Source organism: Cynocephalus volans, chromosome 8 (genome assembly GCF_027409185.1).
Source record: "Cynocephalus volans isolate mCynVol1 chromosome 8, mCynVol1.pri, whole genome shotgun sequence".
NCBI lineage: Eukaryota > Metazoa > Chordata > Mammalia > Dermoptera > Cynocephalidae > Cynocephalus > Cynocephalus volans.
Genome location: NC_084467.1, coordinates 148,584,543 through 148,656,631, shown reverse-complemented (window position 1 = coordinate 148,656,631; position 72,089 = coordinate 148,584,543). Strand labels below are relative to the sequence as shown.

Here is a 72,089-nt window from a genome sequence, read left to right as displayed (position 1 = left end):
TAGTCTGCTATAAAAAAGAATGAAATACTACCATTCACAACAACATGGATGGATTTAGAGAAAATTATATTAAGTGAAACAAGCCAGGCACAGAAAGAGAAATACCACATGTTCCCACTTATTTGTGGGAGCTAAAAGTAAATCAATAAATAAATACAGAAACAAATAAAAGGTGGGGGGAGAAGTAGACACAACAATCACAACAATTCTTTGAACTTGTTAAGACAAGTGAACAGATATGATATAGTGGGGGGAGGGGAGAAAAGGAGGGGGGAAAGAGGAATGGGTAAAGGGACATGAAAATCAACTACAATGTATATCAAGAAATTAAAATAAAAAAAGAAAAAAGAAATAAAGAATCCCTCCAGTGGATTGAATTATGTCCCCCCAAAACTCCCTGAAGTTTGAGTTATGTCCCCCAAGTTTTATGTATTAGGAACTTAGCCCCCACTGTGACTGTAAAGAGGGTAGGAAATCCTATTACGGTAATTGAAAAGTGGGTCCTTGAAGAGGTGATTGGGTTGTAGGACTGTGCAGTAGTAAATGGATTAAAAATGGTGGTCAGGGGTGTGATTCTGAGGGCTTTAAAAGAAGAGGAAAGTCTATCTCTCTCTCTCTCCTCTCTCTGCTTCCACCATCTTGCATTGTGAGATCCCTGGGTCACTGTCTCCACCATCAAATGGACTTTGGACTTCCCAGCCTCAGAAATTGTAAGCAATAAATTTCATTTTCTTTATAAATTACCCAGTTCCAAGTATTTTGTTTAAGCAACATAAGTTGACTAATACAATCCATAAACACTTTATTTTAGTCTTATTTTTGTATGTATTCTCTGTTTTTTGACTAGAGTTTACTTTGAATTTCATTTTATTTGAATGGATTCATAATTTAAAAATATAAAAATTAAGTATAGATAATACTAACTCCCAGCCTTGTCGCCATGTACTGAACTTCCAGTATCTACGTACACTGTGAGACAATTTGTTTTTCACTTAATGCATTCAGAATATATCTTCATGTCAGTACATATCTGCACAGAACCTCATCATGTGGGTATAAAATACATATACAATATCACAATGATTATACACATTATCCTTACTATTTCTAGGCTGGCAATCATTTTACCAAACACATTTTAAATCTTTTAAGAGTTCTAGTGGTCTTATGAAAAGATAGATGTCATCCCACAGCAAATTTATTTTCAGGATCTGGTAGTCAATCAATTAATTTATGTCAGGTCAAAGAACAAATTTTTTATTCTAGATATTTCCAATCCTGAGCAAATTTTATATTTTATTACTTTTACACAGATTTAATGTTTTAAACTTAAAGTGTTTGGGGGAAATTATATACACATATTAACTATCACATGACCGGCATTATCAAACTCATTATTCTGTCATTATGATATATAGATCTTGCCTCTTAGCCTTCTTGGATATTTCTTTTCACCTAATCAGAATCTCATAATAATTAATGTGGTGTCTAGATGTCTCATCAGCATGGAGATGAGGGATTGAACACATGTGGCTGATTTTATTTTTTGTAATGGGGTTAATTTATCATCTTGGCATATGCAAACTTTTAAAAATTAGTTATTGTGATGATTGCTGCTATTGATTAGATTTTTATATTTTTGTTAAATTTCTTATTATTTGACTAATTAATTTGATGCACACACACACACACACATCCACACACACTCATACATATGTATTATAAACCAACTCTACCAAAAATACATAATCATCTATATATTACTCTAATTGAAAATTACAAACATTAAACATAAGCTATGATGTTCATTTTTATGTGTTATCTATTCATATTACCATTCAAAACTCTTATATTACATTTGAACTTTTTGCATATTGTTTTGATATAAGGGACTTATAAAACATTTTCCAAAATAAATGAATATTACCACTAGTTCTACAAATAACAAATTTTAACTTCTTTTCTCTCTGTCTTTTCAAGTGACACACCTGCAATTCTCATAAGCATTCTGGAATTTTGGATACAAGTGGATGTTTTGGACATTTTCTGTGTTTCACTAACTAAAAATAATAAAAGGCACTCAACTCAATCTTATGGAGACTTGTCTTTCTTTAAAGTGAGCTTTCTAAGAGAAAAGATTTGAGTTGTGTTTATGAAAGATACTTGTAAACTCAGTGGTTTTGGTGCTGCTGTTGAACTACTTTTAGTAGAATATTCAGAAAAGTGTTTTCCAAGACCTGATTTATATTATTTACTTAATCACTTGATTGATTACCATATTAGACAATATTTAACATTTGGGGCTTCCAGTTTTCAAAGATGGATGAGTTTTTGGTAGAACATTGCTCCAGCAATGAACAGTGAAGAAACTTGGAATACACACCAGCATTTGTGTGTGTCCAAAAAGAACTTGTAGGACAAAGATCCTAGTGAGGGATGAATTTCAGCGAAGTTAGTTGGCATTTTGTAGCTGCTAGTTTCTCTTAGGATTTTTGCCAATTACCAGCTTAAGGTGAGAAGCTAAGAATCAGGGCAGAGGGCCATTGTAAAATTTCTACTGCTAAGAGGCAGGGTGGTCAGCAGCAGACACTACTAAATTTCTTGTTCCCAATCTCCTGTCCTGAAGCAACTAATTCATTACATATAGCCTGCCTTCCTAGTACTCACACATGAGAGCCCGTGCATAGCATCCACTTCTGTCTTTTCAGCCTCTGTTACCAGTTCTCTTCGCAGCCTACCATTTACCATTAAGCCAATGTTGCTTATTTTGTTTTTATTTATTTTGTAATATCACAGTATCCCATTTCCTGTACCAAGCAACTCATGTATTAGGATATGGAAGAATACGTAGTCATACAAATAAACCCTAAAATGTCAATAAAATTTTATACATGCAAAGACTCTGGGAAACATGCAAAAGCCCATGGATATTCAGTTACCAGTAAATCTCTCCCAACAATGTTTTAATAACTGAAAATAAACCTCTTAATTATCTAAGTGTTTGACAACATTTATAAAAAAAATGAGTTGGAACCAGTACTTATATAATGAAGACAAAGGACAGGATTTAGATTAAACTAGGAATCTATATCAAATGGTTCTACATAGGAATATATACTTGGTGTGGAGTTATTGTTACTGAGCCTCCATTCACTTATTTTAATTCCTTTGTTTTTTATGAGTTTGTTTATTGTGTGTATTACCTAGTGCATGCCTTTCCATCTCTGCTGCATTTTCGTCATCATAATGGTAGCAATTTTAGTGAAACTGAAGATAGAAGTGACATCTTTTGCATGGTGGCATGCCGTCACTGGGATTATTATAGAGTCATTACCCTTCCCTAGACCCAACCCTTATACCCACACCACCACCACCAGCCTATCATGGGACTATTGTGTTAAAACATAATGAAATTCCTATTATTTAAATAGCTTTATATTGGAATATCTTTGTTACAGCAGCTTAGCCTTTCACCTAGGTAATAACAATTTTGTGAGTACTAAATATGAGGATTTGGTATCAGAATAAAAGCAAACAATTGTGTCTACCACTGAAAGCAGGAGGTTTATCTACAACTAAAAGCAGTTTTATTGCTCAGAAACTTCTTGGCATGTATTACATTATTTTTGTGTTCCTAGGTAATGTTCCCAGCTAAGATGCAGAAATAAAAATAAGAGTTTTCAAATGGCATCAAATTAATTAGCATTGAATAAATTATAGAGAAAAATGAGTAGAAACTAGGCAACATTAAATATAGGAGGAAATTCCATAAGTTTAAGAACTGGGACAAGAAAAGTCTTTTGGGCATGGTAACTTTTGCATAGAACTGATTGAAAGTAAACAACTTTCCATTAATAATAAAGCTAACAATAAACTTATTTTAAGTAGACCCCTTGAAAACTCATTAGTCAGTGTTACTTTCAGATAGCGATGGCTATGTGACTAGGTTTATAAGAACGGAATATGAGTGGAAATGATAATTGCCTTTGGATGGCCTGAAAATATCAGGCATGCAATTCTCTCTTTTCTCTTCCTGTCGCACAAATGTGGTTGTGACCCAGGTTTGTTCATGCAAATGACAATACTCCTGGAAAGAGTGGCAAATAAAAAAATGGAAGAAATATGGTTCACTTAATGATCTCATGAATTAGAACTGATTATCTACCCTGAACATTGCATATCTCCAGACTATTATGTGAGAGATACATATTTCTATTTTGTCTGTTCCACAGTCATGTGCATTTCTTTATACAGCATCTTCAACAAATATAGTTATTAGTTGCATTTTAAAAAATGGTTTTCTAGAAAGATTTTAGCTGTTTTCACATTCACTAGAAGTGTGTGATAGTTGTAATACTCCACTTATTTTTCAATATCTGGGTCTTTGAAAAAAATCTATCGATTGTACAGGCAAAAGGAACACACATCATTTTTTGTGATGCTGAGGTTAAATATGTTTTTCTGTAAGTTTTGTGACAGTTTCTAATTTTCTTATTTTTTTTAATGCCATTGGTTCAATTTCTATTTCTAACCCTCCTGTCATTAATTTGTACTCGATGGATAAGCGTTCTCTCAGCTTATGATGTATGTTTTCATTAAAAGCCTATTTTTGTTACCTTTTATTATCCTTTTTTATTCTCTGTTAATTAGTTTATACGCTTTTTTGTTACAGAGTGGTTTTGTTCATTTCCAATCATATTAATACTTTCTTTCTTTCTATATATGTTTAGTACAACATCTCATGTGATATCAGATTGAAGTTGATATTAAAGGTTTCTTACTAAGCCCTTGTATTGTTACAGCAGAATAATTATGTCAGACTCATCAATGACAGTATAGTAAATACATTTATTAACTTATATAGTTAATAAATGTATTTAATTATTTTAACTGAACTGATTGATTGGCTCCATTTTAATAAATTTGTGGTAAGGAATCAACACCAAAAACTACATAATTCCTACAAAGATCAAAAGCAAATAACAGGTATCAATTTAGATAAACTAGATTAATTTTTAACACTTTTGAGTTATAAAATATATAAAATAAAATATTTGGATAATGTATATTTTGATAAGACAGCATGCAAACTTTCAATAGATTTAAATAAGGGATATATAATCCAAAACGTAAGGAGTATCATTCTGATTTATTTTCCCAGAAAGCATAACGTTGGTCTAAGTTTATCATCTGTGTGATTTATCATACAGAAAATATACTTATATTAAAGCTGAATTTTAAGTTATTTATGTCCATTAAATATTTTTCTAATAACATTTGGACAAATGTGAGGATAATATCGCTATGATTATTTTTTTTTAATTTTTTTTATTTATATATTTTTTTAAGTTTTATTTTGTCGATATAGTTTTTTTTAAGTTTTATTTTGTCCATATTGTGGCTGATTATTGCTCCCCATCACCAAAACCTCCCTCCCTTCTCCCTCCTCCCTCCCCCCCAACAATGTCCTTTCTGTTTGCTTGTCGTATCAACTTCAAGTAATTGTGGTTGTTATATCTTCTCCCCCCGCCCCCCGGTTTGTGTGTGTGTGTGTGTGTGTGTGTGTGTGTGTGTGTGTGTGTGTGTGTGTGTGTGTGTGAGTGTGTGAATTTATATATTAATTTTTAGCTCCCACCAATCAGTGAGAACATGTGGTATTTCTCTTTCTGTGCCTGACTTGTTTCACTTAATATAATCGCTATGATTATTTTGCATGTCAATTTCATTTTTCTTATTATATATAATAATTTCCTTTTATTTTCGAGACAAAATAGTTAGCTTGTGCTACTAATATTTTATGTGATGCTAATGTTATTTATTTGTTGATTCCTTGAATAAACTACTTAAAACATTTTAATGGGATTATAAATCTTACACAGAAGCATAATTATTAAATTAATTAAATAAGTATACAACTTTTATTTACAGCTCTAAAACATTTTAATGAGATTACTTTTAAATTATAACACATTGATAGGTGTAGTCTATTTTTAATTCAGTTTAGTTTGGCTGTTGCTATTTGTTAAACATTACTTAAGAAAAAGAAAAGAGAAAACAAAAGAAGAAAAGGGTGAAACGCAAGAATAAAAATAAGAAATTGGAGAAGCAGGATGGGGAGGGAGATCAGGGGATAATTGAGAGGATAATTGGGTGGGGGACACGGGGTATAAACACAATTTGTGGTACTGGACATGCTCCCAGGATGGATCTGGCCATCACATCTTAGGCACGAGTGGTGACAATTTGCTTTTTACCCCATCCATATTCATAACCAATAAAACAACAACAACAACAACAACAACAAAAGAAATTGAAGAAGCATAAGAAGATGAGGAAAAAGATGAAAAAGATGAAAAGTAAAGAAGGAGAAAAAGAAAAGAAAGAAGAAACAACAGCTAATGGAAATTAAAAGCCTTTCTTAGTGGTTCATTAAATTTTAAAAAGTCCAGGAATATTTCAACCAAAAACCAAAGATGAAGAGAGAGAGAAAAGCACACAAGGAATATTTGAAAAAATAATGACTAAAGATTCTTATATTTGATGAAAAGCACTAATCCGTATATTCAAGAAAGTTATGAACCTAAGTTAGGATGAACTCAGAAAAATCTAAACTTTGCCATATTATATCCAAACGAATGAAAGTCAAAGTTTCTCTTTATGAAAGTCAAAGATAAAGAGAAACTCTTGAAAGTTGCACAAGAGGTGCCACTCATCATGTACAAGTTTAAATCACATTAGTAGCTGATTTTCCACGGGTGTGGAGCCAGAAAACAGTTGAACGGCATATTCAAAATGTTGAAAGGAAAGTACTTTTAACCGATAATTCTACTTTCAGCAAACATATTTTTCAAATAAAACGTAATCGGTAAACAAATCTTGAAAAAAATAATTTCCAGCAGAACTGAGGATCATAAGTCTAAAATGAGAGGATCCTAGGGGGTAATTCAAAACTGCACACACAGAGAATAAAGTGCACCAGTACGGACAGCTGCATATGGAAACGCAGCATAAATATATTTTCATTGTAACACAGTTCTTCAGTTTTCCGCTTTAAAATAAAATATAGTAGAGCAATAAATAAAAAATTATGTTGCTATCTGTAGAATTTAGATAATGGAATTTGTGTGTTGATAAGAGCACCCAGAAAGAGGAAAAGTGGAATACTAAGAGTACAAAGATTTTCATATATTAATAAAATTAAATTTTATTAATCCGAACTAGATTGTTTTAGATTAAGATGTTTATTATAATCCCTAGGGAAACCTCTAATATAACAACTCAAAATGATTGTACAAGAAGCAATGAGGTAATTAAAATAGTACACTAGAAAATATTTATTTAGCACAAAAGATGTCTGTAGTGGAGGAGTTGAAGAACAAAAAAGACAGAATTAAAATGAAAAAAAAATAGCAAAATGGCAAGCATAAATTCAACCTTATCAGTGTTAAAATTAAAAGTATATGGACGAAATGCTCCAATTAAATGGCAGACATTAGCTGAATGGATCAAAAACACAAGACAACTATATGCTGTATAGAGAAGACACACTTTATATTTAAAGATATAACTAGGATGAAAGGAATAGGATAAAAAAAATTTATATTATGCAAGCAAAACCATTAAAAATCTGGACTGGCTATACTAACATCAGATAAAGAAGAGAAATTAGACATTAAAACAGATAAAAATGTTACTAAAAGTGTAACTAAAAATAAACAGAAACTTGTCAAACTGCCAAAATAATTAAGACAACAGGAAGGTAGAAAACAAAAGAGAAAATTAACAAAAAGAGTTCATTTTTGAAAAGATAAACAAAATTGAAACACGTTTAGCTGGACTAAACAAGAAAAAGAAAGAATCAGATTATTAAAATCAGCAATGAAAGAGAGTGCATCACTACTGATGTTACAGAAATAAATAATGATTAAAAGAGGATACAATAAAAAACTGTGCCAAAAAATTAGATAGCTTAGGCAAAATGGACAAATTCCTGGGAAGTCACAAACTGCTGAAACTGAGACCACTGAAAAAGTAGGCAAACTGAATAGATGAAGAGATAGAATTTGTAAATTTAGAATCTTACCACAAACAAAACCCTATCTCAGGCAGCTTCTCTGGTGAATTTTATCAAATATTCAGAGAAATTAAACATCAATTGTTCACCAACTCTTACAAAAAATAAAAAAGAAGGAAAGACTTTCCAACTCATTTTATAAGACCAATATTACTGTGATACTAAAACTATATCAAAGAAACAAAAATACAGACCAATATCCTTTACCTAAAAATACAAAGATAAAACTCTTCCACAAAATACTACCAAATTGAATCCAGCAACATGTAAAATGGATTGTACACTAGCACCAATGTAATTTATACCATAAATGAAAGATTAGTTTAATATTTGAAAATCAGTCACTTAAAACACCATATAAATAGAATAAAAAGCAAAATACACAGCTTTTCAACGGACAAAAAGCATTTGAGAAAAGAAAACACTCTTTCATGATAAGAACGCTCAACAAAACAAGGAAAAGAAGATAACTTCCTGAAACTAGTGAGTTATCTAGGAAACCCACAGCTAACATACTCGATGGTAAATGCTTTCACCCTAGTATTCATTAGAAGACAAGTATATCTACTCTTGTAAATTTTATTCAACATTATTCTGGAGATTCTAGGCAGTGTGGTTAGGAAAGAAAAGAAAATTTAAAATATCCTAACTGGAAAGAAAAAATTTATTTACATATACAGATGATATAATCTCATATATACAAAATTCTAAGATATACACTGAAATACAAATAGAAATAATAAGCATGTTTGGCATGGTTTCAAGAAACAAATTTAATAATAAAAATCAATTTTGTATCCATTATCAATGGACTACCTAAAAGTGATATTACAAAAACAATCCAAATTACAATAACAATAAAACAAATAACAAATTTAGGAATAACTGCTTTTGTGTTGAAAACATTGAACAATAATTAAATAAAAGACATCACACACGGATCAGAAGATTAAATATTGAGATACCTGTTGTCTTCAAAGTCAGATATAGATTCAATGCTATCTACCCAAATCTCAGCTCTGTTTTTTTAACTAGACCTGACATGATGGTTTTAAAATTGGCATTGAAGTACAAGGGTCCCAGTATAGCTGAAACAATCATTAAAGAGAAGAATAAATTCTCTTATCATACATACAATGTATGTTCTTATCTTTTCTTATGTTTACAGATATTTAAAATTGAGCGTTTGTGATTAGTGAATATGGTAAAGCAAAAAATCTGAAAATATTAAAAACATTTTTCTCGTTTAGTAGTCTACTTCTTGCTGCCAAGAGGGACCAAATTTTACACACAGTTAAGTTACATTGTGTGATATTTAAGCAGCATAAAATAATATACTCCACCAATTCATAAGTTAAATATCATGGGGATTAGTGTAAAATTGAGTCAATATCAAATCTTATAATTAAAATTGCTAGAGCCCTGTAAAACAAAATGTATAATTCCAAGAGATCTCATTTTATGTTCTTATTTAATGTAAGTCAGCCCCAGTTGACTTACTTGTGTTTTTAAAAATGTACACATACAAATACCTATGTTTTCTATGTTGTACTAAAGATTTTTAAATTTAATAATCTATGCCATAAAGCCCATATTTTGGTAATTAAAATGTATTTCCATTACTATTCCTTAATGGGGATAGTGGAAATGGATATATTTTGAACTCAAATTGTTTTCCTTATTATCACTCCTCTTATAACTAATTACTTAAAAACCTAAATCAAATAGACGTTTTCAACATAATATAATTTTGCATATTTTCTATAACCCCTCCAAATCTTTTTAAAATTCAGTTCATTAATAAATCAGCTTGAAGGAAGTGCTTTTTACAAGGGTATAGGGAAAATACAGCCAAAAAGTCAAGTTAAGAAACAAGGGGAACAGAGTCAAACAGGATATCTGTGGTTATGCACCTGGGCCCCGGCCCGAGGCAAAGGGCGGATAGTTCCCAGAAATAGACAAGTCAGTTAAAGTTTCAAGAGTGCCCCTCAGCTGTTTCAAGGACTCCCACTTGACCGAAGTTCACCCCTGGCTTGATTTAAACTAACCAATTACCTTGCTTCTCGCTTCTGTACCCGCGCTTTTTGCTATAAAAAGGACCCAGGAGCTCTACTCGGCGCGCCAGTCTTTCGAAAGACTGAGTCGCCCGGGTACCTGTGTGTTCAATAAACCTCTTGTTTTTGCATCCGAAGCCGTGGTCTCGCTGTTCCTTGGGAGGGTCTCCCTGAACTGACTGACTACCCACTGCGGGAGTCTTTCATTTGGGGGCTCGTCCGGGATCGGAGACCCCCACCCAGGGACCACCGACCCACCAACGGGAGGTAAGCTGGCCAGCAGTCGTTCTGTGTCTCGTTTCTGTGTCTCGTCTCTGTGTCTGACTCAGTGATTTCGACTGTCTTTTCTGAGCGCGCGCATTTTGGTTTCAGTTTGTTCCGGGTTAGTCGCTCTGGGAGCGAAGTGCGGGTAGCGAACAGACGTGTTCGGGGGCTCGCCACCCGGCAATCCTGGGAGACGTCCCAGGATCAGGGGAGGACCAGGGACGCCTGGTGGACCCCTTGGCAGAGGATTATTGTGTTTTGGTCTCACCGCGTCTCGGGAGGCGCGCTCTGCCATCGGACTCTTTCTTCTATTTCTACGGCACTCGGTCTCGTCGCCGTTTCTGGTTTCTTTTTGTCTTAGTTGTGATAGGTCTTTGCGTCGTCGTTCCCCTATTGGAAATTTTCGAGATGGGGCAAAGTGCCCTTACGCCCCTCTCCCTTACTCTAGATCATTGGAAAGATGTCAAAGCCAGGGCTCACAATCTGTCCATGGAGATCAAAAAAGGAAAATGGCAGACTTTCTGTTCGTCTGAGTGGCCCACATTCGGCGTAGGTTGGCCGCCAGAGGGAACCTTTGATCTTACTGTCATTTTTGCAGTTAAAAAGATTGTTTTTCAGGAGACCGGAGGACACCCGGACCAGGTTGCCTGTGTCGTGGTATGGCAAGACCTCGCCCAGAATCCCCCTCCCTGGGTGCCACCCTCCAGCAAAGTCGCTGTTGTTTCGGGATCAGAAAATACTCAAAGGCCACCTACAAGGAAGCCTTCCGCCCCTCCCCAACCCCCCGTCCTCCCGACACCAGATGACCTATTTTCTCTCTCTGAAACCCCACCTTACCCGGCGGCTCCGCTGCCCCCTCTGGCCCCTCAGGGAAACAGATCGGCACCAGGCCGAGCGCCCGGTGATCCTAGCCCTGAGGGACCGGCTGCGGGGACTAGGAGCCGCCAACCTCGCAGTCCGAGAGACGGCTCCGGTCCTGACTCCACCGTAGCTTTGCCCCTCCGAGCCATAGGGCCCCCAGCTGAGCCTAATGGCTTGGTCCCTCTACAGTATTGGCCTTTTTCCTCAGCAGATCTTTACAATTGGAAGTCTAACCACCCGTCTTTTTCTGAAAAACCAGCAGGACTCACGGGACTTCTTGAGTCCCTTATGTTCTCTCACCAGCCCACTTGGGACGATTGCCAACAGCTACTCCAGATCCTCTTCACCACTGAAGAGCGAGAAAGGATTCTTCTGGAGGCCCGCAAGAACGTTCTCGGGGACAACGGGGCCCCTACACAACTCGAGAACCTCATTAATGAGGCCTTCCCCCTCAATCGACCTCAATGGGATTACAACACGGCCGAAGGTAGGGAGCGTCTTCTGGTCTACCGCCGGACTCTAGTGGCAGGTCTCAAAGGGGCAGCCCGGCGCCCCACCAATTTGGCTAAGGTAAGAGAGGTCTTGCAGGGACCGGTAGAACCCCCCTCGGTTTTCTTGGAACGCCTGATGGAGGCATATAGGAGATACACTCCGTTTGACCCCTCTTCTGAGGGACAGCAGGCGGCAGTTGCAATGGCCTTCATCGGACAGGCAGCCCCAGATATCAAGAAAAAGTTGCAGAGGCTAGAGGGGCTCCAAGATTATTCCTTACAAGATTTAGTGAGAGAGGCAGAAAAGGTGTACCACAAGAGAGAGACAGAAGAGGAAAAACAAGAAAGAGAAAAAAGAGAGACAGAAGAGAGAGAGAGACGGCGCGATAGGCGCCAAGAAAAAAACTTGACTAGGATTTTGGCCGCAGTGGTAGGTGAAAGAGGGTCTAGAGATAGGCAGACAGGGAACCTGAGCAACCGGGCAAAGAAAACACCTAGGGATGGAAGACCCCCTCTAGACAAAGACCAATGCGCGTACTGTAAAGAGAAGGGTCACTGGGCAAGAGAATGTCCCCGGAAAAAGAACATCAGAGAAGCCAAGGTTCTATCCCTAGATGACTAGGGGAGTCGGGGTTCGGACCCCCTCCCCGAACCTAGGGTAACACTGACTGTGGAGGGGACCCCCATCGAGTTTCTGGTCGATACCGGGGCTGAACATTCGGTGTTGACCCAACCCATGGGGAAGGTAGGGTCCAGGCGGACAGTCGTAGTAGGAGCAACCGGCAGCAAAGTCTACCCCTGGACCACACAAAGACTTTTAAAGGTTGGACATAAACAAGTGACCCATTCCTTTTTGGTCATACCTGAGTGCCCTGCTCCTCTGTTGGGCCGGGACATTCTGACCAAACTAAAGGCCCAAATCCAGTTTTCTACAGAGGGCCCACAAGTAACATGGGGAGATCACTCTACCATGTGCTTGGTCCTAAACCTAGAAGAAGAATACCGGCTGTATGAAAAGCCGGCCTCTCCCTCCATCGACCCATCCTGGCTCCAACTTTTTCCCACCGTATGGGCAGAAAAGACAGGTATGGGACTGGCCAATAACGTCCCACCAGTAGTAGTAGAGCTGAAATCGGGTGCCTCACCGGTGGCCGTCCGACAGTATCCAATGACTAAAGAAGCCCGGGAAGGCATCAGACCCCACATCCAAAGGTTCTTAGACCTAGGGGTCTTAGTGCCCTGCCAGTCGCCCTGGAACACCCCTCTGCTACCAGTAAAAAAGCCAGGGACCAATGACTATCGGCCAGTCCAAGACTTGAGAGAAATTAACAAAAGGGTGCAAGACATTCATCCCTCAGTCCCAAACCCATACAGCCTCCTGAGTTCCCTTCCGCCTAGTCACACTTGGTACTCAGTCTTGGATCTCAAGGATGCCTTTTTTTGCCTCAAACTACACCCCAACAGCCAGCCACTGTTCGCGTTCGAGTGGAGAGACCCAGAAAAAGGTAACGCTGGTCAGCTGACCTGGACACGGCTGCCACAGGGGTTCAAGAACTCACCCACTCTCTTCGACGAGGCCCTCCACCGGGATTTAACTCCTTTTAGGGCTCTCAACCCCCAGGTCATATTACTCCAATATGTGGACGACCTCCTAGTGGCAGCTCCCACATATGAAGGCTGCAAAAGAGGGACACAAAAGCTCTTGCAGGAACTGAGTAAGTTGGGGTACCGGGTATCAGCTAAAAAGGCCCAGTTATGCCAGAAAGAGGTCACCTATTTGGGGTACCTGCTCAAGGAGGGAAAAAGATGGCTGACCCCGGCCCGGAAAGCTACAGTTATGAAGATCCCTACTCCCACAACCCCCAGGCAGGTCCGCGAATTTCTGGGTACTGCCGGATTCTGCAGGCTCTGGATTCCTGGGTTTGCTTCCCTGGCTGCACCCTTGTACCCCCTGACAAGGGAAAACATTCCTTTTACCTGGACTGAGGAGCATCAAAAGGCTTTTGACCACATAAAAAAAGCCTTGCTGTCTGCCCCCGCCTTGGCTCTCCCAGACCTCACCAAACCATTTACTCTATACGTAGATGAAAGAGCCGGTGTAGCCCGAGGAGTGCTTACTCAGACCCTAGGACCATGGCGACGGCCAGTAGCTTATCTATCAAAAAAACTGGATCCAGTGGCCAGTGGGTGGCCAACCTGCCTAAAAGCGGTTGCTGCAGTGGCACTCCTCCTCAAAGACGCTGATAAGTTAACCTTGGGGCAAAATGTGACTGTGATTGCTTCCCACAGCCTCGAAAGTATTGTGCGGCAGCCCCCCAATCGGTGGATGACCAATGCCAGAATGACTCATTACCAGAGTTTGCTGCTAAACGAAAGGATATCTTTCGCGCCCCCTGCTGTCCTGAACCCAGCTACCCTACTACCAGTCGAGTCAGAATCCACCCCAGTACACCAATGCTCAGAAATCCTTGCTGAAGAAGCTGGGACTCGACGGGACCTGAAGGACCAGCCATTGCCCGGAGTGCCTGCCTGGTATACAGACGGTAGCAGCTTCATTGTGGAAGGTAAGCGGAGAGCAGGGGCCGCCATCGTAGATGGCAAACGGACGGTATGGGCAAGCAGCCTGCCAGAAGGGACATCAGCCCAGAAGGCCGAGCTAATCGCCTTGACGCAGGCATTACGCCTAGCCGAAGGAAAAAACATCAACATCTACACGGACAGCAGGTCGCCATTATCCACTGCCCGGGCCACCAGAGAGGAAATAACCCTGTGGCGGCCGGGAACCGGAGGGCCGACGAGGCTGCAAAACAAGCCGCCCTGTCGGTCAGGGTGCTAGCAGAAACTATAAAGCTTCAAGAGCCAATCGAGCCTGCTCAAGCTAGGACCAAGCCAAGAGAGCTCACTCCTGACCAGGGAAAAGAATTCATTTAGCGGTTACATCAGCTAACACACTTAGGACCAGAAAAGCTCCTTCAACTAACGAGCCGCACCAGCCTCTCCATCCCGAATCTCCGGTCCACCGTTCAAGAAGTCGCCAATCGGTGTCCGGCTTGTGCCATGACTAATGCGACTACCACCTACCGAGAGACCGGAAAAAGACAACGGGGAGATCGACCCGGCGTATACTGGGAAGTAGACTTTACAGAGGTAAAGCCTGGCCGGTATGGGAACAGGTATCTGCTAGTATTTGTAGATACTTTCTCTGGATGGGTAGAAGCTTTCCCTACCAAAACTGAAACGGCCCTGACTGTATGTAAAAAGATACTAGAAGAAATCCTGCCCCGTTTCGGGATCCCTAAGGTGATCGGGTCAGATAATGGCCCAGCCTTTGTTGCTCAGGTAAGCCAGGGACTGGCCACACAACTGGGAATAAATTGGAAATTACATTGTGCGTATAGGCCCCAGAGCTCAGGTCAAGTAGAGAGAATGAATAGAACCATCAAAGAGACCTTAACTAAATTGGCCTTAGAGACCGGTGGAAAAGACTGGGTGGCCCTCCTTCCCTTAGCGCTGTTCAGAGCCAGGAATACCCCTGGCCAGCTTGGTCTGACCCCTTATGAAATCCTCCACGGGGGACCCCCCCCCATACTTGAGTTGGGAGGAACACTGGGTCCCGATGATAACTTTCTTCCTGTCTTATTTACTCACTTAAAGGCTTTAGAAGTTGTAAAAACCCAGATCTGGGACCAGATCAAGGAGGTATACGAGCCAGGTGCCGTGGCCATCCCTCATCCGTTCCAGGTCGGAGACCAAGTGCTGGTCAGACGCCATCGACCCAGCAACCTTGAGCCTCGGTGGAAAGGCCCGTATCTGGTATTGCTGACCACCCCGACCGCAGTAAAAGTTGATGGCATTGCAGCCTGGGTACATGCTTCTCACCTCAAGCCTGCGCCACCCTCCGTACCAGATGAATCCTGGGAGCTGGAGAGGACTGATAATCCTCTTAAGTTGCGCATTCGGCGGCGGCGGAGCAAGCCTACCAAGTAATAACCCTAACCAGCCCAACACCCTCACCTGGCAGGTACTGTCCCAAACTGGAAAGGTTGTCTGGTTCAAGACAGAAGTCCACCCCCTTTGGACTTGGTGGCCCTCCCTTACCCCTGATATATGTGCCCTGGCGGCGGGTCTCGAGGCTTGGGATATTCCAGAAATTGATGCACCGGCCTCTAAAAGAGTCAGGCCTCCTGACTCAAACTATGAAAATGCTTATAACCAGATCAAATAACTCCCCTTGGTTGACCACCCTACTGTCAACCATCGCCGGGCCCCTATTACTCCTCCTTCTGTTGTTCACCCTTGGGCCCTACGTCATCAATAGACTAGTCCAATTCATCAATGATAGGGTAAGTGCAGTTAAGATTCTGGTCCTTAGGCAAAAATACCAAACCTTAAATGGCGAAGATAACTTTTAATTCCGCTCTAAGATTAGAGCGATCCACAAGAGAAATGGGGGAATGAAGGAAGTGCTTTTTACAAGGGTATAGGGAAAATACAGCCAAAAAGTCAAGTTAAGAAACAAGGGGAACAGAGTCAAACAGGATATCTGTGGTTATGCACCTGGGCCCCGGCCCGAGGCAAAGGGCGGATAGTTCCCAGAAATAGACAAGTCAGTTAAAGTTTCAAGAGTGCCCCTCAGCTGTTTCAAGGACTCCCACTTGACCGAAGTTCACCCCTGGCTTGATTTAAACTAACCAATTACCTTGCTTCTCGCTTCTGTACCCGCGCTTTTTGCTATAAAAAGGACCCAGGAGCTCTACTCGGCGCGCCAGTCTTTCGAAAGACTGAGTCGCCCGGGTACCTGTGTGTTCAATAAACCTCTTGTTTTTGCATCCGAAGCCGTGGTCTCGCTGTTCCTTGGGAGGGTCTCCCTGAACTGACTGACTACCCACTGCGGGAGTCTTTCAAGCTCAGTGTGGGAAATGGTATTTATTTGTATCCACAAAATTGAGAAAAACACCATTTTTAAACCAACTTATATGAATATTATGTAGATGTATTTCAATTGTAATTGAAATATTAAAATATTTTGATTTCTATGAATAATGATGAAGCATATATGTAAATTATATATAATACAAGGGTCTTCAAAAGATTCATTAAAAAAGTGCATATTATAAAAAAACTACACAAGAATTGCAAAATTCTTTTGCACCAAAATAAACTTGTACAAACTTATAACATGTCTGAACAGACTCTAGCTTGAGACACTAAGAAGGATAAGACATCAATTTAAAAAGAGCCCCTATCACAGCAACATGAATTCTGATAAAATTGAAGCAGGAACAAATATTAAATTTACGGTGATGCTTGGGTAGAAGAATGGTGACATCATTGATTCTTTACAAAAAGTTTATGGGGACAACACCACAAAGAAATCAGCAATTTATAAATGGATAACTAATTTTAAGAAGAGATGAGGCGTTGTTGAAGATGAAGGCCACAGCAGCAGACCGTCCACATTAATTTTCAAAGAAAGAATTAGTCTTGTTATTGCACTAATTGAAGCAAACTGAAGGTTAAAAGAAGAACCAACATCAAACACCATGGACATCTCAATTGGTTCAACTTACAAAATTCCGACTGAAAATTACAGTTGAGCAAACTTTCTGCTTAATGTATGCCAAAACCGTTGTGCCCAGATCATCTTCAGGCAAGAGCAGAGCTTTCCATGGAAATTTTATACAAGTGGGATCAAGATCCTGAAGCATTTCTCCTGAGAAATGTTAAAGGAGATAAAACATGGCTTTACCAGTATAATCCCGAACAAAAAATCACAGTCAATGCAATGGCTACCAAGAGGTGGAAGTGGCTCAGTCAAAGCAAAAGCAGTCAACAGCAAAGTTTTTTGGGATGCTCAAGGCATTTTGCTTGTTGACCTGGAGAGCCAAAGAACAGTAACATCTGCTTATTATGAGAGTGTTTCGAGAAAGTTAGCCAAAGCTTTAGCAGAAAAATGCCTGGGGAAACTTTGCCAGAGAGTCCTCCACCACAGTGCTCCTGCACAATCCTTTCATCAAACAAGGGCAATTTTGAGAGAGTTTGATGAGAAATCATTAGGCATTCACCTTATAATCCTGATTGGGTTTCTTCTGACTTCTTTCTGTTTTCTAATCTTAAAAAAATATTTTAAGGGCACCTATTTTTCTTCAGTTAATAATATAAAAAGCCTGCATGGATGTGGTTAAATTCCCAGGATCCTCAGTTCTTTAGGAATGGGTTAAATGGCTGATATCATAACTTACAAAAGTACCGTGAACTTGATGGAGCTTATGCTGAAAAGTAAAGTTTATATATCTTATTGTTATCTTTAATTCCATTTTTCCATGAACTTTTTGAAGTTTCCTCATATATATAAAATATTAAAATTTTATAAAAGTTTACCAACATCCAAATTTTAATTCCAATTTTATTTTATCATATCTGTGTATTTAGATGGGAGAAATCAGCTATTTCACATACAGACATACATTTTTCATTGAATTAATTTTTATGCAAATCCTTATATATTTATCACATTTACAAATAAAATTTACTGACCTTATATTAAATTATCACAATTTATTTTTTTATATCAGTCATGAATTTTAACCACACCCTGTGGAGGTGGGCAATTGCACTTTAAAAACTTTAAAAGCCAAAATCACAACATATCTTTTAAAATTTGACAGCACAGCATCACAAAAAAACTTAAAACCAATTTGTTTCATGCCAGATATCTCATTTTTAGTAGGTAATAAAAAGAATGGTCTCTATGAAATTCCACTGGGACTTTGAAATGTCATTTCTAACCTGCAAAATGAGTATTCTATACTTTAACATTATTCACAAGATTTATTCATAGAAAATCTAACTGATAGAGTATATTGATAAATTACATTTTGTTTTTTAAACACACACACACACACACACAAAACAGGAAAATGAAACCAATTGTGCTCCTCAAAAGTGATGAAGCTATGTCCAAAGAGATCGTCTGTTTTTGATTGCCACAGCTTTGTTATTTACAAGAAAGTGAGAAAGAAATAAACATTTCCCAAGTTTCTTCTGTGTGTCAAACATTATTAGACATTTTATACAGTTTTTAACACTTTTTCAAAGTGAAACATACCTACAAAAAAGTACAATGTTTGTAGAGTTCAATTAATTTTTAAAAGGTGAACAGGGCTGTGATTAGTTTTTTAAAAAAGCCCTCAGTCAGGAAGCAGGGAATGTCTCTAAACATAACTGTAAGCCCAACTCTAATTCAGAAAAGTCCCTAGAGTTACCTTTCAGTCATGGCATCCCAAAAGGGTAAACTAACACCTAGATAAATCTTTGCTGTTTTTTAAATTTATATAAATGTACTGACCATATGTGCTGTTTTGTGTTTGGTGCCTTTCTAATATATTTGTGAGCTTTATTCTTATAATTATGTAGAATTGTATCCAGCTCATTTTGTAAAATGGAATATTTCATTAGTGAATATATCATGATTTATTTATTCATTATGGTGCTCACTGGCATATTTTAAATTTCTAATTTCTAGCTATCATGAATAGTGCTGATATCAATATCCTTTATACATATGTTATTGTAAATATACATGTACTTCTGATCACTACCTAGGATTTTAATTGTAGAGTTTTAAGGTATGCATACATTAGCCTTTATTATATACTACCAAATCACTCAAACCAGCTTTTCATTACATTCCCAGGAGAGTATGAGATCGATTGCTCTCATATGTGTGTGAGTGTGAAGTAGTATATTGTATATAATATATATTTCAAAATACTACATATTTGTGTGTGTATGTATATATTTGACCAGCGGCACTATGAGGTAAATAATTTTATCGTTACTATATACAAATATAAAATTTGCTCTAGAGCATTTTTAAGTGACTCATTCACATCACATAACTAGAAACACATTGGTAATCACAACTACAACTTTCTGATATTAAGGCTATACATTTTATACTATAGGAGTAACAAATAATTATTTTAGTATCAAGTTCCAATTCGGGTTGATGAACAGGTCTTCTTCGAGTCCTGGGCTGAGAAGGATTTTTCAGGTGTTAACAGGGTTTAATTGAGAATAAGACTGTGATTTCTCATAAGGTCACCATAAGAGAGATTACCATAAAACTTTCCATGAGTTTGCAGACCACAGAAAGCAAAACATGCCTTGGAAAGAAAATTTTAAAAACTTTAAAAATTTGAAATTTAAAAACTTTAACTAATTACTTACTTCAAGTATAAGTACTATCTCTGTTACAAAACAATATTATTAATAAATTTGACTAAATTTAATTTAAAGTACAGTAATTTAGCATTTATCTTTTGTTTTTAGTTGAAACCATCGCTCACCTCCAGTTTGTAAGGAAAGATTCTTCATAATAAAATGCCAGCCAGTAGTTAAAAAAGGAATGATGAAATTAGAAAATCACCATTGTGTAGTTTTTATGCAATTACAGAACCATAAATCATTATGAATGCTAAACCAATTAAATAAAGGATAATTGAAAAACATTAAGTCTGTAAAGTGCTAAAATATCACTATACAGATTCCTAGCAATTTTTTTTGGGGGGGGGGGGTTGCGGGAGAACTATATTCACAAAGACATGAATTAGTGGTCATTACCTTAACCAAGTGATCAATTCTAGCATCAATAATAATGGGACTCTCATATTATGTGTGTCCTAATATGATGTAATATGGACAACACAGTATCTTACCTATGAGGGTCTCACCAAGGATGTTTAACTTGAATATAATCAGGTTTTTAGAAACAATCAGATAAACCCAAGTGTGGAAAGAAAACTAGTCTGATCTCTTTAAAGAGTCAATGTACTTTAAACACGTAATTTTTTAAAAAATGGTGAGACTTTTAGATTAATGAGCTTGACAACAAAATAGGATGTGTGAAATTTGTCTGTGTTTAAAGCTGGAGTAGGCCAAGAAATGAGCACAGTCAGAAAAATGCATACAGTGTATTGATGAAACTCCTGCTGCTCACACCACTTTTACTAGATTCATACCGTTCACATCTGCAAAGAAACACCAAAGGGAGCAATGAAAATTAAATTCTTAACGTCTACTGATTCTATGGGACTACAGGAGATTGGACGTAAGCTTTACATAAGCTTTACAATTTTGCCAAACCTTGTATTTTTACTTCTCTCAAAGAAATTATGTTTTATGCTTCCATGTGCTGTAATTTCACTTTGATTGGCATACCATTTTTAGTTAAATGTGACTAAACCCAACATAAACAAACAAACAAATGAAACAATAACAACCAAGAAAAACTTAGGGTTACTAGGAATGTATACTTTGCATATAATGGCTTTATAAATATATCCAATATTAAAACACAATGTTCATGTAAAACTTCATTTCGCTACTATTATTTTGCATGATTTTTATTAAAATAATGTCGGCATTAAATATACATGTATATTTATACTTGATACATATAAATATGCATATTCATATGGATAAATATTAAAATTCATATATCTCTCAGTATCTAGCTCTTATTGGCTCTGTTTCTGCATCGCATTTGACCTTAAAATCTGATCTTCATGCATTTGTTTAGTCATATTTTCTAACATGCCCTGCTTTGATTCCTGAGTTTAAACCAGTATTTAGAATCCAGATTGTTTTTCTGATTCATGACTATATTTAAGATAGTAAGTTATCCTGTAGGAGGAAGTACCTTTTACACATTCAACAGTCTTGCATAACAATATCCAGTGTCACCACTGACTAATAACCAGACACTTGTTAAGTATAATTTATAATCACCAGAAACTTCAAAATATTATTAACTGACTTTGCAAAATTCTAGAGTTTACAAAGCTTATTATTTAAGGAGCACATGGAAGTTATTGAAAATTAACTATCTCAATCTCACTTTTCTTGATGTCCCTAAAGTTATATCTCGACTCGCCATTATGTCCTTCCCTATGAATACCAAAATGGCTAGTACCTCTGCCCCATGTTTATAATTTCATAATTTTCTGCTTTACTGTATTCCTTTTAAATGCCCTTCTCTATATTAGTGGAATTTTTACTGCTCACCTATCTCCTTTCATTTAGACTGAATCACCTAACAGTTTCCCTCAGCTCTACAGTGTTTCAGATAACTCCATGGTTAGCACATATTTATTTACATACGTGTCCCTCTAACTAGCCTGTTCGTTATTCAGTGTCAGGAAAATTGTATTTATCAAATATTATCATTCATAAATTTTAAGATAACAGTTTTCCTCAGTGACTTACAATCTTTAGAGTGAAAATTATTTTCAATAAATTTTTATCCCTCTTTCCACAGTTATTGGCCTAACACTTGAAACATAGAAGGTACCAATTCATGAATTAATGTAAGGAATAACAGATGCTAATTTTTACTTGTTCAAATATATGTATGTGTGTCATATGTGTGTGAGTGTACGTATTCAATATGTATATGTGTATTAGTTATCGTATTGTTGCTTATAACAAAATATCTAAAACTGGGAAATTTATGAGATAACAAAATCTATTTCTTACAGTTTTGAAAGCTGGGAAGTCCAAGGTTCAGGGGGCACATTGGGTGAGGGACTTCTTGGTGGAAACTTTCTACAGAGTTTCATGGCAACACAGACAATTACACCACGTGGGGTGGCCGTGAGCGCTTCTTAACACGCTCAGTTGCTCTCCTTATAAAGCCACCAGTACACACCCAGGACAACCCATCAAACCATTAACTCATTACTCCACGAACAGATTAATCCATTCATGAGGACAGTCCTCATGATCTAATCACCCCTTCAAGCTCCCACCTTTGGACATTGCCACACTGGGAATGCAGCTCCCACATGAGCTTTGGAAGGACAAACATTCAGACCGTAGCAGTATGTGTTCAAACGCGTATTTCTCCGATATCTATAGAAAATCTCCTTAAATCCAATTTTACAAATTGAATGATTTTTATTTTTTGGAGACAGGTATAGACTACTCTTACAGGCATAGGAAAGATATTCCATTACATAAGTGCCTCACGTACCTTAAAGCAATGTTCTGCTGCAGTTTAAACCTGGCGCTCCACAGCAGACACGGCTTCTGCTGTGATCCCCCCAAGTGCTAGTTCCACACTCTCCTGCGTTACTGAAAACTTGTGTTGAGACACATTTTCCCTTCTTTATCCTCAGCACTACCTAGTTTAATTCTTGAATAACTGGATGATAGTAGTCAGTCTACGTTGTGTTCATCATCCACAATCCCCTGGATCATACTCTCTCATTTCTCAGGAATTTTAGTCACCGGGGCAATTTCACTTCCTCCAACTCTGTTCTTACCATAATTCTTGGTGATTTTAGAATTCATTAAATAATTCTTTATCTTTCTCTATCACTCATCAATCCCATATGCCTCCAAGTTCACACCTAGGCTTTGTCATTGTTAATGACTATAAACCCATCCTAGTATCAGATACAGCAGTTTCTCACCACCATCTTCTTTCACCAGCTGGTCTCCTTTGACATTGCAAATCCAGCAGTCTATGCATTAATATCTTAACTGTTGTTAAAATACTTAAATACTCTTATTTATTTTGAGAAGTAAATTCCACCCCCTTGAGCCTGTATTTATATGCTCCCACTTCTCTTCTGCTACTTGCTCTTACCTAAAGCCATTACTACCCTTTACACTAGATGCCATTTTCATCGTCCTACTCAATTAAACACAAAAAGCAATTCAACACCCTCTCTCCTGCATCCATAAATTCTTTCTCTATTCAATATATCCCACATTAATAAGGTCTAATGTTTCTAACATTAGGAAAAAACAAACTAACAATGATTCCTTGCCCTCAAAATATCACTCTATTGTCTGCTTTACTTTAGAACAAAATTCCCATTAGGCATTAAATATTCAATATGATTTTAATTCTCTGCTTCCTTTCATGACTCTACTTTAAGCAATCTTTTATACCCAATTTCCCAAAGGAAATCAATGTGTCATGGTTAGCAATGAGTGCCATGTTGCTAAATTTTTTATTATTAATAATATTATTTTTGATTGACAAATCATAATTGTATACATTTATGTGGTACAATGTGATGTTTTGATATGTGTGTGCAATGTGGAATGATCAAACCAAGGAAAGAATAAGTTCTCGGTTCTTATGTTACTTAATCATACTGCTGTTCTCGAAATATTTTTTTCTCATAATTTTTAGAATATCTCATACTGATGTTTTTCTGATCTCCTTTCTGGTCACTTCTGCTTTGCTTATTCTTGCTCTTCTCAATGACCTCTAAATGTTGATGGGATAGAGATCACCAAAGATCTATCCATGCTGTTATGCTTGGATCTAAATCATTACAAGCAATGATACAGTAGTAATAGCTGTATAATATGTGGACGTGTAATATGTTACTTTTACTAATCTGTTACTCTATCGTTGGGCACATATCACATTTCTAATTATCTAATACTGCAAACAACCTAATAATAATAATCCTTTACATGTTTCTATTTGCAATGTTTCGTGACTTTTCAAGGTTAAATTTTACGGGTAGGATTTAACTCCAAAGCAACAATCACCTGTTTTTGTTGGTGTTATTTTTGTTTTATTTACATCATCAAGTAAATGATAGAGAATACATAATGATTCCAATGCTTACTAGTGAACACTCTATTACAAAATTATTGTATTCATTTCAGTCTACCAGGTAAGAAATGAAATTTAATTGTTTTATTTTGCATTTCCCTGATTAGTAGTCATTAAGAATCTGCTTATACTTATATTGTCTGTGTATCTTCTTTTCTAGAACAGTTTGTATCATTTTCCCATATATTGTTTCTATTTCTTTATGGATTTGTCAAAGTTATTATATATACTGGATGCTATTTGCAGCTTTTGTATCTTTGAAATGCTGCTTCCCAGACTTTTGCCTGCACAATATTATGGAGTTTATTTGTCATAAGAAGTTTTAAAAAGTGATGAAAAATATTTTAATACATCCTTTATGGTTTTTATTTTTTGAACATTATGGAAAGGGCTTTCTGTACTCTAAGAGTTTAAACAATTTTATCTATATTTCCTTATAGTACTCACAGATTTGTGTTTTCTGGGATTTTTATGTGTTTATTTTATTTTATGGCCTATAGTTCACCTGATTTTATTTTGCATGTGAAGGAAAAAAAGGGGTCTATCTATTTTTTTAATATTTGTTCTTTTCCCTACTGATTTGTATAGCACCACTAGTACATATCAAATTTAGATATATACATAAGAATGTCTCTTAACTCACTTTTCAGTTTCTGCAACATGGTAGTCTATTTTAGCACAGAGAGATAACTGTTTAAATTGACTGTAGTTTAATGATGTTTATGTCATTGACAGTAACATATTTAGTTAATATATTGTGTGCAAAAATTCTGAAACATTAACCATTCTTTCATATTTACGACAAACTATCTTAGGGAAATGTATAAATTCAATGTATTATTGGATTTGGTTGGATATTATTTTATTTAGAATTTTTAAATTTATTTTTGTGTGGCGGATTACCATGTGCTTGGCTTTTTAAAAATTTCTTTGCTTTGTCATCATGGCAATTCTGAGTTCTGGAAGTCATTTGGCCATTCTTCACCTTCCATTGACTGAAGCAGTTTATATAAAATTGGAATTATCTCCTCCTAGTAAACATTTCATTTATAAAGAACTGGTTTTAACTGTTCATCTGTCACAAGGCATCAGAATATAGTACACTGGCAATATTTCAAAGAATGAGGATGCAATGAAGGTTCTTGTGTTCCTCACTGTGTCTTTAGCTCGCGTATATGACTGCACCGAGGGCACAATGAAAATTATATAAAGTGTTTTGAAAAATGTCTAGATTAATGTTAAAAATAATTTTGATTAATTTGTAATGCCTGAAGCAAACATAAGAAAACCAATACATATGACAATAAAATCACATTATGCATTTTAAATAAAAGACATTTCTGAAAAAACGTGAGAAGGATTCATATGAGTTTAAATATGTAAAAAAAAATCCCACCAGCAACTTCTGAACTCATAAAAGTCATGACATTAATGTGACCAATAGCTGTATTGTTAGGAGAACATGTATTGTTTCTGATTCTGATTTATTATGTTCCTCTTCTGTTTTATATCTCATCACAAAAAGTTAGCACATATCGCAGAAAACTGGCAGAAATTGTAAAGCATTTCTGGCAGGAGTGAGATCACAATGAATCAAGATGACTGTCCTTTCTCATAGTCTGTAACTTTATACAAAGAATCATGGCTTACTCTATATCACTTCTGGCACAAAATATTCTAATTTCTGTAATAAATATAAGTTTTCATTACTCAGCATCCTGTAAATAAGTTTCACTAAAGTATTAATTAAAATTTCATTTTATGTCCAACTACTCTGGTTAAGAATATTTCTTCAGAATTTGCTTACAGATATATTAAAGTGGAAAAGTTGTAAATGAATACATTAGCAGGTACACGGCGTGAAGAAAACTGAGAAATGTGGCAGCTAAAACACTTCATCAGTTACACTTCACAGTAAAAAAGCAAGAGAATTTGTAATATACTTAATTTAGTCACACAAATTAGCGTAGGCTTATAAATTCTGGGACTGAAATAAGTCAGATATTTTCTAGAACTTAAATTTAAATTTAAATTACAACCTGTGGCTGAAATACTATAATTCTTTGAACAAAATTTCTTGATACTAGAAGATAAATGGTTTCTATAATTTTTTGCATGATGTAGAAAAGTTTGGGGGAAAGTTTTTAAGTTGACAGGATATTTTATGCTTGACTGATTCTTGAAAATTCAGTAACTATTTTATTAAAAAATAGAAATTCAATACCAACTCAGAGCATTTATTAGTGACTATGCTTAGTGAGTGTGGGAAAGTAGCATAGATATCAAAGCCTGAAAAAATTATCCAAATATGAGAAAAATAAGATTCATACGGGTCAGTCAGAGACATACACAGGACTAGAATGCAGAACTTCCTTATTTTCTGGCAAAATTCTCTTTTCATATAGGTAACTTCAAAAGTAGAAGACAACAATATTCTAAAAGGATAAGTTTTCTGTTCCCACTTAATGTTTAGACAATCCATTAGATCAAAATATAATAATAGGGTATTTCTGAAGAGAAATTTCATTTTAATAATTAAACTAAAAATCAATATAAATGAGCTGACAGCATTTAATGACTCAGATCACCATGTGTTACAAATGCTGTTGAAAGAAGCACAATATTGGAATTTGATAACATGGCTTCAATGAGCTCATTCAATTCTAGTATGGAATGCTCCCATGAATAAGAAAGCTGGATACCATAATATCATCTTATTTTTGAATATCCTTCTAAGATCACATTTTTTTTTCAGTTGTGAGGATTTTTTCTTTATTTTTCTAATTTCAAGATCACTTGGTGACGACAGATTTTTAAATCTGATATGATTTATTTACTAAAATTTCTAGAAGGATTTTGTGTAATGATATTCATTTTTATGTTGGGGTAAAGATGATGTGCTTAACTGATAAAACACCAGCTTCTCACAGCTTCATAAAGTGAGTAAACCTATTTTAGCCTGGTGATATGCATCTGTTTTTTGTAGTTCATAGAATGGGTTTTTCTGCTGAAATAAAACTATGAATGTTCACAAATTGAATATTAGTAGAAGACAGATTTCTTCCCACTGTTTTTGGATAAGATACTGACAATGAACAGTAGGTGGTAAACCCTTCTCAATTTCAATTATAAGTAACATGCAAGCACTCTTTTCAATCTATTGTTTGAAAACTAGGAAGCTGCAACAATTATAACAGAAAAAAATTATAAAATTGGGTTGCTCTAAATGTTTTGGTTCATTTCTTTTTCTCTTTTTTAGTTTTATGGTGTGATCTAATAGAAACTCAATGAAAATGTTTTTAGGTAATATTCTCAAATTCATAAAGAAAAATCATTTCTTCTATTTGTTTATTCAAAACTTAGTATTAGGATAAGAGATCCAACTTAATCAGATCAATTTAGTTTTAAATAATCAATTAACTAATCTACTTCATTCCATCTAATTCAAACCAATGTGATTAAAACAGTTTTTCAAAAGGTAGAGATAGAATTATTTTCATAAGGCCAATAGGCTAACTCTCAAGGTAATAATAAATATAAAAAGTCAATTTCTAAACTCAAACATAAAACATAACTATATGAAGACACAATGTGTGTCCTAGGGTAACTGCAGTTTGATGTTATGGCATATTTGATTCAATGGATTGGCATAGATCACTGTAGTTAAATCATAAAATTGTGTATCATCAAAATCTGCATTAAAATAATTATTTAATTTTAAAAGTGTATCATGAAAATTTTACTTAAAGTAATTATTTAGTTAACTTACTGCAGGGGAAAAATAAAAATACATGGCTGTCAACACATGCTAAATATACTATTAAACCATATGTCTGTTTTACATTTCTCAGAAAAAGAACCTGTAAATGATGTACTATGTACTAAATGAATATTGCACTTAATAACAAATTTCAGCAAATTGGTGACACATACTGGCTCTGCATTCAGAAGTCGTGGGTTTGCATTCTGATGTTATCCTAAATTTGACTAAAATTACAAACTGTGTGATGAGAAAAAATCTTCTACATATAAGAAGGCAGAATTTCATGCAGGATTTTGAATTACAATAATTCAAACTCTTTCATCAGATATTTTAAGGGAAGGTGTGACATAATCAATATTGTGTTTTAGAAGTATTATTCTAGTTACAACAAAGTAATGAATTGAAAAAAGACCCGTAAAGGAGCTGGTGTGTCTGTTAAGAAAAAACTCAATATTTAAATAGAAATTTAAGAAATCTCAGCTCATGCAGAGTGGGGATGACAGAGAAATGGATGGATAAGAATAACATTAGATAGACAGAGTAACATGGACAGAACAAACATTTGCATATTATGTTACAGAAGTGGAAATTTACACACAGGAAGTTTAAAGTCATTTTCCTAAGGTCTTACAGCTAATGGAAAACTGGGCTGGTCTACCTCCAGAGTCCAGTACTTGGCTATTCCTTATTAATAATATTAACTGCACCCAGTAAGGAAAGTAAGGTTTAGGTAACTGAGTTTATGGTTGTAGTATTCACTGAAATAAGAACTATACGTTCCTTTGTTGAATTGCATTAGGCAGTTAGATTTATGTACAGATTGTTTGTAAATAAGTAAACAAATAATTACAGGACACTTACTTCAGGCCAGGCATTATGTTAGGGACTCAGTTTCATGTTTGTTCACTCTAGGACTCAGGATAAAAAAGTAGTTCCCTACTTGGACAGACCATTCTCATGTTGGTGGGGGGAAAAAAGTAGCAGAGCTACACAATGCTGCTTACAGAATCCGCTCAGATTGGGCAGGTCATTTCGTTTGCCCAAGAAAGTAACATGGTCTAGACTAATATGAATAAGGAGGGAAGGATTATTCTCTACAGAGAATATCACCAGGGTAGTCTTAAAAGGATAGTCCAGGAAAAAAAAAAAAAGAGAGAGAAGAGTATGTTTTGGACAAAAGCACAATATACTATACAGAAGTAAGAGAATTTCACCAGCAGGAACAGGAGGGGTGAAGTGAAAAGTTTTCAGAAATGAGGGGCCTGGTGTAAGGAAAATGATGCGTTTAGTTGATACATACTGTGTTTGAGACAGAATCCTGGGTTTCCTTGGTTGATTTGCACTAGACAATTATATACAATTTCCAGAATCTTAAAAATAACATTTAAGGGTAGAGAAAAAAAAAATAGTTTCTAAAAGAAAGACTTTCAGAGAAGGGTCAGGGATGAAAGAGGAAATTAAATGAAGTTATTTTCTAGAAAATGAAGAAAATGCAGTGGTGTCAAGGATGGAGAGAGATAATTGGTGATTACATCTTCAGTCACCGACCTAGTAAAAAAAAAAAATTTCCCCTCATATGCATCACACATTTATAATTTTTTGGTACGGCTAGAAAGTAACTTAAGCTTTTTATACTGCTTAGGATTAATCATTAGAAATATTAATTGCATGATCCATTTCCTATGTCTGTTTTCTTAGTTGCAGTTGTCTGACACTGGTATTATAGTACTTGAAAATAATTCTTTTAAACATATTTGCCTATGTAATTGCTTCTTATTGCTAGACAGTGAGCTAAATAATGGAGTAGTCAAAATTAACGATGTGTCAATAAAGGAGAATCAATCTACTATTAGTGGGAATCCATGGTTTCTCTGAAGCACCAGAAACTCAGTATACAGGAAATAAAGAGGGCCCTTTCATAAAGGTGGGTATTTAAAACTCCATTAAATTTAGCAGAAAAAGAATCAACTGAATTGTCAGCTTAAACAGTTTTAATGGTGTATGGAGAGCAGAATCTGAATACAGTGGAGCAGGAATGCATGAAAATGAAGAAAAATAAAGTGTGCAGATACAGACTAGAAACAGGTGACAGCTAATAAGATCCATTCTTGGGAGAGGTTTTTGGTGTTTTTAATTTTTTTAAAAAATGAAAACTATTTTATAAACTTGACCAAGCTTAAAACAGAGAGAAATACGATCCCCCTCCCCCACCGCCAAAATGTAGTGGGATGTAATGGAGCAGTTTCCTAAAGATGAATTAGGCAACGGGATGTAGCACCCAGATGAATAAGTTAGCCAGAGAAAATCATGTGTGTTTACTCACTTGAATAGAAAAAGATACACAAAGGGGAGAAAGACGGAGTTCCCTTGTGGTGCCTTCTGTTTTCTTATTGAAGTCTTTGGTATGTTCATGTGAGAAGAGTAAATATGTAATTAATGATGTAAAGCACATTTGAAGCGTTAAAGAATTCTGGAATAGCTACTGTGGGAAATATTAATGAGCCATGTTATCTAATACAGACCGTATGTTATAAACAACCTCCAAAATCACATTCCAATATTATTTTTTCATTCCTAGGAGAAGGTCCGCAAATAACATCACTAAGTAAAGGAGATGCGTTTCTGTCTCATGCACTTCTGATTCCAAAGCTTATGCACTTACTTAAAAACCTGTATTGAGATATCGAATGGTTCTGTTCTATGCTATTAGCAAAGCATAGAAAAGCCAAGATAGTTTACTTTGAATTAAAGAGCATAAATTTGTGGTGGACTGATTTGTGCACTTCAGGTAAATACTTAAAAGTGGTCAGCATTTTTCCTGGAATAGAAAGGAGAGAACAAAGAAATACTGCATGGTTGGTGTGCGATAGGTCAGTTCTGCAGAAGAGTAAGGGGGCAAGTAATGTGAGGGTACTGACAGGATGACAGTAATTTATAATTATGAATCATTAGGACCCTGTTGGGTAGGCTTGAAGTGAAAATTGATTGATAACTTGAGAGAATGTAGAGTCCAAAATTTTTTTTAAATGAGATTAAAGCACAAGTGCCGTGATAATAAGGGGGTAAAAAGGATAAAAAGATTAGATATTTCAATTAAACTAGGATTAAACTGTTCATGATTATGAGACTGAGGAGTCTCTGTAAATCATTTGTGAAATGAAGTAGGAAATAAAAATATATGTTACTAATTAGTTGCATTATTAGAACTTTTACAGATAAAAGTGTTTTAAAAACATTTAGATAATATTAATATTTAAGAAAAGGGGGGAAGGGAGAAGTAAATTTTGCACATATCAGTGAAATGCAGGCTATTTTTATTAAAACTATTACAGCAGATTCTCCTACACCTGCAGATTTTATAGTCATATCCATGATTCATACTTTTAATAGTATCATAACGGCATCTAATTTGCAGAGATTAACTGAAGATAATATTTAAAGAATATTAGAAATAAAAAAAATTAAACAGCTTTACTATCCAACAACATAAAACAGATTGAATGTCCCTGAATAAAATTGTTATTTCTCTCTGCCACAATTGCATTGTCTCCAGTTTTCTGCTTTGTGAATTCCTACTGAGATTACAAAAACAAAGTCATATTTTTTCTTCTATAAAGAAATCCATGAATATTCCCAAACATATTATCTACTGCATCCCAGAGATGGGTTTAACCCTTGCTGCCCACTACCTTGTAGAAATCTCTGCCTTTTCAATTACTATACTGCATTGATATGTATCTGTTCATATGTTTTGTTTCACTAAATGTGTTTTTCCAAGTTGGTAAATTTTTCAACCTCAGTGATGATAGCTAATTCTTTTTTTTTTTTTTGATCGTTTTTTATTGAAACATAATTGATTATACATATTGTGGAGAACAGATTTGAATATCAATACCTGGTGTATTGAATGTAATATCTGGTGATCAAATCAGGATAATTAGTATAATCAAGTATGCAAAACGTAATGTCTTTGTGATACTCAACAAATTTCTTTCTAACCCCCCTTCTCCCTCTTTCCCACCCCTAAAAGCTACAATTTTCTTCTCTTTGTTTTTTTTTTTTTCATAGTCTAAATTTTATTACCGCCAAGTCACAATGCTGATCACAAATGTGCACCTTTAAAACAGTAACAAAAAAACAAAACACACATGGAGAAATCCTTGCAACTAAACACAGTGGACCAAGAGAGACAACTGTCACAGTGTCTTAAGGTCTGGGAATCTGGGCATGCTGCCCACAGGCTTGAGGAGACATCTTCAGGTTTAAGGCAAAGGGAACAGCCTACAAAAGGCACAACCACCAGCTACCCCTGGAAGAATCTCTAGGTTATTATTTCCTCCTTGGGGGTTACAGCTTAAGTGCCACTCTCCCCTCCCCACCCACTCCACACACCTGTGACTCAGAGTGGTTAGGGCAGCTGCCAGAGGGAAGGAATAAAAACAGTGAAATTACCGGGGGAAAGACACAGCCACCACCTTCTCCCTCAGGTTCTATAGGACAGGGACAGTGGCCAAGTTATGCCCGGCAGACACAAGTGCTGCAGTAACAGGAATCTCTTCCGCAGAGGGAGCAGGGGAGTGGCTTAGTGCCATGGATAAGGAGGAAAGGAGGGAAGAGCCCTTGTCCAGAAGGTGAGTGGCTTCCTTAGGTCTTAAGCCCAAGTGTGGTATCTTCTGTTTGCAAGGACAGGAGTAGAATTTGGGGAAAAGAAAGTAGTAACATCCAAAACACTGTAGCAGGAAAGACATGGAGAAAAGCAATTACAAAGGACAGGGTAGACTGCCGGCTGGATACTTGCCTCTAGAGAGATACAATGGTCCACAGCAACTAGAAAGGGAGTGTGGTAGGAGGGATGGAAAGAAGAGAAGCAGGGCCCTCTAATTCCACTTATTTCAAAGACTGAGCCCTGAGGACTGTGAAAAATACATACCCCTAAGGTGCAAAAAGGCTCTCACTTCACCCTCCCTCTTTCACAAAAGCATCTGGTTTGCTATCTCTCTCCACAGCAGAGACTTTGCCCTCAGTAGAGGACTGAAACCCACTGTAGTACAGGTACTGATGGAAGCTCAGACTCCTAAAAACCTTAGTCAAAAAGAAGGGCTCCTATCCACCCACTCTGAGCTTTTCTCCACAATGGGACACTGTACAGACAGCTATGCTTCCACGGGGGTAGAGGAGTTAAGAGAATCCAAGTGTACAAGAGAATAACAAAAACCAACAAAAACTGAGAGACTAGGTCTTTTTCGACTTGGTTGGGGAAGGGTGGCTGATACATTCTCAATTACCTGGGATGCAGGGAAGAGTCAAAAGGGAAGCCAGAGAGGCCAGCAAACCAGAAGAAAGGCAGAGAGAGCAAGAAACAGAGAGAAAGAGAGAAAACTAATAAAATATTAATTTAAGAATAGCGAACCAGGCTCTAAAAATGAACATCTTAGGAAACAAAACAAACAGGAAGGAGCTTCCCTGGAGCAGAAGACACTTGAATTTCCCAAGAGAAAGTGGAAAAAAAACCACGGACTTCTGGATCTGGATGCAGAAGCCTGGGCTGTCTGGATCTCTGCTCCCCTGAGCACAGAAAACTCAAGCAAAGAGTAGAGGTGGGAGGAAGTCCACCTGTTTCTCCCTCTCCAACAGAGCCTGTCCTCAGAGGAAGGTAGGGGTCCTCCTCCTTCAGCTGCTTGCTAGTAGAAGCCACCCTGTATCTTTAAAGCCTTCCTGGTAGTAGATAGCCAGTTGTATTTCTCTTCTCTCCTGAGTTCTCACCTCTGCTGTTTTTTTATATGATGTTACATTTAAAATATTCAGAAACTCATATTAACTGGAACCCCTGCTTACAACCTCAGGTGGAAGGGGCTTGATAGTGACTGGCTGAGGAGTCCTCCGGGGTGGGGAGGGCTTTGGCTGCACTTGCTGCTGGGCAGGGTTATAGTAGGTCACTCCTCCATATACCTGCGATGGGGCCTGCGTATTAGGATACAGATGAGGAGGTGGTGGGGGAGGCAGTGCCCCTGGGGCATAAGGGTAACTGGGATTACCAAAGTTCATGACGCCTGGAGCAGAAAAGTATGCAGGAGCAAGCAACTGCTGAGGTGGTGGCTGTCCTGGAGACATGGACACTGGTGGGGGATAGAGGCCTGGATTGGGCAGAGGCGCTGGTGTCTGATGGGGATGTAAACCTGGGTGGGGAAGGTGCATTTCTGGCTGCACAATCATGCCCTGTGGAGGCAGTGGGGCAGGGCTGTCACCATGGGTATAGATTGGTCCCTGGAACTGCAGTGGATCATAGTAATGTCCCTCCATGATACTGATATGCACAGGTGGGGTGGGGGGCTCTGGCACAGGTCTCTGCCGCTGAGATGAATAGCGTTTGGCTCGACCACCCTGGACACCCATTTCCTCCATCCGGTTAAACTGAGGTGGAGGTCCTGCTCCCATGTGTATGTGGTTAGGCATACCCCGAAGCTCCCGTGGTTGCAGGAATGAAGGCTGCCCCGGACTCCAATTCTGTTCTGCTATATTTAGTTGTGATACGTCTTGCTCAAGTCCACCTGCAGTAGAATCCACTGTAGTCTCCCAGTTCCCAGTCCTAGTCGGTGGAGGAGGGGCAGTTTCTGCGACTGGAGGTGTTGAGGTCAGCCCTTCGGGTGGCGGGGGTACCTCCTCTGCAACCTTGACTGCATCTCCAACTTTGGTTCGGGTTCTTCTTGCCCGGGAATAGGATTTCTTCTCAATTGGCCTGTCAGGGGCTGGTGGTGCAGTGTCAGGAGCCACAGCTGGTGTCTCTGAGGCTGCCTCTTCCTTCTCAGGACTGCCAAGCACTGGTGCATCTGCTTCTGGAGATGGATCCCTCACAGGGGTATACTCCAGGTGCCCTGACCGATAACTAGTCTCATGCTTAGCAGTCTCACCGGCCCGACCGCCATGCTGCCCACCAGCCTCCACAGGCCTAAAACCAGCACGACCTTCCTTGAAGCACCCAGATCGAGAGTAATTCCTGGGTGCAGACGTGCGGCCAGTACCTGCAGCATTCCTGTTAATAAATGTCCTTGGTGGCAGGGTACCCCCAAGACCCTGGTAGCGATGGGACTTGTTTGGCCATTCACCAATCCAATTAGGATCTCTTTGTGGAGGACTCCCAAACCGGGGTTTCCGGATTCTTCGAGGTTTGATGTCATCAGGATTGTGAGCTGAGCGGATGTCATAGCCATAAAAAGCAATGAGCTCTTGTCGGGACTTTGGGGCCTGCTCATCTTCCCGGAACTTGTCATGCTCCCAGCGACCCTCATCCTTCCATAGCTTTCGCTGACGCCCCTTGGGTCTGACTTCTTCCTCCTGGGTTTGCCCTCGAAGATCATGCTCAAAGAAGAGCCCTTTCCGGGGTATGTATGCTGGATTCTTCCGATCTTCATCATCATCCAAATGCTTAGGGCCCTTTTCACCCACTTTGTTCTCCACAGGCTCTGTGCGCTCCTGTCCATCCCCACTTCGCCTCTCTCCAGTCACAGTGCCTTTGGTGTCAGGCTTTTCTTCTCCCTTCTCTTCCTTTGCTGAAGAATTCGCAGCATCATTAGCTTCCGATTTCAGCTCCACTTTGGAGTGTTCCTCTTCACTGTATTCCCCTTCTTCACCTTCTGAGTCTTCTGCACTTTCATAATCCGACAAAACGGCATCGCCCTCAATGCCATCTTCACTCTCACACTCCGACTCCTCAGCGCTCTTAGCTCCCCCGCTGTCCAGCCGCCGCAGAGGAAGGGCCCCGGCTCGGCCTCCGCGCCGTGAAGGCAGAGAACCACCGCTCCCGCCGCCTCCAGCGCTACCGCTGCAGCTGCCGCCACCCCGCGCCGGGGAGCCACAGCTGTCTGAGCCCGAAGCGCCAGATTCTTCGTCCTCGGTGTCCTGCGAAGCGCGCTGCCGCCGCCGGTCCGCCGTCTTACGGAAAACCTTCTCTTTGTTTTTGAAAGTTCAATGTAATATTGTAATTGTTGGTTGTTTATTTGCTCCTACTTAGGAATGAAGACGTGGTGTTTCTCTTTCTATATTGGCTTATTTAACATAAAATTCTCTAAGTGCATCCATGTTGCTACAAAAGGAAAAATTTCATTCATTTTTATGGCCAAGTACTATTTCCTTGAGGATACATAGCACCTTTTCCTTATCCAATCATCTGTCAATGGACATTTAGGTTGGTTCTAACTTAGCTATTATAAAGAGAGCTGTGATACACATGGGAGTGCACATATTCCTTCAACATGACAATTTCTATTCCTTTGGGTATAAACCCAGCAGTGGATTGCTGCATTGTATGGCAGTTCTATCTGTAGTTATTTGCAGAGCCTCCATACTGTTTTCCATAGTGACTGTACTAATTTACAGTCCCACCAACAGTGTAGGAAGGTTTCCCCTTCTCCACATCCTCACCAGCATTTGTTACTCTCTGCCTTTTTGATAATAGCTAGTCTAACTGAGGTAAGATGATATTTCAGTGAAGTTTTGATTTGCATTTCCCTGATGATTAGTGATGTTGAGCATTTTTTCATGTACCTGTTGGCTATTTGTATAGCTTACTTTGAGAAATGTCTATTCAGATCCTTTGCCCATTTTTTATTCTGGTTACTCATTTTCTTACTGTTAAATTGTTTGAGTTCTTTGTATATTCTGGATATTAATCCTTTGTCAGTAGTATAGTTTGAAAATATTTCTTCCCATTTTCTAGGTTGTCTTTTCACTCTGTTAATTGTTTCTTTTGCTGTGCAGAAGCTTTTTAGTTTGATATAATTCTATTTGCTTATTTTTGTTGTTGTTGCTTGTGCTTTGGGGCTCTTATTTGTAAAGGCTTTGCCCAGTACTACTTCCAGAAGTATTTCCCCATGTTTTCCTTTAGTAGTTTTATAGTTTTAGGTCTTATACTTAAGTCTTTAATCCATTTTGAGTTGACTTTGGTATACAGTGAGAGGTATGGGTCTAGCTTCATTCTTTTACTTATGAATGTCCAGTTTTCCCAGCAACATTTATTGAAGAGGCAGTCTTTTCCCCAATGCATGTTCTTGTTGCCTTTGTCAAAGATCAGCTGGCTAGTCTGTGGGTTGATTTCTAATTTCTCTATTCTGTTCCATTGGTCTGAATGTCTATGTTTATGCCGGTATCCTGCTGATCTGGTTGCTATAGCTTTGTGGTAAAATTTGAAGTCAGATACTGTTATGCCTCTGGCTTTATTTTGTTTTATTTTATTTTATTTTATTAATTTTTTTTTTTTTTTTTTTCGTGCTCAGGATTGCGTTGACCATTCAGGGTCTTTTGTTGTTTCATGTGAAAGTTAGGATAGTTTTTTCTGTTTTTGTGAAAGATGTCATCAATATTTTTATGGGGATTGCATTGAGTCTGTAGATTGCTTTGGGTAGTATGGACATTTTGACAATGTTGACTCAGTCAAAGAGCATGGAATATCTTTCCATCTTTTTGTGTCTTCTTTAATTCTTTTCAGTACTAATTTCTAGTTCTCTCTGTAGAGATGTTTCATCTCCTTGCTTAAATTGCTTCCTGGTGTTTGTTTTTATTTTGTTTGTAACTAATGTAAATGGGCTTATTTTCTTGATTTCTGTTACTGCTAGTTTTTTTATTGGAGAATAAAAATTCTACTGATTTTTGAGTGTTTGATATTGTATCTTTCAACATTATTGAAATTGTAATGAGCTCTACAAGTTTTTTGGTAGAGTCTTTAGATCTATATATAGGATCATGTCATCTGCAAACCAGGACAGTTTGACTTTTTCATATCCAATCTGTATGCCTTTTATTTCTCTCTATTGCCTGATTACTCTTGCAGCACTTCTAACACTATGTTTAATAGGTTTGGTGACAGTGGGCATACTTGTCTTGTTCCTGATCTTAAGAAACAAGCTGAAAGGATGGTATTGGCAGTGGATTTGTTGTATATAGCTCTTCCTGTGCTAAGATAATTTCTTTATGTACCTAATTTGCTGAGATCCTTTATCATGAAGGGATGTTGAATTTTATCAAATGCTTTTTCTACATCTATTGAGATGATCATATGGTTTTTGTTTCTGCTTTTGTTGAAGTGGTGCATCACATTTATTGGCTTGTGTATGCTGAACCATCCTTGCATCTCTGGGATGGACACTTGATCATGGTGTATAATATTTTTGATGCGTTGTGGCATTCTGACTGTTAATATTTTGTATAGGATTTTTGAATCTATGCTCACCAGAGATATTGGCCTGTACTTTTCCTTTTTTGTGTTGTATCTTTGTCTGGAGCTAGGTGATTCTGGCCCCTTTGGGAGAGTGGCCTCTGCTTCAATTTTGTGGAATAGTTTTAAGAGAACTGGTATTAATTCCTCTTCAAAGTTTGGTATAATTCATTAGTAAATGCATCAAGTCCTTGGCTTTTTTGGTTGTTGTTAGAAGACTTCTGATCGATGCTTCAATCTTATTGCTTGTTATTGGTCTGTTCAGGTTTTCTATTTTTCCTTGGTTCGGTCTTGGTAGTTAGTAAGTGTCCAGAAATTTATCCATTTCCTCCAGATTTTCAAATTTCTTGGCTTATATTTGTTTTTAATAGTCTCTAATGATTCTTTGTATTTCTGTGGTATTGTTTGTAATGTCTCCTTTCTCATTTCTGATTTTTGTTATTTCGGTCTCTCTCTCTCTCTCTCTCTCTCTCTCTCTCTCCCTCTTCTTCTTCTCAACCTAGCTAATAGTTTGTCTATTTTGTCTGTCTACTCAAAAAATCAACTTTTTGTCTCATTAATCCTTTGTGTCATTTTTTCTGTCTCTATTTCATTTAGTTTTCCTTTGATCTTAATTGTTTATTTCCATCTACTAACTTTAGAATTGGATTGTTCTTGTTCTTCTAGTTCTTTGAGGTGTGTAGCATTTGGTTGTTTATTTGAAATCCTTCTACTTTTTTGATGTAAACATTAATTGCAATAAACTTCCCTGTTAGTACTGCTTTTGCAATATCCCACAGGTCTTGATATGATGTGTCTTGATTTTTGTTAGTTTTGAGAAATTTTTTGATTTCCTGTTTAATTTTTTCTTGGACCCATAGGTCATTCGAGAGACTTTTGTTTAACTTCCATACATTTGTATAGTGTCCTGAGTTTTGCTTCTTAATTTCTAGTATCAATCCATTGTGGTCTGAAAAGATGCTTGAGATGACATTGATTTTTTTTTTCACTTTGGTAAGTCTTGATTTATGACCTAACAAGTGGTCTATCCTGAGGAATATTCTATGTACTGATGAGAACAATGTATATTCTGTAGTTGCTGGATGACATGTTCTGTAGATATCAGCCAGGTCCAATTTGTGTAAAGTGTAGTTTAAATCCTGTGTTCCTCTGTTGATTTGTTGCCTAGATGATCTCTCCAGTGCTGAGAGAGGGGTGTTCAGGTCCCCCACTATTATTGTATCAAGGTCTACCTCTTTCTTTAAGCCTAATAGTGTTCATTTTATATATCTTGGTACTCCAGTGTTGGGTGCATATATATTTATGATAGTTATGTCTTCTTGCTGGATAGATCCCTTTATCATTATATAGTGGCCTTCTTTATCTTTTTTATGGTTTTTGTTTTAAAGTCTATTTTATCTAATATAAGAATAGCTACTCTTGTTTGGTTTTAGTTTTGGTTTTGGTTTCTATTTGTCTGGTATATCTTTTTCCATCACTTCACTTTTAGTCTGTGTGGATCTTTACAGGTGAGGTGAGTCTCTTGAAGACAGCAAGTAGTTGGGTATAACTTTTTAATCCTTTCTGACAGTATAAGGTGTTGAAAGGGTATTTGGTGGAAAGAAGTTCTAAGCAACAAACCATTCATGAAGTGGCATGCCTACTTACAACAGCCTATGCTGAGTTATGGTAAAAAAAAAAAAAAAAAAGACATAACACCAGAATTTATAATTCAAAAGAAAACAGGGAAAAAATTAAAAAAAAAAAAATTCTTAGCCTGACCACATAAAGAGTGAAAAATTGTCGTTGGGAGAATAAAGCAGGGGTGTAGTCCAGCAAACGTTTGCTAAGGAGATTAGTAAAGAATATACGGAATACAAGAGAATGAAAGAAAGACTTTGTAGGCATTTCAGCGATCTTCAAAGTCACCCTTCCCATCACAAGTCCGGAGGCCTGGCAAAAAAGAATGACTTTTGGGAACAACCCAAGACACCTTCCATAGGCTTGCTGCACAGGGAAACTTCAGGAACCTACTCCCTGCATCAACACCCTGTCTTGCTATAGTTTTTCCAGCTGCTTCTGTTGCCCGGCAGTAGCTAAAATGACCCTTGGTGTGGCAGAACTTGCACCTTCAGAATATACAAACCCGATGTCTTGGCAGTATCCACATGGCGTTAAGTCTATAGGCTCACAGAATCTCGGAGCTGTGGAGGCTTAGAAGCCTCCACCTCAATTTCAAAGGATGTATGAAAAAACCTGGGGACCCAGGAAGAGATCTGTCACAGGGTTGGAGTCACCAAATAAAGCCTTCACTAAAGCAATGCCAAGTGGAAACATAGGGTCGAAGTTGAAGGAGAGAATTCCCAACAGTACTATATCTAGTGGAGCCACGACAATGGAACCACCATGGAGATCACATAACTGTAGTGCTACCAGCATGCAATGCCAACCTGGGAAAGGTAAAGAATGGCTGGAAATCAGGAAAGCCATTACAGCAGGGCTGCCTGAGGTCTTGAGGACCCAATCCCCACATTAGTCTGTGGAGGATGACAAACATGGGGTCAAGGTACATGATTCTCCAGCTTTAATATTTAACACCTATCCTGCTGGTTTTTGAAATTGTTTGCAACCTATTACTTCTTTCTTTTGGCTTATTTCTCCCTTTTTGATTGGAAATGTGTACCCTATGTTTGTCGTACCATTTTGTCTTGGGAGTAGATAACTTGATTTGATTTCATAGATGGGAGTTCAGACTTTGAAATTTTGAGTTGAAACATGTTAAGACTTCGGAGATGAAATGAATTTCTTTGTATGTGAAAAGGACATTAGTTTTGGAGAGTTAGGGGGAGAATGCTAAGGATTAGATGTCCCCGCAAAGCTCATTGAGACTTGATTCCCACTGTGACAATGTTTACTGGGTAGATAATCCTATCATAGTAATTAAAAGTGGGGCTTTAAAGAGGTGATTAGATTGTGAGGACTGTATCCTGATGGGTGGGTTAATCTATTGATGGTTTAATGGTGATCATGGCTGTGATTCTGATGGCTTTAAAAGAGAGCACATCAGAATTCCACGTGTGTGCGCTCTGTCTCTCTCTCTCTCTCTCTTGCTGTCTCTGCTTAGCCATCCACCATGTGACATCCTGTGTCACTGCATAGAGTCATCATGAACAAGGCCCTCACCAGATGCATCCCCTGGACTTTGGACTTCCAAGTCTCTGAAGCTGTAAGCAATGAATATTGTTTCTTTACGAACTACCCAATTTCAGGTATTTCTGCTATAAGCAACAGAGACAGACTAATTTAAATGGATATGCCAAACCCCACTCCATGTGTGGAAGAATGAGGTAGTAAAGTGGGGCTGGTAATCCATGGTTAAATTTGTTTAGTTATAGAGTTAAAAATGGGAAATCTATTTACTTGCATTGCTTTTCCAATATTAGTATAAGTAAAGAGGATGATATTTTGGACTTTTTGGTCATTCTTTGCTGTCTATTTTAAATGGCCCAGAAGTAAAAACTTGTTTTTTTGGTGGCTATTGTAAATGGGCAAGCTTTCTTGATTTCTCTTTCTAACATGTTCACTATTGGAGAATAGAAATGCTACTGATTTTTGTGTGTTGATTATGTATCCTGCTACTTTGCTGAAATCCTTTAGCAACTCCAAGAGGTTTTTTTTGTAGAGGCTTCAGGCTGTTCGATATATAGGATCATGTCATCTGCAAAGTGGGACAGTTTAATTTCATCTTTTCCAATCTGGATGCCCTTTATTTCCTTCTCTTCTCTGATTACTCTGGCTACTACTTCCAACACTATGTTGAATAGGAGTGGTGAGAGTGGGCATCCTTGTCTAGTTCCTGTTCTTAAAGGAAAAGCTTTCAGCTTTTCTCCATTCTAGATGATATAGGCAGTGGGTTTGTCATATATGGCTTTAATTATGTTGAGATACTTTCCATCTATGCCTAACTTATAGAGAGTCTTTATCATGAATGAGTGTTGAATTTTATCAAATGCTTTTTCAGCATCTGTAGAGATGATCATATGGTCCTTGTGCTTGATTTTCTTGATATGGTATATCACATTTATCGATTTGTGTATGTTGAACCAACCTTGCTTTCCTGGGAATAATCCCACGTGATCATGGTGTGTAATTTTGTGTATGTGTTGCTGTATTCTACTAGCTATTATTTTATTGAGGATTTTTGCATCTATGTGCATCAATGATATTGGCCTGCAGTTTTCTTTTTTAGTTGTGTCTTTACCTGGTTTTGCTATCAGGGTGATATTTGCTTTAGAGACTGAGTATGGGATAATTGCCTCTGTTTCAATCTTTTGGAATAGTTTGTAGAGAATTGGTACCAATTCCTCTTTGAATGTTTGGTAAAATTCTGCTGTGAATCCATCTGGTCCTGGGCTTTTCTTTGTTGGGAGCCTTCTGATAACAGCTTCAATCTCTTTTATTGTTATAGGTCATTCAGGTTTTCTACATCTTCTTGGCTCAGTTTTGGTAGCTTGTGCATGTCCAGAAATTTATCCATTTCTTCCAGATTTTCAAATTTGTTGGTATATAGTTGTTTATAGTAGTCTAGAATGATTCCTTGTATTTCAGATGTATCAGTTGTAATATCACCTTTGTAATTTCTAATTTTTGTTATTTGGATCTGCTCTCTTCTTTTTTTAGTTAGCCATGCTAAAGGTTTGTCAATTTTATTTATCCTTTCAAAAAAACAACTTTTTGATTCATTGATCTTTTGTATTATTTTTGGGGTTTCAATTTCATTAAGTTCTGCTCTGATCTTAATGATTTCTTTCCATCTGCTAACTTTGGGTTTGGATTGTTCTTGTTCTTCTAGTTCTTTAAGGTGAATTATTAGGTAGTTCACTTGCCATCTTTACATTCTTCTGCAGTAAACATTTAATGTGATTAATTTCCCCCTTAGTACTGCTTTTGCAGTATCCCACAGGTTTTGGTATAATGTATCATTGTTTTCATTAGTTTCAATAAATTTTTCGATTTCCTCTTTGATTTCTCCTTGGACCAATATGTCATTAAGTAGAATGCTGCTTAATTTCCATGTGAAAATAAAATACTTAGGAATTGAGTTAACAAAGGATGTGACAAATCCCTATAATGAGAACTACAAACCACTGATGAGAGAAATTAAAGAGGACAGAAGATTGAAAGATATCCCATGCTCTTGGATTGGAAGAATCAACATTGTGAAAATGTCCATACTACCCAAAGTGATACACAAATTCAATGAAATCACCAAAATTCCAATGACATTTTTTTCAGAAATGGAAAAGAAAACTATCCAGGTATTTATATGGAATATCAAAAGACCACACATAGCCAAAGCAATACTGAGAAAAAAATAATAAAGCTGGAGGCATAACACCACCTGACATTAAACTATACTACAAAGCTATAATAACCAAAAGAGCATGGTACTGGCATAAAAACAGACACAATGATCAATGGAATAGAATAGAGAATCCAGAAATCAACCCACACACCTACAGCCATCTGATCTTTGGCAAAGCACCAAGCCTATACACTGAGGAAGAGACTGCCTCTTCAGCAAATAGTGCTGGGATAACTGAATATCAATATGCAGGATGATAAAACTAGATCCATACTTCTCACCATATATTAAAATCAACTCAAAATGAATTAAAGAATTAAATATACACCCTGAAACAATAAAATGTCTTAAAGAAAACATAGGATAAACACTTCAGGAAGTAAGACTGGACACAGACTTCATGAATACAATCCCCAAAGCACGGACAACCAAAGGAAAAATAAACAAATGGGATTATATCAAACTAAAAAGCATCTGCACAGCAAAAGAAACAATTAACAGAGTTAAAAGACCACCAACAGAGTGGGAGAAAAGATTTGCAAAATATACATCTGACAAAAGATTAATATCCAGAATATACAAGGAACTGAAACAACTTTACAGCAAAAAAACAAGCAACCCAATTAAAAAATGGGCAAAAGAGCTAAATAGCCATTTCTCAAAGGAAGATATACAAATGGCCAAGAGACACATGAAAAAATGCTCAACATAACTCAGCATTTGGGAAATGCAAATCAAAACCACACTGAGATACCATCTCACCCCAGTTAGGATGGCTAAAATCCAAAAGACTGTGAATGATAAATGTTGGCGAGGTTGTGGAGAAAAAGGAACTTTCATACACTGTTGGTGGGACTGCAAAATGGTGCAGCCTCTATGGAAAATGGTATGGAGTTTCCTCCAACAATTGCAGATAGATCTACCATATGACCCAGCTATCCCACTGCTGGGAATATACCCAGAGGAATGGAAATTATCAAGTCAAAGGTATACCTGTTCCCCAATGTTCATCACAGCACTCTTTACAATAGCTAAGAGTTAGAACCAGCCCAAATGTCCATCATCAGATGAGTGGATACGGAAACTGTGGTATATCTACACAGTGGAATACTACTCAGCTATAAAAAAGAATGAAATACTGCCATTTGCAACAACATGGATGGACCTAGAGAGAATTATATTAAGTGAAACGAGTCAGCTACAGAAAGTGAAATATCACATGTTCTCACTTATTTGTAGGAGCTAAAAATAAATAAATAAATACACAAAAACAACTGGGAGTGGGGGAGGGAAGAAAACACAACAATTACAATTCCCTGAAGTTGATACAACAAGTGAACAGAAAGGACATTGTTGGGAGGGAGGGAGGAGAGGGCAGAGGGAGGGAGGTTTCTGTAATGGGCCTCAATAATCAACCACATGTATATTGACAAAATAAAGTAAAATAAAATAAAAAAGAAGTCAAAACTTGAAGGGAATTATTTGTATTTTTCAGTATTAGATAATATTTATTTTTTAAAGACCCTTTTATGTATGTATGTATCTATTTATCTATCATGTGTATAGTCTATCTGCTTATATCTTACATCATTTGCTAAGAACTGCAGGGTTCTTCAAAGTAAGGCCATATAAAGATGATTAGAGTAGACATTATTTCTTCTTTCTTATTTTAAAATAAATAATTGAGTATATTTTTAAAATATATATTTTTTCAATTTTGTAAATAACATTCTTCCTGGTTTCTAGGAGGTTTTTTCCCCCTGCTTTTATAATGAAATAAATTACAGTTAGGTGCCTCGTTAGCGCAGTAGGTAGCGCGTCAGTCTCATAAATTACAGTTATCTTCCTATTGAAAGAGATATATTCATATTTCCAGTAACACCTTTTACTATTATAAAAATGCTACAATAAATATCCCCATGCATGTTTGGATATCCAGTTATAAATGTATTTTTGGGAAAGACAACTGCATTAATTAGCAAGCCACGAAGAATGGTTTTGTTGTCCTTATTTTTCAGAGGAGAGAACTACACTTTGAGGAAGTTAAATATCTTGACCATGTATTAGAAAGTGGCAGATAGATGGCATGAAAAGACACACATTTGATTTAAAATTTTGATTTTAATCAGTTTCAGTTCCACATACATCTGATGCTTTTCTACTGAAGTCTTCTCAGTCCTCTCCACTGTGCTCCAATAGTGATTGTATGTGATGATAGTTACCACATTTTCCTATATTATTTTAAAGTAAATCTTTGTAAGAGGTTAACAACAGAGAGAAATCACTAATATAGTAAACCACAGAAATAAATTGCCAGTGTAAGTATCTCATTAAATACAAAAATATTTTCTTCTATAAAAACTGATTTTATATAAGTAAAACGGAATGTGGTTTTAATATTTTCTTCACAATAGATTTTGAGTAAGTCATCACTTCTATGATCATAAAATTGCTTATTTGTACAATGAAATGGTAATCTGTTTTATAATAGCAGTAATAGTAATAATAATAATGATAATACTAACATATATTTATATAGTGCACACTTTGTACCAGTCACAGTTTCAAACACAAAGCACAATTCATTTTGTTCTCACAGTGTTCCTGTTAGGTAAGTACTATTATTTTCCTAATCTATTGATTGATTGATTGATTGATAAAATGAAGTATAGAGAAGTTAAGAAACCCTTACAGATAGCAAGTAGAACACTCAGGATTTGAACCTAGGCAATTTGCTTCAGAGAATGTCCTTTTAGTCATACAACTAAAAAGCTTATATTCTGGTTTATGTTGAAGATTGAATGTATTTGTAAATGTCTTTCAAAACAACATAAAAATATATTTTTTCAGTGTTTCTCAAAGAAAAATATTCATATTTGTAGTTATCCCTTTCCCAATTTATCTAGATATAATTGGAACTCAAAGTTTAGAATAAACGGATATTAATAAAGTTGATTATAGTATTTCAATATAGGCTTAAAATACTCTGACTACGAAAATTCTAATACAATCACTTTATGAAAATGCACATTAGGAAATGAGAAATTTTCATGAGCTATGAAGACATCACAGTAGTGAAAAACATGTTTAGAGAGCATGTTATCAACTTATTGCATTTAATATAAGCAAGGAATTTAGCATAGCCATCTGCAAACTACAAAAGTGTTATAATATTATAATTTGAAAAACATATCAAAATATATAAAAATGCACATTATCAGGGTAAAACCTTGTAAATTTACTGCTGTGATCTTCAAAGTCCTTATGTGTTATGAAATGTTTTAAATTATATACAAACTAGCAGATGATCATTATACCAAGATTTTACTGCAGAGATAAAACTAAGCTACTTTCAAAGTTTTACTACAAACAAGTAAGCACCTTTACAAGCTCCTGGCATGCTGAAGAAACCTTCCGAGGTAGAGTATATTCTCTACTATATTTACAATGATAATGATGGTAACTGTGTTGCTATTATTGTGGCCTTTACTGTCATCCTAACCCTGAAAACTTCAGCAGGTTGCTCTGTGTTGACTTGAATCTCAAAGAACAGCACAGTGAATTAGGGCCAAGTGAGTACATTTAAATGGCTGCAAAAGTCAGGGTCGCAAAAATACAGCAGTACAGTGGTGATACTAGTCAATTCTCAAAGCATAGTGCAGTTTTATTCAGAGATAGTTAATCTATTGCCTTATCCTGCTGGCAAAAATTCCAAAACCTCTGCAGATGACATTAATCGTGGCCCCTACAACTTTCATTGTATCCTACCTGCCCAAAACTCTCTTCGTAAGGAAAGACAGCAATGCATTAAAATATTTTACAGAGAGCAAATATAAAATAAGATTTACAAAACATATTTCTTTCCTGCCCACCTGAATGAAGATATATGGTCTAGGAGAACTCTGTGTTCACTGGAATCATTACTGAATTTTTGCACCTAAGTTATTTGTTTGTTTTTTAATAATGATAATTTTATCAGAAAGAATTCAATGCATAGCTATCAACTATTTCTAAGTGATTTGAATTTAAGCAAAAAGATTTTTGATTATTTTAAATTCTTTATAAATGAAAATGACATTAAAATATTCTGCATTGTTTTTCAAAGAAATACATTTTAAATTTCTTCCTACTGTAGTAGTATTTTCTGTTAAAGATAGATGTACTTCCAAAATATTTAATTATTCCCTCAATTTTTCATGTTCATGTCCATAAAAATTGCATGGGACAAAGGGGTTCTAAACACATATACCACCACTGTGGACTATTTCACAGAATTCCCCAACATGTATTTTACCCAAGCAACAAAAACAACAGTAACAAACAAACGAACAAACAAAAAGCCAGAAAATAAAGTTTTAAATATCTTTCATTGTGAAATATAATTAAAATTATAATTTTAAAACAATTTAAATTCTCTTTTTTTATTAGCTTTTAAGCAATATATCAATGTAACTATTTTTAATTTCTTTCAGTGAACTAGTTGATCTAAATTTAGGTAAAAATGAGATGAATTATTTATTTCTTCAATATAATTATTTTTATTGAAGCATTACTTATTATACATATATGTGGAGTACAGAGTTGACTACTGATGTTTTTGTACAATATGTGATGATCGAATCAGAATAATTATTATGTTCATCATTGTAAAATTTATTCATTTTGCTCATTAGCTAATTTCCCCCTAACCCCCCTGTCCCCATCACCCTTTCCCCTAATCCTGAATAAATACATTGGCAGCAGTCTTTGTTCATTTATCAGTTCATCCAATAGGCATTTATCAAACACTTTCTAAACTTTTCCTCATGAGCAAGAAATAACTCCTGCCTTCACAGAGCTTACTTTCTAGTAGGTAACTTAACAGGTGAAAATATTCTATAATATAAATTCAGGTAGTGATGATTGCTGTACAGAAAAATACTGCATGGTTTAGGGTTAGAGATTAAAGACAGAAACACAACTCTTGATAGGGTGGACAAGAAAGTCTCTGAAATGGAGGTAGCCACGCAGAATGCACATCTAAATATACTGAAGTCTGGGAGAGCATGTCAGAAACAAGAAACAACAAATACAGAGAGTTTGAATTAGCACTGAGCTTGTTCTGTTCAAGGAACTGAAAGAAATATTGTGATTTTGGAGGTCGAATAAGAAAGGAAGAGAATGTAGGAAGATAACAGCAGTGATAGGAACAGGAAGCCAAACATTTCCTTCATGCTATATGAGTATTAAAGATATTGGATTTTACTCGAAGGCTGTAAAAAATCAATGGAGAGATTTTCTTACGCATTTTGAATATAATAAGATTTACATTATATTTTTATTTATTTTATTTTTTCAGATTTATTAAGCTATAATTGACTAAAAATGTATATATTTATGCTGTACATTTTAAAAAGAGAGATTCAAACCCAGGGTAGAATTGGGTTCATGGAACTACTGTACTATTCCAGGGCAGATATGACTAGAGTGGTTGACTATGGGATATACTGCAAAACACATATCAACAGGAATTACAGATTTAGCATATATGGGAAGTGTTTCACATAAATTAATCAAGAATTAATCAAGAATTTTGGGCTAACCGACTAGGTAAATTGTATTCCCATTCACTGTGATGGGTCTGATTTAATTAAGGGAGTAATAGAAGAAAACGATATTTTTATTTGGATAATTTCGAATTATAAATTGAGAGAAAATTTTTAGAATGAGTCATGAATAACACTCATCTCTCTGTTGAAACCATCACTTTCTGTAATCCTTTCTGAAAATGACCACATTTAATTTGAAGCACTTGGAAGTCAAGAGCCATGCTTTTAAAGCCAATTTACATTCTTTACAGAGCTTTACATAAAATACAACAAGCTCCAAAAATGTCTATTAATTTGTTTTACTTTACTGAGTATACTAATTGTATTTTCCGTTAATATAATAATCAACTATTAATTGCATTAAAAAGACTTGATTTTTATAAAAAGGGTGCCTAATGAGTTATTATATTATGTTAAGAATTCCTTTGAAATAACACGGCCTTATTTGTCCATTTTACTTCCTTACTACAATGAACAACTAATACTTAGAAGAAAAGAAAATTTATGTTATTCACAATTCCACTCCCATCCATTTCCAGACCAAAATATTTTCCTTCGGAAGCATTTCAGATAGATTATACTTTCTCTTTGATGTAAAATCATTAGTGAAAGGGCTTGAATGACATCAATATTTGTCATTGTGTAATAACATATAATATAGATGAGAAAATGTAAAAAGAGAATTCTACTCTCTCTGTATTAAAATGATTTATTTTAAATATTTATATTCATGTGAGTTTATAACCCCTTTATTTTACAAGTAATGCATAACGGTTTGCTATTCAGCACTGATGTTTGAATAGAGTGTTTTCTGCTTCCTACAAATACTTTTACTGTTGACCACATCATATCTGATACATTACAGTAAAAATCTGAATAATTCAAAACGCTTGCACCTAGAAAATTTTTGAAATGATTATTTCATGAGGTCAATTGTGAATATCTAATTATAATGACTATAGAAAATTATACCTATTTTCTTTTTTCTAATTCTCTCATGACTTTATTTGAATGTAGCTATCATTTATGCAGGATTTTAAAAAATAATTGTAAACTGAATGGTTAAGTCAACTTTTCCACAAGTAGGAGTGTAATGGAATCATAGCATAAATGCAAAACTGTACAGAGAACAGTAATTTACATGATTTTTATTAATTTTAAAAGCTGAAAAATTGCTGAAGTATTCCATTTTAGTTTTACATCTCAAGTACTTTATAAATCAATGAAAGCAGATAGAAAAACTTGTAGAAAATAAATTATGCATGCAAATTATAGCAGATATTAAAAATTAGTATGTTTGTTATACTATTAAAAAACAAAAAATACCAAGAAAATTCACCAATAGTTTTTTAAATAATAGTTAAGTCATAAAATGTGATATTATGCCATCATGCAATAGGAAGATTTTAGATTACTTAGAGCCAGAAATCTGGAGTCTTCTCCGTCTTTCCCCTTCATTGTCAATCTCATCATGTTATTAATCTACTAATTCAGTATATCCCAATCTCTTAATTCCTGTAATTCAAGATGATGTCATCTCTCAGTTAGATTGTCATGGTTTCTAATTGGTCTCCTTGAATTGATTGATTCTTCTTCAATTAAAATATGGATAATTTTTCCAAATTCAAAATCAATCGTATCTTTCATTTTCTATATAATTTTCATGTAAATCTTTTTGAAATTCCTTTACTTCTCACAGTAATTATTTTGTATATAAGACAAACATTATACAGACATTTTTCTTTTCCTCTTTTAAATTTTATTTTATTTTGTCAATGTACAATATGGTTGATTATTGTGTCCCGTTACCGAAAACTCCCTCCCCATCCCACTCCCCCTCTCTCTCAACAATGTCCTTTCTGTTCACTTGTTATACCAACTTCAAGGAATTGTAATTGTTGTGTCTTCTCCCTTCTCCCCCACCGGTAGTTTGTGTATTTATTTATTTATTTTTAGCTCCCACAAATAAGTGAGAACATGTGATATTTCACTTTCAGTAGCTGACTCGTTTCACTTAATATAATTCTCTCTAGGTCCATCCATGTTGCTGCAAATGGCAGAATTTCATTCTTTTTTACAGCAGAGTAGTATTCCATTGTGTAGATGTACCACATTTTCCATATTCGCTCATCTGATGGTGGACATTTGGGTTGGTTCCAACTCTTGGCTATTGTAAAGAGGGATGCGATGAAGATTGGGGAACAGGTGTACCTTCGACTTGATGATTTCCATTCCTCTGGGTATATTCCCAGCAGTGGGATAGCTGGGTCATATGGTAGATCTAATTGTTTGAGGAACCTCCATACCATTTTCCATAGAGGCTGCACCATTTTGCAGTCCCACCATCAATGTATGAGATTTCCTTTTTCCCCGCAACCACGCCAGCATTTATCGTTCAGAGTCTTTTGGATTTCAGCCATCCTAACTGGGGTTAGATGGTATCTCAGTGTGGTTTTGATTTGCATTTCCCGGATGCTGAGTGATGTTGAGCATTTTTTCATATGTCTGCCGGCCATTTGTATATCTTCCTTAGAGAAATGCCTACTTAGCTCTTTTGCCCATATTTAATTGGGTTGCTTGTTTTTTTCTTGTTTCTTTGATTTATTTCTTCATATATCTAATCTCTTTTATGAGCTGGTTAGCTCCCTGAAGGCAGGGACTGCATGGTCTTGAGAGGACACAGTTCCCAGAAAGGCAGAGAGCTGGAGGCAGAAGTTGTTCTGTGATCAGGTTAGGCACTGACTGCACCAGCTCCCCATGGCCTTGCCAAGTATGGTTAAAGGACCAAGAGCATCTGATGTTTGTAAACATCGTTTAGATGAAGGTGCTTAGATGATTACAGAAGATAATTCTGGAATGGTGGTGGAAGACTGAGCAGCAGTCAAGCAAGCAAGGTTTGTTGTTTTCTTTCACCTGGGCTCTGTATTGCTACGTGGCTTCAGCTAAGTTCTGATCATTGGCTGTATATTGAGAGCATATAACAGGTGTGTGTGTCTGTGTGTGTGTGTTACACCAACCTGTTACCCATCTAAAATGCTGTAGGGGTGTATTTCATAGGGTTATGGTAAAGGTAAAATGAGAAAATACATCAGATTTATTCAGAAATTGAAAGCAGTTGGAGGCAAAGTAATAATTCATTGCCTATTCCTCTGCTACCTTCTGACTGCATGAAGTGAAGATTGATTAAACATACCTGTGCTTATGAGACAGTAACAGAAAGAATGTTTGTATTATCCAATATTGTAACCATTAGCCACACTGGCTGTTGAGTCTATGACATTTGGCTAGTCCCAATTGAGATGTGCTGTAAATATTAAATGCACTTTTAAATTTTATATTAAATGAAGATTTAATATAAAAAAGGAACGTAAAATAGCTAACTAATCATTTTGTTATTGATTATGTGTTAAAATGATAATATTTTGAATATATCAGGTTAAATAAAATATATTATTAAAATTAATTTTACTTGCTTTCTTTTATTTAATGTGGCTACTAGAAATATTAAAAATGCATACCTAGCTCACATTACCTTTCTGTTGCACAGTGCTGGTTTAAGTCACTGAAAGTTTTGGAATATACTAATTATAGGGTCTAAAAGAAAAGAAGTTAGGCGGAGGCCGCAGCCCTCCTTTTCAGCTTTGATTCTCCACGGATGGGGGTGCATTAAGTAAGCACCAGTGTTGTTCTTGAGGGAAGAAGGATCCATGGGGTTCAACCAGAGAGGCCGAGATTGGGAAGCACCGTGGCCACTGAGGAGGAACATGGCTCTCCAACTGGCTCCTCTGTCGATGCTAGACAGTGGCAGTCTTTTGCTGCCTCTCATCTAACCCCTTTGCTGACATAGGAAAGTTTGCGTTGGCGTCTGAAGTTGTTATTTACCCAAGGTCAGAGAGGAACTCTCTTCTCCCCTTTTTTATTTTCAGTGAGTCATAAGGGATGGTATGAACCCATGGACAGGAGAAGTGTCTGATGGTTTGTGACAGGGCCAGACCGTAGTCACAGAAGCTCAATAAAGTTGTCAAGATGAGCAAGGAACATGGGTTTAGGCTTTGAAGCCTCCATGTCTTGAACTGAACTTCAGAAAGGTCTTCGTGGCTAAAAGTGCACATGGAGCCCATGAAATCATACAAGTCAGTCCACCGTGGCTGAGAGTTTTAAGCGCACACTTCCAAAGTAAAAGGGTTCAGCCCAGCGTCTGACTCAGAGAAGGTGCTCAGAATGTGTTAGCTGCATTTCCTTCTTTTAGGTGGTTCCTGGGCCATTGTGACAAGTGCTCAATGGACAGGAGAGGTGGGAGAAACATTTGCGTGAGCATGTGATGGACTGGTTGTGAGTTGTCTCTCTGCGAACGTTGCCTTTGCCTCTGGCGAGGAACTTAGCCCTACTTGTTTCCATGTCTGTAATACGGAGGTATTGACAGTGCCCACTGCTTGGAGTTCTGCAGGGATTTTTTTTTAAGTAAAAAAATAGGAAAGAAGTAATATGCCACATAAAAGAGCCTGAAATATCCCTGCAAAAAACAAAACAAAACAAAAAATAAAACAGTGCACTTAAGGGACACGGGTAGAATGCTCCTGAGCAGAAATTCATGTTCTAATAATTGAGGAAGAGTCAAACAGCATTGATGAATTGGTGGCATGACTGTCTCCTAGGTTTTCTACATGTTGGAGAAAGGTAAACAGCACACTCATCCTGCAGCCTTGCAGATGATGAAAATGACCACATTTGTCTGTGTTATAGTAATAAGACGACAGAAGTACACGAAGAACTAGATCATGGTGTCACTGCTGTGACTCATGATGTAGAGTGTTTTTACTCTGAGATCTTGTAATTTGGCATTATTTCCTTTAGACTGTGCTGTCTTGCCTGGCTATTGCTTTATTATTGAATAAACACCCTGAGCAAGGTCCCCAAACAGCTGTTAGAAATGTGGAAGTTACACGTGTTTCCTGGGGAAGGAGGTGGGTTGAAGGATGTGAGGCAAGGAGAAGACAACCAGATTGGTCAGGACCGTCAGGGTGAACCTGCTCCCTGTTCTCAGTAGCATTTGTCTCACTAACACAAACTACATTCTAATGGTGAAAACTGTAGAAGGCTGTAGCAATTTACTCAGTAGCGGCCTGTTTCCATATGAAAACTGCTTTCTTGGACTGTGGGGAATTAGAGAATGAGGTATGGAAGTCCTTGAAGGATAATTTTGGTGACTAGTGGTGACCTTTTTAAATAATAGCTAGAATTTATTGACTGCTTAGTAGGAATAGTCCCTGTGTTAAGGTCTGTGTAAACTTTTAAAATTCTCATAATGACTCTATGTATTATTATCCCCATTTTAAAGCAGAGGACGGGGACATAGAGAAATGAAGGAATGTGTCCGAGGTCATCCAATGAATAAGTGAAAGAGCTTGGATTTAACCCAGGCCTTAACCTCTACACTATGTGGCTTCTACTTCCTTCTCACTGATGAAAATGAAAATACTTCCCTTAAGTACTTGGTTTGGGAATGAAAGTCAGGTGTGTAAATAACCTTGACTATGGGTAATTGGTTTCAGGCTCCTCTCATCCTACTCTTGGCCCTCTCCCCATATTTACTCTGTATTTCGGTGTGTCTTCCTATACATTCTTATGCTTCCTCCTCCTTGCCTTGGAGCTTTTTCTCTTCTGTACGTGCCCTGTGACCCCTGCCCCACTCTTGCCCTCTGTTGCTTAGACCTGACTCTAGCTTCGTTTGCATTTATTTCTTTGGCTCTCTCTCTCATTCCCTCCTTCACTTCCCTTCCCAGTGCTATCATCCCTACTTAGCACTAGTATCAAAGTATGACGATGCAAGAAAGCCATGCAAGATGACCTTGACAAGTCCAGATAATAATGTTTCCATACTATCTAGCCGGCGGTCTCAGAGGCAGCTTCGATCTGACAACCCTCCCTGAAACAGACGGAAACTGTTCTGTGTCTGAGAGAACAAGGTGGAGGGTCTGGCTCAGAGTCAGTGTCAAGGTTGACTTAGCCTTCATTCCCTGAGGGACCTAGTACATTAGATTTTGTTTTGTTTTCTTTTGTCGTGGTAATTTTATTTCTTGGCTTGGAGGTTACACATCCTGGTAGAGATGACTTCATACCTAGAAAATTTTTTATTAAACATTTTACCAATACTAGAGTATTTAACATCTCTGGAATTTTAATATGATTTAATACATTGAGCTAAAATCTCCGCACTCATTAAAAATCTGTGGTTTGAGCATAACTACTGCCTAAACACTCTTGCTCTACACTACGTGCCTGAAGGTCCCCGAAGGTGGCTGGAAGTTTTGTGTGATTTCCTTATACTCTCAGCCAAGGCATCTGTCTGATATCTTCTACCAGTGTTATGAAGTGGGATTCTCGTTGGCTGGGAAATCAACGAGTACAGCAGATCCCATTGTGCTCCGTTCCTACCCTCTCTTTCTATTCTTCAGTTACACAGTTCTTCAAGTCTCTTTAAAATTCGTGTTTGGCTCTCTGCCACCTCACGACCTTTGCCTCCGCTGTCGCCCCAGAGTCTTCCCCCTGCTGACTCCTCCTAACCCTTATGATCCCAACTTTAGCTCTATTTCCTCTGGGACGCTCTCCCTGAAGCCTTGGCCAGGTTAGCTCCCTCTGAAGTTAAATGCTTCCGTGGGGCTCAACTTCCCTATTCTGACAGTCATCACATAAATAATTAGTTTTTGTAAATATAAATAAAGAGTACTCAATAAATATCAGTTTAATTAGTGAATTAATTCTGCCCAGGAGTCTGTGTTCTTAGAAGGAAAACCTTAGAAGCTGCGTTAGTAGGTTGCACACGTTGCCATCTGAGCATGTCTTCCCTCCTCTATGGGCCACTGCAGTGGGTTGGAAAAGGCTCATGCACTGTGGTTCTGCATATTGCCAATGGTGCCTAGGTGGACAACACAGTTCTAGTTGTCCCCTCGGCTGTCTGGTTTGGACTCCTGCCCCTGGCCACCTACTCCCTGTGCTTACAAGATTTACACCTCCCCTTGAGACAGAAGTTTTGCTTTGTAACCCACCAAAGATGACTGTAAGAGGAGGTCATGTCCTGGCTTATCTCCTTCCTGAGTTTAGATTATGTCACAATCTTAATCTTTCCATTTGGTTTCTGAAATTGCTTTTTTAGTCTTCACATTCAAGAATCATCTCTTGGAGTTAATACTTTTTAAAAATTTTTATTTTATTTTATTTATTTATTCTTTTCTGTAATGGTTTATCATTAAAAAATTAAACAATAATAATTACAATAAATGTATAATTTACAAAAGCCCTATATTTGTCCATTGGATTTATACATATAAGCATTACAGTACATTCATTTGAAAAACTAAAATTAGGTATAAGAACATGAATTGATATGAAAGGATATTTATAGCATGGATGGACATGGATGCAGCAGCTAAGCCACGAATGTCCTTTCCTCTAAATTTTTTTCCCCATGAAGGTGCTCTCCTAAATGCTTTTATCATCATCTTCATCAAACCTTCTGTCAGTCCCCATGACCAAAAGGTTGTTAAATTCTCTTTGTAAGACAGCACGAGCCTGTGTATTCCGCGTTGGGATCCGTAACAATAGCGCCAGTGCGTTGAAGTCAAAGGTTTCATCTAAGGCCAGAAGGGCACCGTGAACACCACTCCCTAAAAGATTCTTTGCATATTCTTTAAGGCCAATTGACAGGATCCAGCGAATCACTCGATCATTGCTCCAAACAAGCACATCTTTTACTTCATGCTGACTTTCTTCTCTTTTTCTTTCCAGTTCTTTTCGGTCATAGTTTAATCTTCTCAGGCACATCATTCCACACTGGAAACTGTTTCTGTGGAAACCGTCGACCATTTTCAGCTGCCCGCGGAGGTCCTTCTTGGTCAGGTGGTCCAGCATCCTGGCGTCCACCAGGCACTGCATGAAGTAGCTGCAGTACTGAGGGAGGCCCAGGCTGGGCAGCCACTCATTCCCAATCCACTCGTGGTTCATGTCCCCATATGTGAGTGTTGTTCGTGACGTGGGAGGGCTGGACGGGCTGGTAAGAGACATGATCTCTTGGATGGCCAGCCTCAGCTTCAGCCTATGCAGGGGGTTGCTGATGCCGATCTCACGCTTCATCTCGGTGTCCGACAGGGTTGACATGATGGCCCCGCTCTTCACATTGGCTCGGCAGGCAGCCACATACCAGGGGGGCATCCCCACCCAGAGCTCCAACCACACAACTACGGTCGGCCCATCCCACTGGGCAAAAGGCAAACCTTGTCTTTGGGCTTCATCGAGCAATTCATGCTTTTTTGGAAGTTTACGATTTTTTTCATCCTGTCCTCCCAATTTGCTCAGTGACAAGGTATCTTGAGATGCATTATCTGTCTTTGAAACAGCAGGGTGTCGTAATGATTCTTTGCCAGCTTGTCCAGGTCGGCCCTTTTCTTTCTTGCCAAACAAGCGGCTGATAGAGGACTTGATACCCTTCTTCTTTGGGGCTTTGTGGCGCGAGTCCTGGATGCTGTTACTACTGCTGGGATTGCTCACGGGACCGTCCTGGGAGCCTGTCGAGTTTCTCACGTCCATGGCGTCCTCATCTTCACCATCAGACACTTCGACATCGCTCTCAAAAGCTTGTGCTGCATTTGCTAAGACACTAGCCTGTTGGGCACGTTCCCAATCCTCTTCATTAAGAATTTGTACCTTGGAAGGCTCATCCCATAGAGCAGCTAGGCGGCCTTTCTGGGGGCGCCGCAACACTGCACTGGTGCTGTAGGAATGTGTGTGACTGTCTGCCACAGGGCACCTGAAATCTGGGACACTGCCCAAGTGGGGTCGGCCATGATGAAGTGAAGCACCTCTTAGTCTCATTTGGTCTAGTTCAGCCCTCAATGCTTTAATGATTAAGACGAGCTGATCCTTATCATGTTGTGTATCTTCCAATTGCTTTTTTGCATTTTCAACTTCTCCTAACAGAGAATTCTTTTCTTCTAGAGCAGCCATTCTCTCTTTCAGATGAAGCTGGAGCCTCTCATTAGATTCTGAAAGAAGCTTGTCAACAGTGTCTGATAAACTTTTATTATGCTCTTCATTCATTTTTTCTCTCTGCCTTGCCCGCTGCAGTTCTTGGTTCTTTTCCTCCAGCTGCGCCTCCATCTGTCTTAACCTTTCTTCAGTGTTGCCCTGTCTCTCTTCAGCCTTCGAGAGCGCTGCCACCCTCTGCGCCAGCTCCGCCTCCACCTCCGGGAGTGTCTCGGCTTTCCTCATGGTCTGCTGCAGCTTTTGCTCCACTAATTCCAGCTGTTCCTGTAACTGGCGGTTTTTATCCTCGGTCTGGCGATGCATAGAATCTTTGTTTGCAATTTCATTTTCAAGTTTATCATTGAGGTCATGCACAGACATGGCTTCACGCTGTGCAGCGAGGGAGCATTTTTCAAGAGTAGTGATTCTCTCTTCCATGTCTTCCTTTTGGGCCATGGCTTCTCGAATGTCCCATTGCAATTTCGTGTTCATCTCCTCAGATTTGATCAAGTCTTCCCTGGCCGTGTAGAGATGTTCCTCCAGCTCTGCCAGGTGACTGATTCTCTCTGCCATGTCTTCCATTAGGGCCATGGCTTCACGCATGTCCCGTTGCAATTTCGTGTTCATCTCCTCAGATTTGATCAAGTCTTCCCTGGCTGTGAAGAGATCTTCCTCCAGCTCTGCCACGTGACTGATTCTCTCTTCCATGTCTTCGTCTTGGGCCATGGCTTCACGAATGTCCCTTTGCAATTTCAAGTTCATCTCCTCAGATTTGATCAAGTCTTCCCTGGCCGTGTAGAGATCTTCCTCCAGCTCTGCCACGTGACTGGAGAGGGCGGCCAGGTGCTCTTTCATTTGGCTCTGCTCCCTCAATTGCTTGTCTATGACTTCCTGGAGCTCTATTACTTTAGCAAGGTCCTCCTCGTGGCTTAACGAACCAACAGAAGATCTCTTTCCATTCGTGCTCGGGGTATTTTCTTGTTCACGGTTCATGTCAAGTGCTCCTTCTGTTAGTGTTTTTTTCTGCTTATTCCGTTCTTTAAGAATCATTAGCTCTTTGTGTGTGGCACCTAATTCTTCTTCTAACAAACCACACCTTTCAAGTGCTACTCGTAATCTCTCTCTCACCTTTTCATCCAGAGCTTTGTGGTGCTCAAACAAGGACTTCAGTGCTTTGAGCACTACGACTTCGCTGGACACACCTGCTGGGGACTGTGCCTGTCTCTTCACCACGGTCATCCTGAGAGACCTCTCGTGCCTAGAGACAAGGCATTCCAGATGTTCTAAAAGCAGCCTGGTGTTGTTCCTTTCTGCTTTCAGTTCAGCAATTTCTTCTTCCCTTTCAAGGAGCTCCTCCCTGCATACATTCAGTTCCTTCATAAGTGCAGCAAACTCCTGTGGAAGTGCAGTTTTGAGCTGGCTCTGCAAGGAATCTCTTTCATGAATAACATCGTGTAATTTCCCCTGGGTTAATGCCAGCGTTTCTTGAGTCTCTCTAAGAGTGTCAAGAAGTCGGTCCCTTTGTTCTAGCGTGGAGACCATCAACTGTTCAAAATATGAATCTGTGTCTGCCTGTGAAGGGGAGCCGGACGCATGGCTCCCACTTCCTCCTGGGGAGCCTTCGGCTTCACTGATGGTTGGCATCACCTCACGCATCATCTGCAAATGGAGGACCCAGACTAGAATCATTAAGAGCAGAATACAGGTTCCCGTAAATCTGCAATTTCATAAGCATCTGCAGTTAATAAATGAAAGGTTCACAGCCTCTTTATTCTCAGATCTGTTACACTTTGTATGCAAATAAGTTGGGAAAGCATACACCAGCAAATATTAATTGCAGGAACACACACCATGAAGATACTCACAGGGACAATAACCCCATGAAGGGGTCAAGGCCAGAGGACTGCCCCTCACATAAAGAGCAAACCCAGCAGTATTTTGTTCGCAAAGCTGTACTTTTCAGTTGTTGAGAACAAGTGTGCTTCAGGTACCTATTTTTCCAATTTCCCAGTGGGGGGAGAGCAAGTCAAACACACACGCCACCCAGTCACTTTTCAGGAAAAGCATAGAAGGAGCACAGAGCCAGCAGCACTGACAGGTACAGAACCCATCAGGCGTCTTATAGGAATGTGTGCAGTCAGCTCCTGAGAAGGACTGACGGCTCCCTGAATTCTTGGGCTGGATTTGGTGAGCACGAAAGGAACGGGACTCGTGAAGGGTTGGGAGAGGTTTCTCCAGTGGTTGGTCAGTCAACCTAACTTACCTCAGTTTCCAGCCCAAAGTCAAATTCCACGATGGAAATAGAGCCAGCAGGTCCGGACAGCCGGGGACGGCTACGAGGGAAGGAAAAGTGATAGGTGAGTCAATGAGAGGTGATGAAGTGTCGCCAACACACAGACGGAGCGAGGGCAAGGGGGCTGCTCCCGAGGGTCCGGGCCGCAGTCCGGGCACGGCGGACCCCCGGCGCCGCTCACGGTGAGGCTGACCCCGGCCCAGCCGCGTCCCGCTCTCTGCGCCCAAAACAGGTGCTGCAGAAGCCGCAGCCACCACGGCACTGACAAAGCACTGACAATTGTTTCCAAGCAGCCTGCACCAGCTGGGGTTCTAGAACCCACGGTGGGTCCCGGCTCGTGGGGTCGGGGGAAGGGCGGCGCATGGCCCCGAGAGCACGTCCCTTCGGCTACACTCACTAAGGCCGGCCTGTCGGCGGACACTGGAAGAGCCTCTTGGAGTTAATAGTATAATTTGATGTCTTTACATTGATCTGTCCCAGGGAGGATGCCTCAGGGTGTGTGTGCATATGTGCCCACATGTGTGCATGATCTGTGCATGCGTATGCATGTGTGTGCCCACACGTGTGCATATGTGCGTGCGTGGATGCCATACATGTGCACTCAGCATTTGTTTATGGCGATTATCATCTTCCAGCGGGCCTGGAGCCCTATGCGTTGCAACACACTTTGTATTCTCTGTCATTTTTCCTATGATAGGTAGCAAATTCTTTGAGTTGATTTCCATGAGTGCTGATTGATTTTCACCAAACCATTTTACCTCTTTCAGTCTCTTCCTTTTGTGACTTTTGGCAGGTAGTTGCAGACTTAACAATTGTCTCTCTCTCCAGGTGCCTCAAAATGTCCTTATTGTCATTGTGTCATTTGCAATCACAACTAATCAGTCAGGTGGATGAAGGCAGGTGTTTTTATGTCTCTTCTCCAGATAGGGGTCAGTGGAGTTAGCAGACCTGTCCCGGTTCCCGCAGTTCACAGGTGGCACAGCTAGGATGAGAAGTCAGGTTTTCCTCCTGCAAGCCTCCTTTCCTGTTTTGTGCACAGAGAGGTGTCTGTAACACACCGTTCAGTGACAAACCCATGCTGACTCGTATGTACATGGCAGGTGTGTTTAAATATGTACACACATCCACAGAAAGGTCTAGAAGAACATACTCCAAACTGTTGAAAAAGGTCACGGGATGGGATTAGAATGGAGGAGGAGTAGATATTTTGCTTTTTTAGTTTATGTTCATTTGTAAGATTTACGTTTTTTGCAATAAATAATGAGTTTTATCATTTTAAAATGAATAATTATGAGCAGTGAAGGAGTAAATGGTCTATTAGTGTCATTGGTTTCTGTCTATAATTTTGTGTTTCTATCTGGGTGTTCTTTTCAGTTAGGAAACGCTGAGGGGTCATTAGGTTGTTTGTCTCATTGTTAGGCTGTCGTCCGTATTGACTGTCATTGTGTCATGAGAATGATCACTTCTCCATGTCTGTTTTTCCATCAGGGTCATCGGGAGAGTATCTTCTCACTGAAATATTAAGAAATGTTAAGCGAGCAGGGATATTAATTAGATTAATTCATTCCTATTTTGAGAAGTGCAAAACTTCTTCCAGAAGTCCTGGAAGAGTCAAGCTGCTAGGGGCTGGCTGGGTAGCTCAGTTGTTAGAGCACAGTATTATGACACCAAAGTCAAGGGTTCCGATCCCGTACTGATCAGCTGCTTAAATAAAAGAGTCAGAGAGTCAACCTGCCTTATGCAAATGTCAGGCTTTCCTGTGTTCTAGGCTGTCACTCCACCTGTGTGCACCACTGATCTGGGCTCAACGTTTGTCAGGAAGGAAGGGAACGTTTTCACAGAAAAAAAAATAATTTTTATAAAAATGAAATATTTAAATACCACTTCATCATTTTCTTATTTAATTCATGATATTTGGTTTTGTAAAAGAAAGAAGAAACGATGATTGCTTATGTGTGGGCCCTCAAAATATAAATGTCCATTGATTTCATTTTTACTTATGTTTTCAATTAATCCCAGAATCCAGATTAATTTCTCCCATGTTACCTGCATTAAGCAGTTTCCACAGAAAAACCAAACAGCCTCTTCCTAGAATGAGCCACTGATCATAGCCTCATCACTGCTCCATCTCTGAAGTGTACTAAGACTGTTTCAATGTACCCCCTTTTCCTTGTTTTTATTATTTACTATGATACACCCCAGAATTCTAAATCACCCTTCAGTGTCTGATGTATGTAGGGCTCTTTGATTTTCTTCCCGTTCCTTCCCAACTTATTAGCCCTTCCAATGTGACACCTGCAAATTCATGCTTCATCATCAACTGAATCCCCTCTAAGCTCAACCTTTTTCTGAATATTCTGCACATTATTTTGTATGAAGAGATATTCATCACATCCCCAAAGACGTTGCTTGCCACCCCCGTAGCCTGCTCAAGGCATGGAGGAAAACTCACAACACGAATCACTGGCTCTAGAGGTATGGTTGATGTAGTATTTGTTCCTCGTTATCCTTTCTGGGCAACATTTAAATCTCAGGTTACTTTACCCACTCCTCACTGTTGCTGTCGTCTGTTGACAGCTCAATCATTTCTCAACAACCTCATTTCTGAACAATTATAGTATTTGGTTGTCTCATTTCCTTTAGGCCTTCCTATGTCATAATCCTTTATTCTTTCAATAGGCTTCCCCAAATATGCTCTTTTCAACATTCTGTTTCTCGTTTCCTTTAACAACTCACTACCAGCAATCTATTTACCCTACTTCAGTCCCTTATTCCATCGTTTTACCCAATATGTTGTTACCCAAGCTATAAATTCTTCAAAGTTTCACCTTCGTTCATTCTGCACCCTGACCACCACTCTCAAGTTTCCAACTTATTCATTCAACTTCCCCAACTCGACTTTAATGATGCTACAACATTTTCCCATCTCTCATCCCTTTGTTAGTCGTTTATCTCTCACAACCAACTTAAAGTTTTTGGTTAATCATTATAAACACACTTTTCCCTACATTCCCTACATTCTCAACTTCCTGTTTTTCTCTCATTGTTATACTTACTACGTTAAACAACAACCCTGCTTAAATCCAATTTTACTCTTCTTTCACTGCTGTACCCCTGCAATTGAATAAAGTTAGTAAAAAAAGAAAAAAACAAGGATGAATGCTATCACTATAAATCATGTCGGCTCCTATACGTATATATTCATATATAATCATACTACATTCTTTAATAGTCTCCTTTCTTCACTGGGCTTCCAAGGCACACATTCGCTTGTTTTTTCTCCTGTTCACGACTCTTCGTTAGAAAAGGTAAAGATAAAATATTATATTGTAGTGTAGTATAAGGATCAGCAGTGCCAAGTAAATGTTCTCTCCATCATGATTGCAAAGGTTTTGACCGAAGTAAAAAAGCTAGTGGATATGAAATAAGAAACAAGGATAGCATGTGCAAGATAAATTTGTATTTAGAATATTTCTCTTAAACATCAAGATAAATATATGATCTTTTAAAGAAAATCTGTAAAAACAAGTAGTAAAATGTAAAAAGGAATTTCTGTACTCATAATTTATACACACCCTTTTACAGATTATATATTTATATATAATAGGGTTTAGCAAATGAGGATCTGCAATTTTCCTTCATGGAATATGATATTTGGAGACATTCAAGACTTCCAAAGAGATATGTTATACTGTAATATGAGTTGTTAAACCTAAATTACAGTGAGTAAAATTTCAGAAAACAGATATTAGTGCAGCCTGACAAGAATGTATGATTTGCTACTAAATCGTCAGAGAGAGCTTTAATAGTAAAACATAACTGTATTAAACCAAAATCACATCCTTATTAATTTGTTTACATTTATATTAAAAACACTTCTATTTTGGCCAGTTTTTGAGTTTTAATATATGATTATTAACTTTGTTAAATTCTGACTTTGGCACTATTTTCGTTGTTAGGCGTCTCCCCAAAGCCGCATATTCACACTTAAAATGACAACAAAAGAGAACAACAGAATTCCTAGTCCTAAAGCTCCTAAATTATGTTGTTCTAATAGATGTACTTTCAGAAATACCTATTCTCCTGATGAAATGGCTACAAATGAGCAGGTAATTCCCTCAGTTTTTAGTAAAGAAGATTATAATATATGTGATGTAATTTCTAGTAACTCTTTTCTAAAATTAGCTGAGTTGTTTCACTAAGGTCAAAAATATACTGCTTCCTAACATTAGCTACAGGTTTGTTGGGGGCTTTCACAAGAATGGTTCCATGTTGGAGAAAACCAAATTGAATTGCTTACTTCACTCTTACAGTTATTCTGACATAGTGAATGCTAGTTACATCCATGTTGCTGCAAATGGCAGAATTTCATTCTTTTTTACAGCAGAGTAGTATTCCATTGTGTAGATGTACCACATTTTCCATATTTGCTCATCTGATGGTGGACATTTGAGTTGGTTCCAACCCTTGGCTATTGTAAAGAGCGCTGCAATGAACATTGGAGAACAGGTATACCTTCGACTTCATGATTTCCATTCCTCTGGGTATATTCCCAGCAGTGGGATAGCTGGGCCATATGGTAGATCTATCTGCAATTGTTTAAGACTAAGCACATTCAACTTTTTAAAAACCTCATAAAAATGTGATCCCAGACCCATTGGAGAGAGGGAGGACAAATATAGTTATTCTTCTTTGCCATTTTGAATAGTCCAACAGAAATGTTTTAGAAATATTTCTTCATGGCCTTGTATGAAACTCACCCTCTCTTTATAGAATATAAATGTAAATGTTTAGTTAAATAATGTTTGAAATTACTAGTAAAATAAAATCCAGAAGTATACCTCTTATAAAATTAGAATCCTCTACTGGCATATTTGTTACACACCTTCTCAACATGAATAAGCCTATTAAATGCCATCTCTGGCTTTCAGAGCAAAGCTAAAATGTTTTCACCTACTGCCTTCACTTTGTCATATGCACACGTGTGTGTGCGTGTGCACATGCATCTTATGTTCTTTTTTACAATCCATTCTTGTGTGTTCCCTGTGTCTCTCTCCCAGGACTTCTCCACAAGCTTCATGTTGACAGGTCAAGACCATTTATCAAGGCACAATAAATAATCGGAGAATGAATGAACAAATTTCACATAATGTATAGAATCAAAGCACGGCTTTGTTTAAAAGCTCCTAGTTATATGTACTTTCCCACATAACTTATCATGTTTTTCTGGTGATAATTGTATTCCAATAAATCTCAGTATATAAAAGTCATGATAACAATTTGAAAGGTGATATGAACACGCCTGAATTTTCCCAAGTGATGTAAATTTTGCACTATTGACAGGCAGGCTCAAGAAAATACTTTTACCTTTATACCCTTATTCAGATGTTATAATAAATTATGTGAATAAAACATTTTACTAACTCTGCTTACAGTGTATGCAGTACTTGTTTTGTCAATAAATGGCTGATTTTTATCAGCTACGTCATCTTTTAAACAGAGCATAAATTGTAGCTACATAAGGACCTAAGGCAGAAAGGGGAGGCTTTTACTGGCAATATAAAAAAAAAAAGAAAAAAAATGGAGGAGGTTAATATGTGACTAATAAAAGAGGAGTTTGGTCAAGACAGCAGAAACAACAAAATGAGTGTAAAACAAACAAAAAAATCAAATCATGTACTTCTACTATTTAGATTAAATTCTGCCTGTGTTGAAGTGCATTATATATTAGTATAAAAATGATTTACTTTTAGAATAATACCCTGTTAAATATGATATTTTGAATGAAGCCATTGTGAATAATTGGCTATATGTAGTGACCTTTTGTTATATGTTACACAAATAGATATTAAAACTGTAGTGGGATGCATTTTAGCCACTACTTATTTGAGTTTGGGGAGTGAGTTAACCTTTCTAAGTCTCAGTTGCCTCACTAACAATAATGCATATGATAAAATAAATTATTTTTTTTCATTTATCTCATCACAGTTCTGTCTACTTCATCGTTTTTTAAATTTTTGTCTTTGATGATCCTATCTTTGTTTTATATTTCATTGAGTTCTACTCTTTGAAATTTTAATCTCTTTCCCCTACTCTTCAGTGGGTTTATTACCTGGTTTATTTTCTAAGTATTTGAGTTTGATATTCAATGCTTTTAATTTTTTCATCTTATTTTTCTAATGCAAGTATTTACTGCAACAAATTTCGCTTTATTTAACACAGTTGCTACATCAGCAAACTTTTTTATGCTCAGTGTCTCCATTATCCACTAATTTTAAGTAGGCTTTTTATTCCTATTATGATTTCTTTTTTCACTCATCAATTATATGGGTTTTTAATCTCCAAATATAGGGGTTAACTTTTTTAAATATTGTTTTTACACTTAATTGAATTAAGTTTTAAAAATTTATTTGTATAATAGACATTACTTATATATTTTACAGTGTATATATTATAGCAACCATTTTTATCACACTTAAATGTCTGTCACTGATCCAAAAGGCTTACATATATTAAATCGTTTAATGATCTTAACTATTACAGTATGAGGATATGGTCCCTATGTCTATGTCACAGTTTACAGTCAAGGGTGCTAAAAGTGAGATGAAATTGTGACGATGACTGGTTTTAAAATAACATGTAACAGTTTGAAAGCTGAATTGTAATACGGTTTCTCAGCTGTTGTTCTGTTTATAAAAAATTAAAACAACTATACAAAGCCTTCCTGTATAAAGATGAAACAGAAATGTATAGAAAACAGGTATCTTATGCTGAGAAAATATCTCCCTTGTCTGTGCTAATTTTCCCATTGCTAACAACGGGAAGGGGTAGCACAGATCACGGCCAGCATCATCTGCTGCGGAAGGGAACGTGCTCCAACGAGACTGACGTGGAACTGAGAACTTAGAAAGCAGCACAAGCTACAGTAAGCCTTAATTAAGAAGAAGTTAAAAACAAAATAAAACAACAAGAAAACTGAACATCAGCACTAGAATTCATTTTAATACTCACTTACTATGTCAAATACCTTTTCCTCCTTCTCCCAAGCCCTCACTGCTGCCTCCTGTTGGCCGAACTAACTTGAACAAAGAGGTTCAAAGGTTTCAGTCTAAGAGCGTCAGCGACACAAAGTACAGAGCAGGATGCGGGTCCACAGGGCACCCAGGAGAGCGGCAGATGCAAGCGCAAAGAAGAGCATCGAACTTTTCTTATTCAGTTATCACAAGTTTTTTTTTCTAGAACGTTAGTGTGTCATGCTCGTGGGTGAGCAATAAATATTTACCAAATGAGGGGGATGAATAAATTATAAAATAAACCTCACAGACTAAAAAAAAAAAAAAAAGGATTACTTCAAGAGAAATGGGGCAATAAAGCTATGTTCTAATTCCAGTGAAGGATTTTGAACCAGAAATGTTACTTTGGAAAGTTGAATAAAACTTCTTAGTTAAATAATTCGTCTGGTTTTTTAATGCTCATTTTAAAAAAGCGAAGGGTGTTTCTGTTATAGCTGGTACGTGTTTCAAAGTGCATACGTGGATTAAAATAAACAGTTATACTAAATATGATAATTTAATTTAAAATATAATGGAGGTAATGTGTATAAACTAAGATTTTTAAAAGATAAGTTGAATTGAATCATCCATTCCTTTTTGAATTAGTTATCAAAATAAATAAATCCATATTTTATGTTATACATAATATGCTATATTATATGTACATATAAATATGTACCATTTATATAATTTAATAAGAAAGTTAAGAGAGTATTACCAATTTAAAATGTAGTCCTCATGAAAATTATTCTTTGAGAGTTTTTGCAGTTATAATTATGAAATATTCTTTTTTACTTCTTAAATTTGCTGATTTCAATAGGAGGTAATAAGATTTATGGAGTCGTTTTATATGCAAAAATATTGTCCTAATCACTTCCTATAGACTTTTCTTAAAAGTAATTTTAATCTTATGAGAAATATTAGAATTGCTCTCTTTTTTAATTAATGAAAAAACAGAATTTGGGATATTTCAAGTAGCTTTTCCAAGGTCGCACAGCTGAAAACATGTTAAAGTCTGACCCTGTGCCTCAGAGACTTATGACCAACAAGATTTTCTCCTCATATTTTTATAGTAAATACCAACAAGAAAAGGAAATGTTTGTTGGCATTTCACAAGGCCTTCATGGTATTCACTTGAATCATGATCATATTAGCAATAAATATAAAAATAAATGCAAGTATAAGTATAAAATGTACATCTTGTTTGCTTAGATGGTGAGCTTCTTGAGGGTAGAAATATTTATATTACACATATTATCATTCTTTGCTTAACAAATTTGTATCAACGATGAAATTTTCTCATTCTCCCATAGACCTTACACCAAATTTCATTTCAGAATATAGGTTTTTAAGTAAAATTGAAAAGAAAATGCTTATGAGACAAATGGTTCCTTGAAATGTCTAATGCTTAGTAGGTGACAGGTGATGACCACTGAGATCAAATAACATTGTATAATTTTGCTCAATTTGTTATACATTCTATTGCCTCCGGTATATTTGATTATAACAGCAACAAAATTTAGCTCCAGGCCCTGTCTGCAATGCTTGCATATAAATCTTTAATACCATTCAGTCTCAGTTAAATGAGAAAACCTTATTTTTCCTATGAAAATAAACCAAATGTTACATTTATTTTCACAATGACTTTGATTAAAACCACATGTTTTATATTATACCTACCATCTAGACCCAACCCCCTCAGAGGCTCCTCTTCAAAACTGGTTAATCTTTTCTGAAATTATCTGATATAAATTTCTTTTATCGTATTTGAAATGTACAGAGATATCATCTAACAAGTTATTTTTTAATATATAAAATGACTTTTAAAAGTTTCAGTGTGTTTCACTATTGTGTTATATAAGTTGCAGACATGATTTACTGTATTTCCATGACTGTATTTCCCTGGGGAATTTGTTTTATAATTTTATGTAAATAAATTTACCTAAATGTAACACTGATCTCCTGAGTTTCAAAATTGCAGATGTGTGCAGGATATTGATAGTTGTTGCCCTTTTTATTTTATTTTCTTAAGCCTTAGCTCAAATATTTTTTACAGGATACTTTTAATAAGGTGTGTAATTGTTAGCAATTATTTATTTTAAATCTGTTGAAAATGCAGAAATGAAAAAGCTAATTGTTGATTGCCTGTGCTAAAACAATATCTTAAGAGCACCACTATTTTATGAGGGTCCTTTCCATTTTCCTCTCAACCCCCCACTCCTTATCTAAACAATTGCCTACAGTTCATTATCTGTATCCTCTTCCTGGTTTGTTTGCCTCAATTCTCACCAAGTCTTCCATTTATATTCATCCAATCTCTTCATGTCTAGACTATTAGAATAGCTGAAGTTTCACTGTATCTAATGTACCCTTCTAACATCCATCTTGAACTTAATCCATCTTTTTTTTTTTCCCCTAAAGTCACACTTTGTTTATAGTCTTTTCCATTCAAATCTTAAATGGATCTTTAATGCCAAGGAAGATGTTAAATACTTCAACCTTGAATTTGAGGCATTAAAAAATAGCATCTCCCCAGGCTTACCTTCCATTATTTTTCTACGTAGAAAATGTGCTTCAGTGAAACTATGCAACTTTATATATAAAATTTTCACTGCATTTTTCTCTACTGTTCTTTTATCACACCATTACCCTTTAATGTGAAACTGCTTTGTTTCCCCCTCGAAATTCTACTCTTCAAGCTCTAGCTAGATTCAATCTTGCTTATTTCAAAAACCCATTTTTAAGTACTTTAGACAGAAGTGTTATTGTTTCTACTGTAAATGCCTTTTAACATCTGTTTATGCATATAAATGTATTATTCACTAGTCCATAGAACTGTGAAAAGCGCTGCACATGTTTAATTTCTATTGACTTTAGAGACCTATGTTGTCACCCCGGATCTTAGACGGGTGCCTTTTTGACATTGACATATTTGATGAATGAAGATGTCATTTCCTTAACAAGAAAAGTAGGAAATAATAGGACAATTATTCAAAAGAGGGATTTAATTAATAATAGTACAAATGCTTAGATTTCCTTCTGGATGGAGTCTTCTTTCTTATTTCATGTCTTTCTTCAGTGATATTATCATTCAACAGCTATTGAGCATAGAAATTATGTCTGGAAGTGCCCACAACTCAGTAGGTGGTTTCTGTTCCATGAATTTGAAATATTCACAATATAAATAAACCCCAAGAGAATATGAATCACTCAGATCAAAGCAATATCCTTCTTGACAGCCCCTTCATTTCCATTTCTTCTATAATTTTTTTTTCTAGTTTTGATCTTTCTTATTACTGGACAGTTACCACAGCTTCTGAAATAGATTTCCTATCAATAACTTTTTTCTCTATGTGTATTTCTTTCTTTTTCTTTTTTTTTTAAATTTTATTTTGTCGGTATACATTGTGGCTGATTATTGCTCCCCATCACCAAAACCTCCCTCCCTTCTCCTTCCCCCCCTCCCCCCCAACAATGTCCTTTCTGTTTGGTTGTTAGATCTTCTTCCCCCCCCAGTTTTTTTTTTTTTTTTTTGTGTGTGTGTGTGTGTGTGTGTGTGTGTGTGAATTTATATATTAATTTTTAGCTCCCACCAATAAGTGAGAACATGTGGTTTTTCTCTTTCTGTGCCTGACTTGTTTCACTTCATATAATTCTCTCAAGGTCCATCCATGTTGTTGCAAATGGCAGTATTTCATTCGGTTTTATAGCTGAGTAGTATTCCATTGTGTAGATGTACCACATTTTCCATATCCACTCATCTGATGATGGACATTTGGGCTGGTTCCAACTCTTAGCTATTGTAAAGAGTGCTGCGATGAACATTGGAGAACAGGTATACCTTCGACTTGATTATTTCCATTCCTCTGGGTATATTCCCAACAGTGGGATAGCTGGGTCGTATGGTAGATCTATCTGCAATTGTTTGAGGAACCTCCATACCATTTTCCATAGAGGCTGCACCATTTTGCAGTCCGTCTATGTGTATCTTTCTGAAGACTCATGTACTGTACATAAAATATTATTCTCATGCAGATTTGTCTCCTAATTAAAAGCACTGAATAATTTTTAATAGCTATTACATAAGATCATTGGTAGATATTCTTTAAACTTCTATGTCACTTTCAGTCCAAATAAATGCCCACTCATTTTTAATCTATTCATGCTTTTTTCTAGTACTTTTGGAAATATTATTGCTATTCTCACCTAAAGCTAAACCTGATGTTACCATCATTTCCTCTTACTCCCTTGATTACTCAACTACATAAAGAATTCCATAAATTTTCCATATATTTAACTTTTCCTTTCTATTCTCTCATTTTTCGTTATGTCTAGAAAGTCCCAAATGTATACTACCTTAAGGAAGCAAACTAAACTAACTACAGAAACAAAAATACTTTAGCATACATGCCCCTTTTAGCTTCCCAGAATAGATTT

At 37.2% G+C, this 72,089-nt stretch overlaps 2 protein-coding genes across 2 annotated transcripts; both read right to left on the bottom strand.

Annotated features, from left to right (window-relative positions):
- Window positions 1–33,345: 33,345 nt before the first annotated feature.
- Window positions 33,346–40,506, bottom strand: LOC134384427 (protein CASC3-like). Its single transcript, XM_063105939.1, has 2 exons — window positions 40,483–40,506; window positions 33,346–36,091 (listed from the first exon to the last, which is right to left on the bottom strand). The coding sequence occupies exons 1-2, from the start codon at window positions 40,504–40,506 to the stop codon at window positions 33,965–33,967; spliced, it is 2,151 nt and encodes a 716-aa protein (XP_062962009.1). The 3' UTR covers window positions 33,346–33,964.
- A 16,114-nt stretch (window positions 40,507–56,620) lies between these two features.
- Window positions 56,621–59,966, bottom strand: LOC134384426 (liprin-alpha-1-like). Its single transcript, XM_063105938.1, is given in 3 exon segments — window positions 56,621–56,773; window positions 56,775–58,775; window positions 59,046–59,966. Coding segments are annotated over 3 exon segments (3,075 nt in total).
- Between the last annotated feature and the right edge of the window lie 12,123 nt (window positions 59,967–72,089).

Bases quoted from the DNA above. Each gene is read 5' to 3' on its own strand.
- LOC134384427 (XM_063105939.1), bottom strand. From the start codon at position 40,506: ATGTGGATACTGCCAAGACATCGG. The intron at 36,092-40,482 runs GTTTGTATATTC...AACAAAGAGAAG, and splicing joins GGATACTGCCAAGACATCGG to GTTTTCCGTAAGACGGCGGA.